The sequence below is a fragment of the Tiliqua scincoides genome, chromosome 2 (assembly GCF_035046505.1).
Source record: "Tiliqua scincoides isolate rTilSci1 chromosome 2, rTilSci1.hap2, whole genome shotgun sequence".
Classification (NCBI taxonomy): Eukaryota; Metazoa; Chordata; class Lepidosauria; order Squamata; family Scincidae; genus Tiliqua; species Tiliqua scincoides.
Genome location: NC_089822.1, coordinates 64,319,582 through 64,391,670, shown reverse-complemented (window position 1 = coordinate 64,391,670; position 72,089 = coordinate 64,319,582).

Below are 72,089 nucleotides of genomic sequence, written 5' to 3'. Positions count from 1 at the left end.
CCACCTTTATCCCCTGACATACCACTTCACAAGGTGCACATACTGGATGTACCACTGAAAGTAACTGGCAGTGACATAATATGCCCGTTACTTCCAAATTGGGAGGTACACAACAGGACACAACATGACAAACACCACTAAGAGGCTCACGGCGAATGGGAGGGCTGTTAGCACATGAGAAGTGCCTACTGGAGCTCTGACTGCTGAGGTGAGCCTCCTACTACTGCTTGTTGCATTTCATTGCTGGGATCTGGGGGTCCTGTGAGTACCACCGGGCACCACCTTGAGTACCACCAGTAGTACGAGTACCATTGGTTGAGAATGATTTGCTAACAAGATTGGCAAAGGTGGCGAGTTGGCAGGGGGTGCCTGTTGGCCGCTTTGCCACACTCACTGGGCCTCTACCCCCATGGCCCTGCCTACCATGACCATAAAGCACACACCCCTGCCAGAACACTAAAATTTAGTTCTTAGACTGTGAACCCCTTTGGGACGAGGAACCATCTTCCCATGTTTTTTGTTAGTAAATTGCCTTGTGAACTTTTTACTGAAAAGTGGTATATAAATATTCTTAATAATAGTAATATAATGGCCAGTCCCATTCCTCGCTGTGCTCACTACGAAAAGAAAACCATGGGAACAATCTCAAAGCACTGATGTTCTTCATTTTAAATTTCTCACAGCATGTTAAGACTTGGACGTGTTTTAAATCCGATCAAATCTCACCATTTATATATTACTGTTTTTACTGTTCAACTGGAAAAGGCCTTGTTTTCAGCACTGCTTCCCTGTTATGCTTGTATTTAGGCAAGGAAAACTATTTGTATAAGCCAACCAAGGCTGCCAGATGAAATTTCACACAAGAGTCTTTCATTTCCTCCTTTACCCAAGAGAAAATTAGCACACCATTTGGGTGAAGAAATGTACTTCCCAGTGGAGATGTCTGATGCCCCTGGAGCAGAGGCCCGGGATGGAAGGAGCCCCTCTGAATGAGTGAAAGAGCTGCCTTCACAGTCCATTACCTTCCTTTCTGTGGAACTGTAAAGCGATTGCTCATAAGTGAGACTTTAGAGGGCCCACAAGCCTTTTTCCTTGACATTCCATCCTCGACCTTCCCATAATTGTGTGCTGTTACAACTCTGACATTATTTGAACAGCTTTGCCAGCTTTATAATAGAAATAAATAAATCTCAGATGCGCAACAGGGCCTGAGCTTCCTTTTAAGGGATGTCCTGACTGAATTCGGTGGTGAATTTGCTCCAGTGTCATAAAAAATATTTGTACAGTAGATGACAACCAAACATTCCTTGGGCTTATTCTCTTTGTGTGTATGTGTGTTCAGGCCAAAAGAATTATTCCTTCCCAGTTATGACTGAATAATGTGACTGACACAGGAAGTCAAAGCAGCAAATATGGAGGATTTCCCCATGCACTCCCCCCCCCAATCCTCATGGTGGGATGATGTTATCATTATCATAACAGGAAGAACCTGAGTGAAAGAACACAAAGTCCTTTCTCATTTGCCTTCCTATTCCTAAGTTGATTGAACAATGGTCAGGAAACTTCACTTCTCTCTGCGGTTTTGCAAGAATGCCAAGAAAATCCCCTAAAGGGACAGAGGTTTTATGTTTACATTTTGTGCAAGACAGTATTTAAGAAAGGAAGTGTTAATAGAAAGATTTCCATTGTACTTCATCAAGGCAGGCACCACAATCCAGCAGAGACAATCCATGAGTGGGAGTCCAGAAGGAGCGAGTGCTTTCTGCAACCAGTGTTTTGCAGTACAGACACTGTACTGTGTACACTTTGGCTTTCTCTATGAGCAGAAACTGTCTGGTCATTGTTATCCATACACTCGGAACCTCCAGGTTTGATTATGGCACTGTAGTTCATATGGGTTGCTTTTGAAGACTATCTGAAAGCTTCCTTTACTCCATTTCCAGGAGCAATTCAAAGTGCTGGACCCAGGTCTTGGGAACATGAAGGACCATTTGCTCTCACCTGAGACTGCCTGATTGTTAAGATAGTCCTCTGGGGCCCTTGTCAGCATTCTTCCATTATCAGATGCCAGACAGGTAGAGACTAAGGAACAGGGCCTTTTTCGTGATGGTGCCCTATTTGTGGACTGCTGTCCTCAGGGATGCTGACCTGGCACCAGCCCTAATGCCCTTTAAGCGCTGGGAGAAGCCCTTTTCATTTGCTCAGGAATTTTAGCTTTCAGATTTTTTATTTTTGACAGCTGATTGTGAAACTTTTCTTGCCATCTATGTTGCTGTGTTATTTTACTCTAATTTGAGTTGTTGTTTCTTGTTTTGTAGCTCATTTACAATATTGTTCTAAAATGTGATGATTGTCAGACATTTTCTCTTAAGCCATTTCTGCCCAACATTGCAAAAATGTAATAGGGATCAAATGAGTACACCTGTGGACTGGACAGAAATGGGTTAACTCAAGGGTGGGGTAGTAAATTTTGTAATACTTCAATGAATGTTTCATCATCAGTGTGGGAAGCAGGTGTTTTAGCTGGGTCCAGTACTCCTTTCTTCTCACTGTTCTATGTCAGGTGGTGATTAGATAACCCAGTTATTATAGGAGAGGAACAAGCTCATCTGGTATCAAGAGAACAGCTGTTGGCGCCAATCAGGCGCTAGCAGCCGATTGCCCCCTCCCTGCCTGTGCTCCAGGGCTGAGGCTTGAGCCGCGATTGGGCGACGCGGCTGGGGAGGCGGGACTTGAGCTCCAGCAAGGAGCGCGCGCTCTGGCTGGAGCTTAGTTTGCTCCCGGCTGGCAACCCCGCCCGCCCGCCCTGTTAACCAGTCTGGGATTAGCTGGTTGCCTTCGGGGGCCGGGTAGGAATTTTTTGCAGTCATCCTGATTGGACCTTGGATGGCTATTTTTTCGCCTACCTCAGACTGGCAAAGGGTCGTGCGGTTATTAGGTTAGTCTGGGTTGGTCACTCCCAGTGTGGGCAGGGTACGTGCGGGGCTGGGTAGGCAGGTACTTGGCTCGGTGTTTATCCAAGGCAGCAGGGTGAGGGGTAAGTCTGAACCACTCCTATGATGCCTGACCGGCTCCAGGAGGCAAGCAGGCGAACCCCTTGCCTGGACTGACAGGATGGTGTGGCTCGGCCGACTAGCCTGAAGTCCAGCTGCCTTGCCCCCCTTTGGGGGGTGGCGGTGACAGACCTAAGCTGGCATCTGACGGCTGGGGCCTCGAGCCAGGTAGTACGCCCAATGAGTACGCAGGGGGAGGCAGACGGCTAGGACCGTTTCCCCCATATGGCCCCGCACGATTGATGTTCAGTGTTATTGCCCTGCTGCAGTTAAAATTCAATAAAGTGGCCCATTTTCATCCAAGCCGAAGTCTGGTGTCTTTATTTGCGGGTGAGGGGGTAATATCTTGGAAGTTTTGCCAAAGTCCTGTTCCAGAGGTAACTGTTTCATTATCAATTACCTAATAGCTTCTCTGTGTGTCTTCTGTTATGGTACCATAAGGCACACAGAGAAACAAATGGGAGGTGAGATGGCCTCCATGCGTCTGTGTGGTTCCACAGCATAAGGTGCACAGAAGTGCACAGAAGTGCACAGAAGAGGAGAGACGGTGGTGGCAGAAATAGTAAAAAGTTCATTGGCTGGCTCCCTAACATCTCAATGGCCACAATACAGTGACAGTGAGGGGGCATCAACATGTGTTTCCCACTGGAAGAAACATTTGGCAGTGGGCTAGTTGAATGCCGTTTCATAGCTTTGGAGCCAGGCCAATGCCGTCTTGAGATGCAGCATTCAGTCTCCATTTTAAAACTACTACTTTCAAGCCTGGCAACTTGGTAAGAGCCTTTCCCCCCCCCCCCCCATTGTTATAATGTCAGGACAGAATTTGGGGTTGTCATGATGCTTTGTGATGAGACATATATTTTTGTTATGCTGTAATTAACGCTTGTTGGCTTTTGGTTGTTAGAAAATAATTCCTTGTTCCTCCTTTCCCCCTTCCTAACCTCCCTCAGAATGCTGTATAAGAGGAAAGTTAGCAAAAGAGAAAGGTTAGACAAGGAGTACAGATGAGTCTAGCCAGACTCAGTGTCAATTTCTGACAAAAAGCTGATGAAGGACTGGAATGGAGTGAGCTACTGAAGAAGATCAGCTTACTTATAGAGGTTGTGAGTGTGTTTGGTGAATCTATTTGGGTACAAAGAGGCCCTCTGAAGAGATAACTGCATCTTTCCTTGAGGAAGTGCCAACTCAGAAGTGGAATTTTCCAGTCTAAGAGAGAAAAAATGAGTGACAAGTACAGTCACTTCAGGAGGAACAGCCCCCAAGGGGATAAAGAGGGGAAGCCAAGGGAGAATCACCACAATTTTCCTCCATCTGAACTGAGTGAAAACTATAAATGAGATTCTTGAGAGAGAAGAACTTTGCCACCAAGTGTTCTGTCAGCTCAGGTGTGGTCATCTCATTTTGTAACGTATAATATTCTGGTGAGGTCCAAATGAGTTGGATGCGTGTGTGTGTTACAGACCTTAGCTATTTCATAGTCTTAGCATGCCTTGTTGTAGCCAATTAAGCTTTCTTAAATTGGATTTCACTGGCAAGGCTTGACTCTTCATGAGAGAGGAAAAAAATTCCACTAGCGTTGCAAATGCGGAAGGCTGATCACTTTCCTGGTCCCTCCTCCCTGTGAAGTAGGCCAGGTATACTTTTTAGCCCTTGACAATAGGATGGTGGCAGCCATGCCTCCCATCTGCCAGAGAAGACATCTTGGAGGTGCCTGAGAGTGGGGAATGACTGGGGAGGGGGGAACTGATGAATTTATCATAGTGAGGGGTTCATTTCCTGGGTTTCAAGACCACATTCACCAAGTCTAGATTTTAACCCAGCATTTTGCCCTATACTCTGTTTAGCAGTGGTTCCCAAACTGGTGGGTTGTGACCCATCAGCCAAGGAAGCACTTGCCCCTTTAAAGGGTGGGGAGAGGGAAGGCAGCAACGCGATCCCCAGGATTGAGCTGCTGCCAGGGATGGGAGAGGATTATTTACTTACCTGCAGCCAGCACTGCAGTCCTGGAGGGTCCAGGAGGCGTGGGAAGCCGTCCACAGGACTCCCCGTGCCTGCAAAAGTCTAAAAATCCAGAAGTGCCCTTTTTATTTTCTTTTTTCTTTTTAGATTTGTGCAGGACAGGGAGCCTGCTCCCCAGACCTCCCAGAACCCCCAGGACTTCAGTGCTGGTTTCAGGTAAGTTAAAAAAACAAAACCTTCCATCCCTGGCAGCACCACGGAAATCCCCTTGGTGCCCCTGTAGGTGTGCCATGGCACCCTCGGGCACCACAATGCACAGTTTGGAAACTGCTGGCTACGGTGAAGTGGGGAAATTGATGAATTTTTGCCTTGGGAATAGGAATGAAGCAGGGGCCAGAAATTATTAAAACTTGATTGTTAAATTCGATTTGGGTTGTGTGTATTCTATTATCTGTCTTATTTTTTGTTGTTGTGGAGTGAGGTACAGGGGTGTGACAATGGAGTGTGATGTTGCTATTAAGGCATGCCTATATGGTACCATGAAAAGCTCCTGCACTTCAAAATTTACCAGTAGACCTCTGTATGTATCCATCAGAACAATATATGTTTTCAACCCACTTTTACAGCTTCTTTTACAGTACAATACAATATACAATATTGTACAAAAACGTACAATATACGTTTACAACCCACTTTTACAGAGCCCAGAATGGCTGAATAATATGCATTTAAGCAACAGTAACAGTAACGTCGACCTATTTTCTTTTGACCCACTTTACCTTTCAGTTATCTGTTAACAAGCGCACAAGACTACAAAATACTAGCCAAATCACATTGCAAATTCCTGCCACTCCCAGAAACCCATCTTCCAAAATAGGCATCAAAGAAAACAGGAAACTAATATTCAGAAAATAAAAATATAGCTCAATAGCAAATATATTTGAAAAGGGACCACAAAAGAATAACCGCCAGTAATTATTACCACAGTGCTAAGGCATCACGCCTACACCAAGTTTAGGGTGATTGTTATTCCAAAGTTGGATTAATAAGAGTCAGTGCTTTTGAAAAAGAGACATAGCCCTACAGTTCCTCCTTAAACCATGTCTACTTGCAGACAGTTTATTCAAAAGCACAAGTAATTGAAACTTGTTGCCACCATTCTGCCCTTGTAGACCTGTGACATAAGACACTTCCAGATGTCTTCCTTGTAGTACCACCCAGTTGTTGCTTTTCCACTATGAGTCACTAGTGGACTTGCATTTTGCTACTTATGCTACAGTAATCGTAGAGCGTGTTGGCAACACAGTAGACTGACCCATGAAAATTGCCCATTTATTCCTGGTTTCCGCTTCCTGTTCTTTAAGTTACCAGTCCATAAGAGGTTCTGTTCTCTTATTCCATGCTAAGTTTTGGTTAGGGGCTTTCTCAAAATCTTTGTGAAACTCTAGGTATGGAATATCAGCTGGACCACCTCTGCCTACTTGCCTGTTGATATAGAAACCTACATGCCCACATGCCTGTACTTTTGCAGAAACCATATTAATTTTCATTCAGCAAGGCTCATCTTCAATGATGCTTTACACCAGTTTATGTGAAATGAGCATTAAGCTGATTAGCCTGTAATTCCCCGGATCTCCCTGGATCCCTTTTCAAGCAACAATGTTACACTGACTACTTTCCAGCCCTGTGACACAGAGGCTGATTTAAAGTACAGGTGATGTATTTTTGTCAAAAGGTCATCAAGATCACATTTGCTTTATGGGACACCCAATCCTAATTGGCGCTTATAGCGGTGGGTCTCATGATAAGTGCTGTGGCAGCATTGCAAAACCTGTGGCGCTGTAATGAGCTTCGGGACCAGCAGTTCAAACAACTGGAAGCCTCACATGCATGCCATTGGCTCCCAGGCCCCATGCCAGTTCAGGTAAGGTGGCGACAGAGGTGGTTCTTGGTGGTAATATCTGGTTGCCCTCCACAGCTGGATGCAACAGTGCGACTGTATCGTATAGCATGATACTACACGGGGGGATAGGACTGGGCCATTAAGAACTCCTGGGTAGATGCCAACTGGACCTGGTGATCTGTTAATACACCCTAGAACAGTGATTTTCAACCTTTTTTTACTCACGGCACGCTGACATGGTGCTAAAATTTTCAAGGCACATCATCAGTCTTTTGACAAGTGGCAAGGCACACCATGCTATTGTTGGGGGGCTCACATCCCCCAATGGCCCTGCTAATGAATTACCCTTCCTCAAACTCCCGTGGCACACCTGCAGACCATTTGCAGCACACCAGTGTGCCACAGCACAGTGGTTGAAAATGGCTGTCCTAGAACCTCCTTGCTTGTCACTTCTACAGGACTTGGTTCTTCAAACCTCCTTCCTGAGAAAGGCCATTCAGGCACAGGCATCTGCCCTGCACTTTCTGCAGTGAAGGCAGGTATAGCTTCATTCAGTTTCTCTGCAATTTCCATGGTCTCTTTAAGCTTCCTTTTGATATCCTCATTATCTAACAATCCAACTGCGTCCCTGGCAGGTTTCCTGCTTTTTATGTACGGGTCATGCCTGTTTACTTGTGGATTTGGTACCTGCAGATTTTAGTATGCGAGGGTTCCACACCCATGGAGTGGGCTGACCTGGACCCTCCAAACCCAACCAAAGCTGTACTCCAATTGCATCCAAAGGGTGATATCAGGGCTGGGGAAGCAACACATGGCCTCCTAGGTCCTCAGAATGCTTCTAAAGGAGTAAAAAAAATCACTTCTGGTTTTCCAGGGAAAACCGGAAGTGATGTTTTTATGCCCTTTGAAGGCATTCTGAGGATCAGGAAATACCAGCGAGGCCTAAAAACATCACTTCTGCTTTTCTCCTGAAAACGGAAGTGAGTGGCTTTTTTGTTGTTGTTGTTTTAACTTTAGTAGGCATTCTGAGGGCCAGGGAGGCTGTGTGTGGCTTTCCTGATCCTCAGATCACCCTCTGGACGCAACCGGAGTACAGCTCTGGTCATGTTTGGAGGGTCTGGCTTGCCTGACCTGTGGATGTCATTATCTGGGGGCTATGGGAATGGAACCCCTGTGGATGCCAAGGCACAACTGTATATAAAGACATTGTCATTGTTTGCCCTGTTGTTTTTAGCCATGCAGTCCTCATAGTCTTTTTCACATTCCTTATTGTCAACTATAATTTCTGTTGCCAAGGCTTGTGTTCCTTATTTGTTCTTCATTTGGGCAAGACTTCAATTTTCCAAAGGAAGTCTTCTTGCCTTTCATAAGTTCCTTGACTCCATTCATGAGCCATGCTGGCATCCTCCTGGACATTGTGGTGTAAACCTTTCTTACTTGGTGGTATACATTCTCATTAAGCATGTGTTATTATAGTTAACAATCAAATCATCCCTAGGCACTCTGGAGAGATCTGACCCTCATAACTTTCCCTCCTGGCTTCTTTTATACTAGTCCTCTCATTTGTTTGAAGCATATTTTGAAGCCAAAGGACTCTTGCTTTCCAATATTTGGCACTCAAAATATAGGCACTGGTTTGAAGATTAATTACCAGATACTGTTTTTCCTTGGGTACGTTATCCATAATATATCCCAAGAGTAATACTAAGACCCAGTTCACTTTCCATGCAAAGCAAAAGTTGGAATTCTAAGAAAACAGACATAGCACAGTGGTGTAGAGGCAAAACCTTTCCCTTGCCTCAAGGTAAAAGAATTTTTAAATTACCTTTGCTCCGATATCTCTAGGTATGGAGCACACTCGTCAGCCAGACCAAAGCAACTGACGTTCACATGTTAAACATTTAGTGCTTGCAACGCCAGACATTTTCTTTTGATCACCGACCAGATATTGTCACTTCTAGAGTTCTTTTTTTGGGTTATTGCACATGCCACAATCTCAGAACTTTCCTGATTTACCTGCACAAGGAGTCTGTCTTTGACCCTCTTCCCAAATTTGCTCTGTTATTATTTTTTTTATAAAGGAGGGAACGTATTGTATTCCCTTTCTTTGAAAGATGAAATACATCTTCTTTGGAGTGATGAGGAAACAGACCAAGTAGAGAGACTAATGCACACCAAGTGGAACATTTGTGGAGCTCTTTGTTTCTACGTGCTGTGATTTTCATTTTAACTGGAGCTTTCTTTTCTTGCCAGCAAAAGTAGACCTTATTTGAGTCTCTTGACTAAATAGGCCCCAGAATGAGAAGCAAGTAATCCAGGGAAAACTGGTCTCAATCAACCATATGGTACAGTATGGAAAAAAAAGATCATTTTCCAAGGCTGTGGAGGGAGAGTTTGGCGAGGATTCGTCTGGGACAAAAAAATGAGGTGGAAATGTTCACAATAGGAAATCATTTCTTTGAAGAGACTATTAAAAATACTATTTTATTGCATTCTAATAAACATGACCATTTTCACAAAAGACAGAGTGGTGTGTTGCTTGCAATAAATATAGATCAAGCTTTCATTACGAGAAGATCATTTAAAACTAGAGACAGTCAAGGCTTTTCTTTGTTTCAGAATTGAAGGCCGTTCGAAAGGTAGCTGCTCATCATGTGTTCACTTCATTTATTTCATTTTTGCCTTTGGTAAACAAGTCCATGTGTTGTTTCAGAATCAATGAACACCAACAGTGGAACAAAAGAAATGTATATGTACATCCAACAACCATGTATGGTTCCGTGTATGGGAACCAACGTCTATCTCAAACCACTCTCAGCTTTCTTAAAAACTATTGTGTGTTTAACATCTAACAGCCCACTCCTAAGCCCAAGTGGTGCCCAGAGAAGGAGTCGTGCCAAAATGGCTGCTGCTGCATCCTATGGGGCTATGAAAGCTGCCAGAGACTCCTTGGGATAAGAGAATGTTTCCTGGTCCTAATTTTTCCCTCTGGTGATTCTCCCTCCTGATTCCCCCCCTCCCCGGTGTATAGGATTGGGCCCCAAGTGATATCCTTCAAGTGAAATCACATTTCAGTAGTATTGGCGGATGTGTTGTCAATTGAATCTTAATTACTGATGTCAAGATAACAGGTTTGTTAATAGGGTTAATATGTACAGCTCCCTGGCAGGGATCTAAACACATATCCAAACACAGGATTCTTCCTTGTCCAAAGGAAGACAAGGAGGGGGAAATCTGGAGGTCAGGTGGTAGTTAAAGAGACAGCACACAGTAAATTAATTTGCACAACTGAATGTTTGTGTGTGTGCGTTTGTGTGTGTGGGGGGGGGGGGTATAGTCTTATATAGCCACATCCCAGATGGCAAGATCCCAGTGTAAGGTCTGAAGGCACACTATGCAACAACCATGCTGAAGCTATGCAGGTCTAAATATGGACAGTATAATTTTTGGATAGAACGAAGTCATCTTGTGCCATCACTCCACCTGACACCCATCTCCGTAAACTGGAGTATCTCCCAGAGGCCCCAGTGTAGGGATGCACCCACTGGCTAATGGAGAGGAGTGGCTGCTGCCTTTGATAAGCTTAGAAGGGCAATGCAGATCTTCGTCTCAGGGCTTCCAGCAATGTGGCACCAGCATTGTTCATAGAATCTACAGAGAGGATCCAACTAGCCAGATTCAGGCTAGCGGGAGACCATTTTACAGGTCAGATTTGTCACCCACTGTTTCCTACTCTGTCTTTATTTTCAAGTCCACTCTCAAGTCCACTCTCATTCTGATAACTTACCTCATCCTCCAACTCCAGTTACACCATGCACACAACCTCATTTTTAAGGCACTTTCCCTATCATTCCACATTTTTTAAACACCCCATATTAGAACATTATTAATGTTAATCCAATTTTAATAACGTCTTTATTCAGGGTCACCTGTCACTTTTCAAAGGCAGCTTGAACCAAGCAAGAAATGCCTGTTACTAGGTTCAGAGGAAAACTGGAAGTGCATTTTGCAGTATGTGGATGTCCAAAAGCATTGAAATGTGACAGGATGTTCTATATCAGGGGCATATGATTTAGTTTTAAGGCTTTCCATCACCTTAAAATAAAAATAAAATGTCACTGTATGATCCTAACTAATAGTACTGTAAATATAAATACCATTATTATTATTATTATTATTATTATTATTATTATTATTATTATTATTATTATTATTATTATTAATCTTACATTAGAACAGTGGGTTCTCAAACTGGTGGGTCGTGACCCACCAGTTCGTGTAACGCTTCCCATGTCCCTTTAAGGGGCAGGGGAAGAGGAGGGAGGCAGCAATGTGATCCCCAGGATTGCGTCGCTAAGGAAGGCGAGGGGGGTGCTTTGCACTTACTTCAAAAGGCAGGGCTGCAGCAGGCTGCAGGAGGTGCAGGGAGCCCTGCGCAGCACTCCCCGAGGCTTGGAACGTTTGCTAAAAGCGGGTGCAAAGCACTTCCATTTTGCAGGAGGTGCTTTGAGCCCGCTTTTAGCAAACATTCCAAGCCTCGGAGAGCGCCACGCAGGGCTGTGCAGGGCTCCCCGCACCTCTTGCAGCCTGCTGCAACCCTGCCTACATAACAAGAGTGCAAAGCACTCCCCCCTCTCCCCCCTTAGCGATGCAATCCTGGGGATCGCGTCGCTGCCCTAGCCCCTCCCCCACAAGAACTTATTGAGCGAGTAAAGCTCCCTCAAAGTTTGAGAACCTCTGCATTAGAAGGTTGAAGACAGTTCTACTTCCACAATTACATTGCCGATGTTCCGCTTAATTACTGTGTCATAAACAGTTTCAGTGCCTAATGAAATAATCTACGATATCATAGCAATATGTCTTCGAAGCAAGTAGTCCAATGATTTCTTCTTCTGGCTCCTTACAAGAGCACGATTTCAGATATGCGGGAGAGGGCAAAGAGGTTTCATTGCAAGATTCATAGCAAGGTTCAAAGGTCTATGTTGAGGTATACGGGATATGCAGTGTTTCTCAACCAGCGGTACTTGTACCACCAGTGGAACTTGAGGTGGTGTCCGGTGGTACCCTTGAGACCCCCAGACCCCTGCCACCTGGCAGTGAGACCAGAAATGTGACAAAGAGCAGTAGGAAGTTTTGCTTGGCAGGCAGAGCTTCAGCGTGTGCTTTTCATGACCTCCAAAAAGCCCTCCTGTCTTCCCTGAGCCTCTTACCAGTGTTTGGGCACAATCCTAACCAAGTCTACTCAGAAGTAAGTTCTATTTCGTTCAATGGGGCTTACTCTCAGGAAAGTGTGGTTAGGATTGCAGCCATAGTTGCATTGTGTCTGGTCTCCCAATCTGGATGTAACTGGCAATGACATCCTTGCCAGTGACGTCCGATGGTACTTCCAATATGTAAACCATGTGAAGTGGTACAGCGGAGGACAATGTTGAGAAACACTATTAGAACATTTGCTATGGTGACTTTTTCTATCTCAAAGTAGTCATAATTTCAAACACAACAGTCATTCTCCCTTCCCTTTTTATGCAGAGGTCTTTATGGCTTTAGTATTCATAGTACATGAACAATATCTAGAACATGCTACAACTCATTAAATCAGTATTTTCACTTTCACTTCTAATGAGCTGGGGAACCCTGCAGATGCTTGGGGATCTGGGGATCGCGTCCCTGCCTTCCCCCTGCCCCCATAAGGACTTATTTGGCCTTATTGGCCAAGAGAGTTTGAAAACCGCTGCATTAAATAAGTCATCGCAATAGTCTCTTGGCATGATATAATTAATGAGCTGGCCACAGAAATTGGTGCATCTGAGAGCTAACAAAGTAAGTGTGATATAGCGGCTACAGTATTGAACGTAGATGGTGGGAGACCCAGGATCAGAGCCCCCAAACCCTAAATTACCTCACAGGTCATTTGAAAGATAAAAGGACTATGAAGGTTACCCTGAACTCCTTGAAGGAGTTTAAAAACGAAGATATGTACCTTGAGCCATAAAGATCCTTGTGGACTGTGTTGCATCAATATTTACATGGCCTATGTGGCCCTATGTTGGCTCGGTCATGTCGTGAGAATGGATGATGGCCGGATCCCAAAGGATCTCCTCTATGGAGATCTAGTGCAGGGAAAGTGCCCTACAGGTAGACCACAGCTGCGATACAAGGACATCTGCAAGAGGGATCTGAAGGCCTTAGGAGTGGACCTCAACAAGTGGGAAACCCTGGTCTCTGGGCCAGACCATAGGCACATCTAGTCCAGCTTCCTGTATCTAACAGTGTCCCACCAAATGTCTCAGGGAGCACACAAGACAACAAGAGACCTGCATCCTGGTGCCATCCCAGAGGCTTACCCCCAGGACCCAATGGGACTGTCTGCACTGCAGGATGTAGCACGAGCTTTATTTTGCTTTGGCGGGGGAGGGGGGATTAAGATGCTAGCTCACTTAGCATGTGTTAAATACTGAATGTTACAAATGAACTCCCAGGGTCAGGTCTGACCTTCAGCCCCAGACATGCAGCAAGATTTGCTTCAGAACTCCTTCCCTGTCCTTTTCACACATTACATTGTTCTCATATATACGATCTTATTCCCTGATGTTCAGTCAACTGCACAGACTGATGAAGACTGCAACTGATACGTGCAGACCGCATCCATCTGTAGGGCTTTTTCCTTGAAGTCAGGAGTCATGCTTTTCCAGGGATACCCATTGTGGAGAGAGACCTTGACAGGCAGACATGTGTGTATCTTTTATGCAGGCAGTTCAAACGTACATGCATGGCTTCCAGGGCCATTCTGAATGCTAGCATTCTGTGTTTCTATGATCTTGCTCACCTTCTTGCAGTCATAATGTATGCATGTTTGTGCTCAGTCTGTCTCAGCTCTTCCCATCCTGTTCTTTTCTACTGTATATCTCCACCTGACCACAAAGCTTCTGAAAAATGGACTGCTCACTTGTTCCTGCTGGAAAATCAACTACTATTAATGCACACGCTCACAACAGGAGAGGAAACTGAATGCTTTCCACATGCACTGCCTCCAACACATTCTCGGCATCACCTGGCAGGACAAAGTTCCAAACAACACAGTCCTGGAATGTGCTGGAATCTCTAGCGTGTATGCACTGCTGAAACAGAGACGCCTGCGTTGGCTCGGTCATGTCGTGAGAATGGATGACGGCCGGATCCCAAAGGATCTCCTCTATGGAGAACTCGTGCAAGGAAAGCGCCCTACAGGTAGGCCACAGCTGTGATACAAGGACATCTGCAAGAGGGATCTGAAGGCCTTAGGAGTGGACCTCAACAAGTGGGAAACCCTGGCTTCTGAGCAGCTTGCTTGGAGGCAGGCTTTGCAGCATGGTCTTTCCCAGTTTGAAGAGACACTTGGCCAACAGACTGAGGCAAAGAGGCAAAGAAGGAAGGCCCATAGCCAGGGAGACAGACCAGGGACAGACTGCACTTGCTCCCAGCGTGGAAGGGATTGTCACTCCCGAATTGGCCTTTTCAGCCACACTAGACGCTGTTCCAGAACCACCATTCAGAGCGCGATACCATAGTCTTTCGAGACTGAAGGTTGCCTACACTTATGTGGCCCTGGAATGAATGAAACCAAGGCAAATGTCCCTTAGTTTTATTTTATTAAATAAAAAAACAAAAGAAACATAAATGCACTATGTGAAGAATTGCTCTCAAAATGTTGATCTAACATTACAGTTAGGAAAATTAAGGCCAAATTAATATGACTGTGAAAGATTAAAACTGAGAGTACCAGAGAAATAATCACATCCATTTATTAGCTGCTTTATAAATATTTTAGAGTACCATGAAGTTCTTCACTGGTGACCTGAGTTGGAGGAGAAACATAGCTCCTTTTGCAATGCAGCATCTTTCTGTGAAAGGATGACTTAATGTGACTTGCAGAGCAGATGTTCTCTTCAGATGTAAACTCTGGAAAAAGGCATTTGCTATAATTTTATTGCATTTAATTTTGGGTGCTATATCTAGAAATAGGTAGGGTAGCATGTAAGATTTTATGGCTTTTTGGCTTCCTCCAGCTGCTTCATTAGCCAAATATATTGGTTTGGAATGGAAGCAACAAAGCTTCCTTCTGTAGAGCACCAGCATTCTGAAATACAGGTTCTGTATCTTTTATCCGGACTACTTGGAATGCAAAGGTCTGGATTTCGGATTTGTCTGGATTTTGGAATAAATTGCATAAATGTAATGAAAAATGCTTCCTCTTACTCTTTTCATTGTTACCCATAAGGGTAGCTGGCTTTTTTGACATTTTTCAACAGTATCTGCTCAGGTACACACCACAGAGCAGAGAATAGAATTTACCGTCTATACTTGCACTGTATGTGGGAATGAGCACAAGGCTTTTTAGTGTTCACACTATAGGAAGTTAAAACAAAATCTTGGACAAAAATGTCTGGATTTTGAAATAGTCCAGATTTTGGATGTTCGGATAAGGGTAATCTATCTGTATTGGACTTAATTACCTTGACCAGAAACTAAAGCACTTCTTGGGAAGTAATATAAGTTAGCAAACCTCTGTTTGCACAGGATGGGGCCTCACAGGGCGATATTCACTTGAGAGTCTATTCAAGATAGGGCTTTCCTGAACGAGAGAGAGAGAGAGAGAGATAAATTCATTTTAAAGCTGCTGATGCATCCAGCACAGTCTGGCAGGAATTAGTAAATTGTCACTGTAGTCACAACATATGATTGTACCTAAAGTACTGTTAACACTCCTGTATCAACTCTGCTCTTCAGCTACATCTCATGCACACACTGTCTTACACAATGCAACCCAGTTACTGTAGTAGCACTTTCCCAAATCATTACACTAGTAAACACACGAGCGGCCAACATGGCGGCGCCTGCAAGCGGGAAGTGGTACACGTGCCCCTAGTGGTACTTGTGATGCTGTCCGGTGGTACTAGCGGGACCCCTGGACATCCACCACCCAGCAGCGAGACCGGCAATGCAATGCGACAAACATTGCTCTTCTACTCACCCTAAGTCTCTACTGATGTGTGTTGGTCGTGTTTTGCCTCCCAACCTGAAAGTAACTGGTTGTATATGAACAAGATGGAGTTTTCATTCATTCTTCCAGTAGAAACAGTGATGATCAGGACAGTTTACTCTCAGGAATACTGCGAGTCCTAGAAAGGGATACTGAAGTTATAGTAGATTGGTGGATGATTCATTAGATTCTTCTAGTAAACTATATGCTAGAAAGAATTATGAGTCTGTGGCTGAAATTGGAGAAAAGGACTTTGTAGTGGTTGTACTCCACAGCCAGGCCCTGGATAGCCATGGGACCATGGAAGGTTAACTGGCAGTGGCAGTAACATAGAGGTGGGCAGGGAAAAATGGAGTGGGCAATAAAAGGGATGTGTATAGCAATCTGTACCGGGTAGATGGGACTCGTCAGCCTAGGAAGGCAGCTCATCTAAGAGAAGGAAACTCTGACCTCAAACCTCCACTGCCTTGTGGCTACATCCAGTTGTGGAAAAGGCTTCAGGAGTCAACCTCGAGGCAAAATCAGGAGCCGGAGTCCCTTAGGCAGTTCATGGCTGAACAGTCACGTTCTGGCAACTCCTGCGACGCCGCTGGAACCAACCGTATTGGCTTCTGCCTTTCCATTGGACCATTCCAGCGACGTGGAGAGGGGGGATTTGCTGCATGGGTAACAGCCTATCCTCCATACCTTCTTTACCCAGGCTTCGCGCACTCCAACTTCGCCATATGGCGTCGGCACAACACGGGAAGCAGCAGTTTACCGGTTATAAGTCTTTGCTCGATTGGCGTAGAGCATGACGCCAGGGGCTGCTTCCGACGGTGGGAGAGATCATTGCATCTCATTGGGCAGCTACCGCCCGCCTTAAGCTGGGCAGTCCCCAGCCAGTAAGGTGTTGCCTCGCCACAGTCCGTTAACCTCATGGGGTGCGTGGGGTTTAGGGTGAAAACCGACAAGCGGATCGACAACTCTGCACCATGCAACAGAAAACAGAAAACTACTGCCCTAAAGCTGGGCACCTGGAACGTTAGGACAATGACACCTGGCTTCTCTGATGACCTGCAAGAAATAGACGACGCATGTAAAACAGCTGTCATCGACATGGAGCTGAGCAGACTGCAGATGGACATCGTCGCCCTTCAAGAGACTAGGCTGCCAGATTCTGGATCTGTCAAGGAGAGAAATTTCTCATTTTTCTGGCAGGGAAAACCACCAAATGAAACCAGGGAACATGGCGTTGGCGTTGCGGTCAGAAATACCCTGCTGAAATCCATCATCCCACCTACTGTGGGAAGTGAAAGAATTTTGTCCCTGCAGCTCCAGTCATCAGCAGGACCTGTCACTCTCATCAGTGCTTATGCACCGACTCTGTCGTCTCCAGCAGAAGCCAAAGACAAATTCTATGATGACCTGGCCACCACTGTCAAGAAAATCCCTGTAAAAGAGCCATTGTTCATCCTCGGCGATTTCAATGCTAGAGTTGGTGCTGATAACAGTTCATGGCCCACTTGCTTAGGTCAGTTTGGCACTGGGAGGATGAACGAAAATGGCCAACGCCTGCTAGAGTTTTGCTGTCATCACGGTCTCTGTGTCAGCAACACGTTCTTCAACACAAAGCCCCAACATAGAGTCTCTTGGAGACATCCAAGATCAAAGCACTGGCACCAGCTCGACCTGATCCTCACCAGACGCTCCAGCCTTCCCAGCATCAAGATCACACGCAGTTATCATGGTGCTGCCTGCGTCACTGACCACTCCCTGGTGTGCAGCAGAGTGAAACTGCAAACAAAGCGACTGTATCACACAAAAAAGGAAGGAAGACCTCGAATTGATACCAGCAAGACCCAGGATCAGAGAAAAGTGGAGGAATTTGCACAAGCGCTTGAGGAATCTCTTCCAGGCCCGGCCGACGCAAACGCATCCAACAGATGGGAACATTTCAAGAATACCGTTTACAACACCGCCTTGTCCACATTCGGCAAGAAGACCAACAAGGCGGCAGACTGGTTTGAAGCCCACTCTGAGGAGCTGACACCAGTCATTGAGGAAAAGAGGAGAGCTCAAGCAGCGTACAAGGCCTGTCCCAGTGAGCGCAACCTGCAGGTCCTCCGAACTGCTCGCAGCAAAGTCCAACAGACTGCCAGGAGATGTGCTAACGACTACTGGCTCCAGCTCTGTTCCGAGATACAGATAGCAGCTGACACAGGCAACATCAAGGGGATGTATGATGGTATCAAGCAGGCCCTAGGTCCAACACAGAGGAAAATTGCCCTTTGAAGTCTGCCACAGGCGAGGTCATCCAGGATAGGGCGCAGCAGATGGAACGCTGGGTGCAGCACTACTCCGAGCTATATTCCAGAGAAAATGTAGTCACCGAAGAAGCACTGAACAACATTGAGTGCCTGCCTGTGCTGGAAGAGCTTGACAGTGAACCAACCCTAGAAGAACTTCACGTGGCCCTGGACTCCCTTGCCTTTGGCAAGGCACCTGGAAAAGTCAGCATCCCTGCTGAAGTCCTAAAATGCTGCAAAGAGATCATCGTCACTGAGCTGCATGAAATTCTCTGTCTCTGCTGGAGAGAAGGTGGAGTACCTCAAGACATGAGGGATGCAAACATCATCACGCTGTACAAGAACAAAGGTGACAGGGGTGACTGCAACAACTACCGCAGCATCTCTCTCCTTAGCGTTGTAGGAAAGCTGTTTGCCCGAGTTGTACTAAAGAGGCTCCAGGTACTTGCAGAGAGCGTCTATCCAGAATCGCAGTGTGGATTCCGAGCCAACAGGTCCACCACTGATATGGTATTCTCCCTTAGACAACTGCAGGAGAAATGCAGGGAACAACGACAGCCACTCTTTATAGCCTTCATAGATCTCACAAAGGCTTTCGACCTGGTCAGCAGAGACGGCCTCTTCAAGATTCTCCCCAAGATTGGATGTCCACCCAGGTTCCTCAGCATCATCAGATCTTTCCACAAGGACATGAAGGGCACTGTTGTCTTCGATGGCTCCACATCAGACCCTTTTGACATCCGAAGCGGAGTGAAGCAGGGCTGTGTTCTTGCACCAACCTTGTTTGGGATTTTCTTCGCTGTCCTGCTGAAGCAGGCCTTTGGAACTGCAACAGAAGGCATCTATCTCCGGACCAGATCAGACGGAAAGCTCTTCAACCTCTCCAGACTGAGAGCAAAATCCAAAGTCCAGCTGAAATGTCTGCGTGACTTCCTCTTTGCCGACGATGCAGCTGTCACTACCCACTCTGCCAAAGATCTCCAGCAGCTCATGGATCGTTTTAGCAAGGCCTGCCAAGATTTTGGACTGACAATCAGCCTGAAGAAAACACAGGTCATGGTTCAGGATGTGGACTCACCTCCCTGCATTACAATCTCTGAGCATGAACTGGAGGTTGTCCATGACTTTGTGTACCTTGGCTCAACGATCTCCGACACTCTTTCTCTCGATACCGAGCTAAACAAGCGCATCGGTAAAGCAGCTACCACATTTTCCAGACTCACAAAGAGAGTCTGGTCCAACAAGAAGCTGACGGAACATACCAAGATCCAGGTCTACAGAGCTTGCGTCCTGAGTACACTTCTGTACTGCAGCGAGTCATGGACTCTTCGCTCACAACAGGAGAGGAAAGTGAGCGCTTTCCACATGCACTGCCTCCGACGCATCCTCGGCATCACCTGGCAGGACAAAGTTCCAAACAACACAGTCCTGGAACGTGCTGGAATCCCTAGCATGTATTCACTGCTGAAACAGAGACGCCTGCGTTGGCTCGGTCATATCGTGAGAATGGATGATGGCCGGATCCCAAAGGATCTCCTCTATGGAGAACTCGTGCAAGGAAAGCGCCCTACAGGTAGACCATAGCTGCGATACAAGGACATCTGCAAGAGGGATCTGAAGGCCTTAGGGATGGACCTCAACAGGTGGGAAACCCTGGCCTCTGAGCGGCCCGCTTGGAGGCAGGCTGTGCAGCATGGCCTTTCCCAGTTTGAAGAGACACTTTGCCAACAGTCTGAGGCTAAGAGGCAAAGAAGGAAGGCCCATAGCCAGGGAGACAGACCAGGGACAGACTGCACTTGCTCCCGGTGTGGAAGGGATTGTCACTCCCGGATTGGCCTTTTCAGCCACACTAGACGCTGTGCCAGAACCACCTTTCAGAGCGCGATACCATAGTCTTTCGAGACTGAAGGTTGCCAATACAATACACTAGTACAAACTCCTGTTGACTCATACCATTGCATTAAGTGCCATTGCATACCTAACCCAATCTGTATGTTTTGTTTTTAATCATAACATAAACCATAGAATGTCAGCCCAATCCTAACCTGCCCTGGAGCAGGCAGGTCAGTGAGCCTGTGCTGCATACAAGGCCGGATTGGGGCCAAAAGTGGCTCAACCCTGAGCAATGGGAATCCTTTCCCCCTACCCTGCATAAAGTGCCAGTAGCCCCAGTGGGGCCACTCGGATCTACGCCATCTCAAGAAGTAGCACAAATCCGAACAGCTCAGTACTGTCCTGGGCTGCCTAGGAACAAGGTTAGGATCCGGCATAACTGTTGGATCCTGGCCCCACCTCCTGCTCCCCACCCACCTACCCCTGGGAAAACCTGCTGCCCTCTCCCCACCCCGAAACACCTTTTTAACTGACCTAGAGCTCACATCGGCGCAGGGAGGCAAGCACACATATGTGCACTGGTTTATCTTCCGCCAGGGTGGCACAAAATGGCACATTTGCAACACTCTTGGGCTAGCACAAGGGACTTGCATCAGTCCAAGGGTGCATTAGGATTGTGCCCTCAGGATGTCTTTGGAGAAAGAGGGACAGGAGGAACAATCCAGGTAAGTTATACATCAGTATACCCCACTTAAATCAAGCATGCAAGATGACAGTATCCTTAAGTCCCCTTTAAGTGGGCTGTAGATGCATTTAACTTTTCTGGATTGGCTCCAGTCCTTTTAAATGTTCCTCTAGTATTTATCATTTTTATTTGACTGGCAGTTATGTAATAAATTACAATCGTAGGCTTCAAATGTCTATTAAATCAGACATTTATTTCTTCTTTTCAAGAGGCTGCAACACTGAAGTTAACAATTCTAATTTTGATGGACAGATAGGAATCAACATGCACCGTTTGATGACCATGGAACAAAGAAGAATCCATACCAGTGACATTAGAGCAGTCATTGACCCAGTACTCGTGATGAGCAGTGGAGGTTCAATTTGCATGATTTATTCCCAATATACTCTCATGATCAGAAAGGCTAATATATGCATAATGAGAACTCTTCAAGCAAGTTAGTATTGTGATTATTAACAGGTGCACAATTAAACTTGCATAATGGCATCACTCCAGTGAGAAAGACTGGAGGCAATTCCATCACAAGTGGACTTATGTACAAACACTGAGCATAAAAACTCACCCTGTGCCAGGAATTTGTACTGGTAATGTGTGTATTCCTTTGAATAAGCTGGTTGTCCCCTTTTCCTTTTCCATTCCAGGGAGTGAGAGGCTTGTGCATCACCGGTTAAGGAAAGGGCAACATTTGGCACACTGCCCCCAGGTTGAGCCTGATTTCTGTAATGATAAGCATTTTTCAGGGCTTATGGGGTAGAGCTTTGTGGGGGGTTTTTTCCAACACATTCTTTGCATACCAGTTTAAAAACACAACTTAAGCCATTTCTGCCCAACGTTGCATATACACAACAAGAATCAAATGTGTACACCTTTGTACCCCACGGAGGGCAGGGAGAGGGTAGAGAGGAGGCATGATGGGGATGTTGGGAGAGGACGGGGAAGGCGCACCGGGGTGAGGGAGTGGGGAGGGAGGGAGTGGGACCAGTTGAGAGACACTCAGGCTCGGCACCTGACACAAAGGCTCTTACCCATTGCGGGGCTACTCCCTTCTCCTGAGGTGCCACCCATGGCTAATGTGGGCCCGCAGGATGCAGAGGCAGCCATTTTCGGTGCCTGGGAACTCAGAATTGGGCTCTCACTCTGTTAAAAACCCTCCAATTACCCACTCATGGAACTTCTCCCACAAAAAAAAAATCCATTACTATGGAAGTGTGTGTACAATGTTAAAAACCACCACCATGGTTAAAGTGTATTGGCAACAGCTCTGGCCTCTTCCCTTCATAACTCTTAGAGAGGAATGCTAATCTCCATCATTAATTGTGCTGACTTGGCAGAATGCAAGATGTCAAGGTTAGCTTTGCATACGTTGATGAATAACAGACTTTATTCAGGCCTGACAAGGAGCAGTTCTCAAGGCTCTAGCTGAAGTACAACACCATTGCAAAGACAGGCACCTGGAAGTTCTATGGTCTCTGCACCTACATCTATACACTTCAACTTCTCTTCACATGTAGGGGCAGGACTTTTGCTGTACAGTGAAATTCCCCGTTTCATGGCCTTATATTCTCCATAGAATCTGGGCAACTCAACTTTGTCCAAATCCCTGAAGTTTTTTGCAAAGCAGAACCAACCAATTGGTTTTATGCCCTGTGACTCAAACCTGTAAGAGGCTCTAAGTTCCGGTTGAGGTCTTACCTGTCTACCCACCCATCTATCTATGCTGCCTTTCCACCACTGAAGAGGTGCTTGAGATAGCTCACAGTCTAGCAAAAGAAGAAAATTCACTAATAATTCGATAAAATCAATAAAATGCATCTACCCCCCCCCCAAAAGGCCCAACTAAGATTGGACTGGGACAAGGGGTTTTTTAGAACAGTAGAAAAATGGAACAATAGAACCGCTGTCATAAAATGGCTGCTGATGTGATGTGCATGTAATGAGGTGGCAGTGCTGCTGCCTTATCACTGGAGCCCGCTGTAGTGATAAGTGTTTGGGGCAGGGGGTGGATAGAACAGGAAAGGGTATGGGAGGAATTTGGTTGAGAATGGTGTTATGGAGGGAAGTGGCTTGAGGCTGGGAAGACGGGTGGCACTGCAGCAGTGGCACCACAAATATCCTATCCCCCTTCCCAACCTTTATCTTTTTTCCTGGGTCCACTCAGACTTGTGCCAGCCATTGGTGGCACAGGTCTGAGTAGACCCATAAGGGCAGTGCAGGCTTACGCCTGGGCAAAAGAACAAATGTTTCCTTACTTGGAGAAGACACCTGAGACTCCTTCCCCACAGGATGCAGTGCACACTCCAGTTGTGTGGCTGCATCAATGCTTAGGAATTTAGTCAGGATTGGGCTGCAAATCATTCAGAGATGAACTAAAAAAAAACTGAACAGCTAATACCAGTAATCAAAGCAACTCAGGGAAGCACACTCAACTAAACAGCTATATAAGGGCCAAACTATACGTTATGAGTAATGCCAGATTTTGACCAGGTTTCTTTTCAAAAACCAACAACAAAAAATGCCAAGTCTTATAAATTCAACTAAAGTTTTAGTGGGGGTTTTTAGCGTTGTTTTTTTTAAAGTGTTTGCTCATTTTCTGCTTTTTGCTCCTGGCTTTTAATGATATTTTTTTAAACTTCATACTGTTTTTTAGGGACCGTTAATATTTCTGTTTTTATATTGTAGTTTATAATGTTTTTATTGACTTTTTGTAAGCCACTTTAAATGCCCACCAGGGAGACAAATTGGGATATAAATTTGCAAACAAACAAATGAATAAAATACAAGACATAAATAGTTTACAACCAGAACAAAATCAGACTGTCAGCCTAATCAAAGTATGAGATTTAAGTCATCTATGAGACAAAAACAAAATCTTATTAGTTCAATCGCATAATGAGAGTTAAATTATTTACAATCAAAAGCAAAGCCCAACCAAAATGTGACATTTTGGATAGGATATGGTTAGTCTATATGTTTCCCACATATGTACAAGTTAAATTCCAAGGGTCTGTATGTAAATGTATGAGTACATAAGTCAAAACATCTGGTTCTTACCGCCCATTGCTTTGCAACTGTAGAAAGGATGTACGGAGCCGGCAAACAAGTGCCAACGTAGCCATCTAGAACTCGGTTGTCCTGGATGTCTATAACTCAGAAAGCCAGTAAACTTTGATTAAAGCCATTGTAATATTATTGCTTTTCAAGGTACATAATTGCCTAACATCTTAATTGTGTTAAGGTACTTAATTGCCTCTTAAGTTCTTAATTGTGAATCTCCAGTTAAATACAGTATACGAAAACTCCGTGCACACAAGGGCATTTGCACACACATGCACCAATCAATAGCAAAGAGATAAATGTGCCATTGCTAATTAATGAAATATTGCTGGGAAGAACATCACTGTACCCAACTCCTGCATCATCCCAGAAGTACCCTTTGGATGACAAGATTAATTCCAGCAGTTACCCTGTGGTTGTAATTATTGGAAAGTGTTTGGAGTTAAAGCGTTCCTGGGATAAATGGGTATTCATCATGTGTGCTGTTTTCTCTGAAGGATTGCACGGCCTTAAAGTGTTGACACAAAGTCAGAGGTAAGGGCATACGCAATACCTGCAGTTAGGTGTTGACCAAATCAGGAAGCAAGTTAAGGCCTAGAAATGAAATGTAAACCAAGCAGGTCCACATGAAAGAAAATGCCTCTGTCAAAGCAAACGATGCAATGCCGTTGGCCATGAGGAAGAGCCGTGACTAGGAGTATGCCTCTATTGCCTGAGAGCTCTTATTTCATTTATTTTAACATGTGCAGGAAACAAGGCACTTGTGTGTGTGGTGCTTGGTGCCTACTAGGAGACCATGGCCCAGGCCAGTAATATGGTGCTAAGCTCCAGGATTGAGCTCAAGAAGCCTCAGATCCACAAGCCCAGAGGAAGACCACACTTTTAATGGTCAGAGCAAGTACACCCAACCTCACACTCTATCAGGCTGGCTCAGATGGAGTCTTCGTTTCTCCCTTGCAATATATCCCTGCTCTCTAAGAAAGCAGCTCTGGTCCCCTTGCCCAGTTTTTCTCCATTAAGCGGATCCAGGCTACTGCCTAAATTGTGAATAAAGTCTCACTTGAAAGCCTTCCTCCTGCCTTTACCTCAGGAGATTCATCCTGTCTTGCAACCCTTGCCCTGCACCTCCTGCAATGCATCACACATCACACTCGATCCAGCAGATATTGACTGGTAAACTTGGTCTTCGGCGCAACCACCCCATAGACCCACAAATTCTCTGCTCTCTTCCATTGTCTGTCTCATGTGCAGTCAAATTGACAAGCACTTAGTGCTTGTGATTTTACTCCTTCCTGTGAGTCCTTGTGTTGTGTGTCTTTCCACAAGTTTATGGACCTAAAATCAAGCTTAAAGTTTTCTTCCCAAACAAGCTCCCCTTTCATTCCAGCTACTCAAACTACCAACAGACCCAGGATGGGCCTTCTTCAAGCAGCTGCAACGCTGGTTAGGAGGGTTTATCCTTGGACTAGCTCCCTCAGCACAAGTGGATGAAGTTGCTTCATGGCCTGCCAAGGGGCTCACCCCTTGCCTGTAGAGCCACAGTCCAGCCAGAGCCTTCAGCATCTAGTCCAGCTGTTATGTATGCAAGTTATGCAGGATCAAAATCCTGCATAACTGATTGGCCCAGACGTTGGCCAATCGGATGATGGATCAAAATCCTACCATCGGATTGGCTCTCAATGTTTCAATTGCACCAATCATGGGGAGTCTGGGCGGAGCTAAAGGCTATAAAAGCCAGGGGTGTTTGCCCTGTGTCAGATTCATTGCCGGGTCCTGTTCTGAAGATGGAATAAACGTATTGAGCTGTTATCTCTATGCCTTCCTTTATTCGCATGGACCCACTATATAACACCAGCATCATATCATTTAGCCCAGCATGAAATCCAGTGCAGAAGCCCTGCATGTTCAGATTCCATTGCATAACTAATGTGAATTAAAGGCCAAAGTGATCAGTGTCACAGGTTGCCATCTTGTAAGCAAATAGGACCCGCAGTCTTGAACTGTAGATTCATCCCCACCCTCACTGGGCTGCTGTTATTCATCTTCCATTGCCTCCTGCTTCATCATTGTTCTCTTTTAAACAGGAATACAGGAATAACAAGCTTTTAGTTTTTGGCAACCTTCTTTTACTGTGCCATTGCTGCGATGAAATTCAGAAAACACTGCTGTGTACGAAATGAGGACAGGGCTCTGATTCCTGAATGTACTTTCATCAGTTATTTACCCAGCTAGCAAATGGACTTTTTTAGTTTTCCCCACCACAGATAATATTAGCTCAGTTAGGAGTATTTGTTTACCGAGTCTCTAAGTAGCAATTTTGATGCCATAAAATTGTTCTTTAGATGAGAATTGAGCACATAAACACATGCATTTCCTTGCCCTGGTACAGTGTGTAGCAGGCATGATGATAAATTAAACTTCATTATTTTGATTTCCATTGTGGCTTTGCCTTTTGCCGGAACTTCAGCAAATAAGTACAGCGCTACACACAGCTGCAAGAACAAAAAGAGAGAGGGGCTTAAACTATGGAGGCATTTCCTAATTAATTCTTCAAACACGTTGAATGCGCAAATTATGGCCTAAACCATCATCCATTGTTAAGAGAGTGAAATTAAGAGATCGGTATTGAGCATTAATTCCAGTGATGGAGCCCTTTTGCATCTGCCCAAAAATCACTTCTGTTTGTCATGAAAAACCCTGTCGAGGACATCGTGTAGCATCACTTCTGTTTTTGATTAATAAGTGTCCCGAAGAAGCAAAAATAATAATATTAATAAAAATTAAAAAAATTAGGAAAATATATTATTCCATTGGGACAGCAATTTTCAACCAGTGTGCTGTGGCACATTGGTGTGCCGCAGATGATCCACAGATATAATGCAGGTGTTTGAGGGAGGGTCATTTATTAGAAGGGCCGTTGAGGGATGTGAGCCCCCCACTGGCAGTGTGGTGTGCTTTGTCAATTGTCAAAAAGCGGATGGTGTGCCTTGACAATTTTAGTGCCTTGTCAGTGTGCTGGAAGATGAAAAAGGTTGAAAATTGCTGCATTTGAGGGTACAGTTAAAGGGCTCTCGCTCTGTGTGGAGCACAAAGAAATTGGTTCAGTGAAAATAGCCGACACTTTCTACCAGACATTCTTCACATTTTGGGTTTCTTAGCTTTTGTGTAGTGCTTTCAGTACTTAGCTTTTGTATAGTGAGAGGTGGGTGAAAACATTTTATTTTTTCACAGATTTGCTGTTTTCCAAAGTTAAAAGTACAGAAAGTGGTGTTATGTGTTTTTATTCCAAGGGCTCATTTTTATAAATTATAATTATAACTTATATTCACTTTAAAAGTGTACTCGGTAGGTGATATAGATGGTATAGTGTCAGCAGATGCAGTCAGAAGCATGAGAGGTGTTTGAGGATATGTAGAGGTAGAGAATGGTTTTATTTTTTCACAGATGTTGAGGTTTTTTTGTGTATATGTTTTTACAAAAGTGAGCAGTGCAAAGAGCAGTGTTATGTATTTTTATTTCATTATCACTGAAAAAACCCACATCTAATAATAGCTTAGACTGAGAGTGACTAGCCCCATGTGACTCTCTTCGGTCCTTCCAGTTCACTGTGCTGGCTTTTGTTGGATTGGATGATAGCCCATTATTCTAAGGAAGAGAATTTTTTTCTTACATTCAGTCCATTATTGTTCCTTGGTTTGCCTTGCCCTATGTTCCTCTTGTCCTGAATTCTGATCGAACAAGAAAAATTTCTAAAATCAATTTTGAAATTAGAGCCTGGAGAGCTTTTCTCAGCTTTTAGTTCCTTCAGTTCCTTTACATCTTTTCTACCTCTTTACATTTCCGATGTGCACATGTGCATTTATATTGCACTGGGGAAATAAAGCACAATTGTGATGTAAATGTACATATGATGACATCAAGTTTTTTTTGATACAGTGTTTTACCAATGTGCACCTGCACTCTTGAACATTGGTAAAACAGCACAAAATGAGTTGATGCAACTGAATCAACAATTCACAACTTTGCTCATCTGCAGTGTTTAGCCAATGTACATCAGTGTCCATGCACATCTTAACAATCCACACAAAATGATTCTTGCTGCTTTCCTACAAATGACCACATCAAATCTCTTTTTTGCAGCATTATTGCAACATGCACATGTGCCTTGGTAATGTAGAGGTGGGGCAAAGATGTGAATGAACTGACAGAACTGAAAGCTATGGAAAATTGTACATCCATAGTGCTCTAGAAAGCCCACAGGAAGCAGCAGAGGCTGCATCAGCAGCACCTCACCCCACAGGCCACCTGAGGATAGGATTGGGCTGAAAGAAGAACACCTAATAAATCAGTATATCTTCAGAATCAATATCAGGTTGATCAGAGTGGAAAAGAAATCCAGGGAGAAGTTCAGATGAAGAGCGTTGTTTTCTTCTTCCAGATCCCTCCTCAAGACACAGTTTCTGTGAAGTCTTTGGCTTACCTCCTCATTACTACTTATTTCCAATGAAGTAAGGGCAGATGTAACTGCATTTGCTCATGGTAATCCCCTGGCACTCTTGCCTCCCGAGCTGGCTAAGGCGGTAACCTCAGGCAGCAGATTGGCAGATGGTGTCCGCCTCCATCCATCCACTTGCCACCATTACTCCTCCTCTTGCCTGATTTCAAAAGAAAAAGTGAAGAAGCATGGAGAAGAGCAGAGTGGTTTACTTGAGTGTCTCTAACCCTCTAGTCCATCACCCTCTTCTCCCCCACACTTCCATTTCTTTTCATTCATTTTGGAATACAGGGGGTAGGAGGAGCAGCAACAGCAGCTGTCATGCTGCATTTGGTATTTTGCCTTAGATGTTGAGGATGTCTTAAGCCAGTGCTGCTTTCCTCTTATCATCTCTTTCCCTGTATTCTGTCTCACAATCTAAATGAGATTGTAAGCTTCTCAGGGCAGCTCCTTATGCTGCGGTGTACCCCGATAGTCCAGTATAAATCACAGCATTTATAGCAATGGCACCAACAGCATTCAAAATTTCACAGGCATGTTCTCTCCTTCTACCACATCCTTTGAATTTCCCAAGGGGCTGTTCTGTTAAGAAAAAGATCCGTATCCTTTCAAAATGGAAGACAGAAACATTACTCATTCTTCAAAGCCTCGAGGGATAGCTGCCTGGGCAAACAGCTATATTAAAAGAAGCCTAGCCGCATCATGGGGGTCAGGCCTCCAGGCAGAGAGAGTGACCTAGAGCTGCAAAAGGAAATTATTCAAGTCCAGAATGACAGGATTTGTGTTTAGAGACTCCTGTTGCTGTAACAACTTTCTTCGGTCAAATGGTGTGAAGTGATTGTTTTTAATTGCCGGGTGAATGTGAGACTGGAGACAAACATTTAGAGGACTGATGTGATTCATATGTCCAGGGAAGACTTCCACAGGTTCATCCAGGAGAACATTTTGAAAGTCATAGGATTCTTTGTGGAAATGACATATTTATTAAATAAAATCAGCCATGGCATTATTTAAGCTGATAACAATAAACCTAAAGACCAGTCTGGAAAGTGGAGCCATTGCTTTGGGCCTAAACCACTGGTCTCATGGAGGGTCTAGCATGGATGTCCCAGTCACAAATATGTCTCCCTCCCCTTTAAAAACCTCACTCAAGTCAAGCAACATTCCTAACTGGACACCATGAAGGTAAGCATGCTGATTCATCAGCTGCACAGGTCCAAAAGGAGCCCATTCCTGTCTGCTATGACGTCCCCAAATTGTTGAGGAATCATGCCCACTTTTAAAGAACCAGCCCCAAAGTGTAATGCCCATTATTTGTTCCTCCAGAATTAACCCCCTATATATCAATAACTCACCTCTTCTTCCACCACTCGGAATGAGGGAGAGCTCAGCAACACACCCTCTGAGGCAACTGAAAAATTGTCTCCTCTGGTGCTTTAGAGAAAGCAAGTGCGCAGGCTTCCTGCTTCTTTCATAGCTTTTGTTGAACAGTACAGAGACAACTCTTTCTGCTGCCTCCCCAGAGCTTGCTGATGCACGTGTCCTGTTTTGTTATTTTATTTTATATTTACTGGAAGCCAGTCACCCTCTTTTGTTGTTTTTTTAAATTGGAGCCAACCATGTTTACAGCCTAACCTGCTGAGGCAAATCTTCCTGCTGCCTCCCCAGAGATTGCAGGCTCAGGCACCCTGCAGGTTTTTTGTTTTGTTTTTTTCTTTTGGAAGCCTGCCATGATTGTAGCAAATCGGCTGCTCCCTGTGTATTGTAATGTGGGTGTGCAGCTTAACTCACTGACTCAGCTTGAGAAGAAAGGAGTATAGCGGAAAGGCAAGGAACTTTTTCTTTTTATGTGTTGGGTCTTTGGGCTTATTTTTTTACTTGTTGGATCTGCCTCCCCTGCCTGCACAGCACTGTGACTTATATACAATAATATCTGATGTTTGAATTTCTAACAACCCAATCTTAACCTCCTCCCCCCCCCCCACCATCGGAACTACTGTTCTGATAGTAGGGAGTGTTTTACAGCCATCACAAATGACTTGCCAGCAGAGTATGCATAGTCACTATCTGTGAGCCTGTCGGTAGCGAGACCAGAATAGACCCATGCACAGCAATGAACCACCAAAGGACCACAGACAATGGTAAGGCAGTAGGGGAGTGAGGAATGGGGTCGCGACAGGGGCAGGGAAGAGGGTGGATCAGGTCCAGGAAGGGAGTAGGTTCAGTAACAGAAGAATTCTAAGCCCCTTTCTGGATCTGTTCCCCCAACCTGGGTCCATGTGGGGTTCAAGTAGGCCCCTCTGCCATAGAGACTCATCCCAAATTTTCATTTACCCAGAGAACTCTGGGACTGCCTCACTCCCCCTGCAAAATACAGCCATTTTACATGGCTGCTTTGGTGGTGGTGGTGGTGGGGGGGGTGAACTGGGCATTAAGTAACTAATTAGTAGTAATTAATGATGGTAATATTCTAGTGTGGTTGCATATAAAAATGAAGTGATTAATGATTCACTGAAGTCTGGTTTTAATCTGTTGCCATGTCAATTACATTTTTGAATCTGCAGTCCTATACATGCTTACATGAACATAGTGGGGCTTGCCTCTGAGTAGACATGCAGAGGGTTGCCCTCTGAGTGCATCACAATGTATGTATAGTAAGACTCTCCAACATTCTATGTTGTCAGAGGTCCAACAATGCCATTTATTTTGCTCTCCTATAGAACCCATTTCTACACATGGATAACTGGGGATTTGGCCTAGACAATTCAGGTCTCAAGGCCACCTTAGATGTAAATACATAATGTGGCCCAGTGGAAGAGCTGGCCAGGGGGAAACAGAGCAGAATAATGGCAGGGAGGTTGGGAAATATTGAAAGCCAGTTTAAAACAGTACATAGAAGAGAAACCACACCAGGACACTGTTCTAATGCCCCCCCGCCACTATTTAAATAAAGAAACCACAGGCTCACACTATGCCTTTAGTGCAATGTGTAATTTGACCCTCTGTTTCAAGAACCAGATGCACACAGGTTTGTTTTCACATTGGATCAAAAAGGAAGGCACGCTTTTGACTTGACATATGCTGGACATGATCAAGAAGAAGTACAACACATGAAAAAGTTTTGTTAAAAATCATACAGAACGTACCGCCCAAAAATAATTCCCCATTGGGCATGTTTGTTCAAGTATGTGCCTTGCCTTTTGTTATTCAAATAGTGTTCTTTTTGCAAAGCACTTGTACAAAACAGATTGCACACCAGTTTGGAAATGTCTTTGCAAGTTTAAGATCAACAATCCTATGAAACCAAGACAACATTTGGAAGACAAAAATAGACAAAAATTAGGGAACTGGAGGCAGAGATGAATGCTAGTTGCATCAGAACAAGTGGATTTAAGTCTAATAACTTTAAAAAAAAATGTGTGACCAGTTTCTTGCACACCTGTATCAGTATCATTAATATATGTTTTTACAGCATTCAGTTGGAGCAGTGTCAGGACTCAACCAGATAGGGCATCAGTGGGGAGACATGTCTATTGGAGGACCCACTGGGCCTGAACCTGTAGTACTGGTGACAGTGGTAGTGCCCTGTGCTGGAGGCTCCTTGAGGGTTTCCCCAAGGCACCTAGCAACCTGGCAATGCATTCTGCAGTTGGTTTACAGTTCTTCCTCTTATTCTATATTGTTGGTGCTGAATGCTGACTTCGGAAAGGTGCTGGGCAATGGGGAGATTCATTCATTGTCTTGATATCTCAACTTGATGAATACCATCTCTCTGCTGCGCAAGGTCCCATCAATGCAAAGGTTTAAATTCTCATAAGATTAATACAGTGCCATTAGAAAATGTCTGTTGTGCAAATCCCTCTGTATGTCTCTACATTGGAGCTTGGGCCAGCACGGTGGCAGAGCAGGTGTGAAAAGTTTCAGAGGAAGTCTGTGACATCTTCTGCTAATAGGAGGGCTGGGAAGGTCTTGGACAGCTGCCATCAAGCAGAGTGGACAGAAATGCAGGCAGCCTGACAAAAGGAAACTGAAAGACCATTGCAAAGGAAAGGTCACCAGGTGAAGCTTTTGGTCACTGAAGTCATTGTGACAGTGTTTCCTCTTGAAGCTTAATTAACCTTAAATTACAGGTTTTATTGGTGCTTTTCAATGTTATCAGTTATATTTTATGTGCTCTGTCTTCCACTGGGCTAAAAAAAATGTTTTATATTTGTAGCTAAGAAGCCCAATCCTATCTAACCCCCATCCCCACCCCAGTGATGCAGCCGTGACACTGGAGTGCATTCCACATCCTCTCTCTCTCTCTCTCTCTCTCTCTCTCTCTCTCTCTCTCTCTCTCTCTCTCTCTCTGTGTGTGTGTGTGTGTGTGTGTGTGAGAGAGAGAGAGAGAGAGAGAGAGAGAGGGGTCCCAGACCTCTGGGTAAATGAACATTTAGGTAAACCTCCACTGTCCAAATGGGTCTGCTTAGACCTGAACCAGCCATTTTGTTGGTGTGAGTCTAAGCAGACCTGGGAAGCCAGATTGAGGCTGGGAAGGGAGACAGGATAATGGGGGCACCGTTACTGCCAATACTGTCTCCTTCCCAGCCTCGACATACACCCCTCCCTGCCCCAGTCTCCGCCCCATTTCTTCCCTCCCACCCTGTTCCATCAACTCCTTGTACTGACTTACTAGCACCTGGCCTTTTCCTGGGACCTCTGATGTGTGGCCACTCCCTGCTTGTGGTGGCAGCCCAACTGTGCTGAATGGCACATTGCCTTTTGCGTCCCCCGTAAAGCATGTGGCACCACTGGAACATGAGTTCCTGAGGTGCAGCTTACCCACATGATTGGGCCCTTTAAAGTTTATTTTGCATTTTCTAATTTGATTTTAATTGTGTTCTTAATATTGTGGTGAACCCATTTGGGTACCTTTGGGAAAAAAGCGGGATAAAAATCGAAGAAATAAATAAGTGGCAGTTGTGTTGCAGTACAATTGTTGACCTTTCCGAGTGTATGGTGGGATGCATCCAGAAATTGTATCACGTTGCATTGCTTGCTTTAGTGCTCTCAAGGGGATAATCTGATCTCTCTGGAAATATTGTATACTGTAGAAAGAGCAGCTGAGACCCCTATTCAAAAGACATATCTAGTTGTTGTCTCTGTTTAAACAAACAAACAAAAATCCTAAACAGGATACAGCATGCTGAGAAGTTGCTTTCAGAAAACCAAATCCTACTACAAATGGCATCAGATTAATTTTACATCAACATCAGTTTTGGCACTGCATATTTACAACAGCATTGTAAGAGTGGCTGAATGTAATGACTGAAAAATCAGCAGCAGCATAAAATTTAAGATGTTGAAGACTGGAAAGATAACCATACATTAGCTTGAAAAAAGTCTGTTATCAATATGATTTCTCCTGCAGGGCAAATAGCAGCTCTAGGCAGGGTATGCATGATTCAGATCAGGAAAATGGTGAAGGGAAAAGGATTTTCCATTTCTGGGCAAGGTCACTGAGCAGGCAGGGGGATCCCAACTCCAGATAGGCCTAGATGAAACAGTTTATCTGTATCCCTTTCATTCAGGTTTCAGGCTAGGCTAGGTCATCATGGTGTATGACCTATATGACCTACATTGAGGGTTGAACGGGGGGGGGGGGTTGCATCGCTGTTAGTCCTGCTGCATCACTCAGTGACTTTCAACACCACAACCATGGTAGACTTTGGGGCAGTTGGCCAAGTTCAAGTTTGGAGGGCACACTGTTGTGGTAGTTCCTCTCCTTCTTGGTTGACAGATCCCAGAATGTGGTATAGGGAGATGCCTGTTCAGCACAATGGTCTTTGATGTGGGCGGCACCACAGGGTTCCATTCTGACTCACATACCATTTAACATCTTCATGAAACCGCTGGGAGAAGAGATCATCCTGGGATTTGGAGTTGGGTGTCATGGGATGGTGCAGATCTTACTAAGCTCTAAGCTCTATCTCTGCTGCTGAGGTCCTGGAGTGTTGCTTGGAGGCAGTTGGGAATTGGATATGGGCTAACAAGGTTGAATTACATCCAGACAAGACAGAGGTCCTCTTGGTCCAGAAATGTGGTGGCCTGGGTGGTCATGGACACACAGTGGTTCAACTCTGTCAGATTGCTACACCAGTGGCACCACTGGGTGCCAGCTTGTTTCCAGTTTAAATCCTTTTATGGCTTCTGACCAGGGTATCTCAAGGACTGCTTTCTTCCATATATATTGGCTCATCCCCTGAGATCATCTGAGGGGGCCCTCCTACTTGGCCACCCTTGAGGCCAGGTGGGTGCCTTCTCTGTGGTGTCACTGAGGTCATGGAACTCCCCTCCCTTTCTGAGAGGGAAATTTGTGTCTTCCCGGGTATTTTAATTTAACTTAATTTATGTGATTATGATCGTCTTTTTACTGCTTTTACCTGCAGTGTGTTTATTTTTTAAGCTGCTTTTATCCTTGCTTTATTTGTATTTTATGCTGCTGCTTTGATTATTTGTACAGTTATTAATTTATGCTGTTATCTCTTGTTTTTATTGTGCTGTTATGTATTATATTTTTGTTGTACTTTTATCATGATTTTATTATGTACTGCAAGCCACATTGGGCATCCTGATGTGCTCAGGATGCTGCTGTCCTTTCCCTTACCAGGAATAAGTACCATCACTGAACAGAGTGGAAATAATACTATCATGTTATATATCATTCACTGTGTAATTTCATGCAGAATGCAATGAAACAAACCACATCAAAATATGTCTATTCTATCAAAACTTACAGCCAAAAAAACAAGCAGGGGCAGGGCGATGATGCATTACCTCACCCGCTGCCCAAGTTATTGCCCCACCCACTGCCTGGGAAGAGGTCCATCATGGGGGTGATGGGGGTGTTGGAAGAAGTCCATCACGGAGGTGGCTTCCCGTACTGGGTGACACAAACCCTAGTGACGCCACTGCCTGAGACACAGTGACAGGATATTTTTTTTATAGATTCAGGATCTCATACAGCATATGTGGACAAATCAATGAATTAAAGCACAATATATACAGAGGGAGCCATATCCGTGGATCCTGTATCTGCAGTTTTTGTTAACTGTGAATATGGGATGGCTTCTGCGCCCATCCACACCCACTGGAGGTGAGGGAGCTGTGTTTCCCTCACCTCTGGAAGGTGTTCTGAGCCCCGGAGAGGCTGCATGTGTCCGTCCATGGCCTCTGCGGGCCTCAGAATGGCTGTTTAGGCCATAAAGTCACTTCAGGTTTTTTCGTAAAACCATAAGTGAACTTTTTATGCCTTTAAAAGTCATGAGACCTCTGCGGGGCTCCGAAGTCTCTTTGGAGGGTGGGGTGGACATCCCCAATATTCGTGGATTCAGCTATCTGCGGGGAATTCTGGAAAGGAACCCCATGGATACCGGAGCATGCCTGTAATCTTAAAAGGTGAAGAAAAAGAGGGATAATAGAAGCTAAGCATCTTACTGTGCAAGCCTATCTTGTCCTGGAACAGGCAAACCAGAAGACTTGCGCTGTATCCAGCGCGAGATAGGGCACCAAAGTGGCTCAGCCGAAGGTAAAGGGAAACTATTCCCCTTACCCCCGGGTAAGCCACTGCAGCCCCTATGGGTCTCCTCAGACTTGCACCACCTCCTGAGGTGGCACAAGTTTGAGGAGAGGAGAGCAGCTTGAAGCCAGCTGTGCTCCCTCCCAGGCACAAGCGCACAGCAGGCGGGCGGCACATCACCCCCTCCCAGTGTATCACCTGGTGCAGGTCATACCACTCACACCGCCTTAGCAATGCCACTGGTCTCAGGAAGCTCTCCACCTCAACTTTGTGTGGGCTCCTGAGTTCCACTTGTAACTGTTACTTGAAAGAAAGTCTGTCTGTCTTTCACACTTCTTTAGTCATGAACAATTCATGTCTCAAGGCCATGTCACAAAGCACTCCGTTGCTTCCATTTGACTGATGTCCGTGATAGAAATCCTTCCTAGCTCAAACAGATGCTCACATCTGGGAAATGTTTCATATGTTCCATGCACCCTTCCTGTAACCATGAAACAATAACACAGCATCCCATCTGGTGCAAGCACAATAAAATGTAAGCATCTCTGAATTCTCAGCTCTGAGAACATATACCCACACGTGTACAAGTGAAGAACTATGCTCCCTGGGGCATTTGGTGGGCCGCTGTGAGATACAGGAAGCTGGACTAGATGGGCCTATGGCCTGATCCAGTGGGCTGTTCTTATGTAACAGATCATCCGTCCTCATTGCCATCATAACCCATGAAGTCTGAAGCTCAGCGTGCTGCAGGGAACAAAACATTTTTGCTATAACTGAAGCGTCGGTATATCATGTCACTCATATGGAATGACTTGGTCTTTGATGAGTTGCACCAAGAGCATGCAGAAGCAGTTCTGTATCAGACTGACTCCTGGTGAGTGCAAGGTTCAAGCAATGATGCATTAACAGTTCACCTGGCTGTCAGCACAATGGTGCCATTGCTGGTAACAACCTCCTTTGTTTGCTACATGTGCAGCCACATATTTTACCAATGCCCTTGACAGATAAAGATGAAACTTCTCCTTGTTATCCATTCCTGGATGAAGCTCTGACTGTTGCATGGAATAGCAGTGGATGGGAGAACATACTGTCTGACACCTGCCCCTCCTATCTCTCTTGCTACTGTTTTTAGGCCATTTTCTAACTAAGGATCCCACACCATGTTTGTCTAACTGCCTCAAGCCATCGGACTATGTATGGTGCAAAGGTATTTTTAGCATGCTGCTGGAATTCCGGGTTTCAACCTCTGTACCACCACTGATCCACCATACAGTGAATCCTCTACAACAGACACAATAACTACAACTTGGCACATGTATTAAAGCAGCCACAAAGACCAAAACATTTTGAATTGTTGGCAGAAGATGGCAGGCATAGCTGATTTTGGGTGCAATCCTCACCTCATGTCAGCACTGACATAAGGATAAAGCAGCTCTGAGGTAAGGGAACAAACATTCCCTTACTTTGAGGAGGCCTCCGTGAGTGACACCTGTGACAGAAAAGTGAATATTGATGACCAGGTACATCTGGACAAGGAAAGTTTCTGCTTGTAGCCCGAGTACAAGGCCCCAGCTGTAACCAACTTCTAATTAGTGCATACCAGGTCTGGGAGAACTGTGGAGGAGGCCCTCAGATACCGTACCAAACTACCAAGTGGGTTCCAAGGCCAACTTGATTAACAACAAGGTACAGCTGTGAACTTCTCGGGTTGGGAGGGAGGATTCCACCATGAATAAGAAGGCTTGTGGCACGTTCACCCCTAGAATGTTCGGCTGGAACCGAATTCTGATTGGTGGGTGGATCAGGAGACCTATAAAGGGTGAGTCAGGAGACCTAGCTTTGCCTCTGGCTAAGGGGGCCTGAGTTTTGACCATTCTGACAAGAGGAACCTGCCTTGACTGCAGCAAGGATGGGTTAGACTGGATTTTGGAAATCTAAGACTTTGGTGAGTGATAGTTACAGTTAGGAGTTATCTCTTTATTGTTTTATTATTGCTGAGTATTGTATTGTACTGATATGCTCCATCATAAATTCTGAAACTTTTGACTGATGCAGTGCTGTCTGTATAACTATTCTTTAAATCTATATTCAATAAATCCTATCTATTACAACTGACTGGGTTATTGGGACTGTGAAGCAAAGGGGACTGGTTGTGGGAGTTAATCCAGTGTGACTGGGTGGAACCTGGAGACCCAGTACTAGGAGACTGCGCCAAGGTTCAAGCCGAGTCCAAAGGGGGCTCAGGGCTGGAGCACGGTTCAGGGGAGGGTTCCCCAAAATTGACCTGGCTACCAGGATTGGAAGCTCTTACGGTTAAAGAGCAATTGGTAACTGAAACCGGAAAAGATCTGAGGGTTGTTAGATGGTTATATGGGTTTATAGCAACTTGATTACCCTAAAGGCAACAAACGGATTGCACGGCCCTTAAGGGAGGGTAGTCTTGGACGTCACAACACTCAACTGCAGGATGCAGCACATGCCCCATTGGCACCGCTGTGCCAGTGCTGGAAAGCACTGACATAAGGGGTTAGGATTGCACCCATAGATGCATAAAAAATGTATCCAGGTTTCCTTGACATAAGAAGAAGGTGAGCCAATCAGTGGTGCAAATGCAAGCATTTGGTAGCATCTTAGCCTATAGCAGCATTGTCAACATTGTGGCTCTGTGTACGGAGTCTGACAGTGGAGGGAGGAGAGGGATGGGAGAAGCTAAGGCAACAAGTCATGAATGTGCGGGTTGACATTTTGATGACACATCTCCAAGTACAATACCAATTTCTCAAAAAACCAAAGAAACAAACAAAAACCCTTCAAAAGGTTGAAGGTAATACTGTAAGAGTTGTGAATATAAAATTCACGTTCTCCTTTCTGTGAGAATACCATTGTCTCAACAACCAAGAGGTTATTTTCCATTCCTTTTTAATATCCCAGAAAATATTAATAAAATGAGATCAAAGATAGTCAGAAAGGCAAGTTATAGCAGTACAGCCCACCCAGCATATAGGTATAAGGCCCAGCACAATCTGGCAGGTTTATGGTCATTCCTTCTATGCATTACCAAAGATCAATTTTGATCATGTTCATATGTGATGATGCACAGTGTGAGCAAAATGTGACAGACATTAGATGGGCTTGAAGGGTCCATTAGATGGGCACTCACAGCCCAATCCCATTTAAATTCAGTGCAGTGATGCAGCAGTGCCAGCACAGACTATGCTTTGTCCTGTGGGGGAATTGTGGCCATTGGAGGTCATCTTGGGCTGACATTTGTCCCAGCAGTTTGGCGATTAACCCTTCACTCCTAGAACCTCTACAAGAGATGCATTCGGCCCCTAGCTATTGGAGAGGAAAATTCAGTAGCAACTGTAGCCCCAAGCCTTTTCACTGCAAGGAGTACAGTCTTTACCAGTCCTGAGCTCCCAACAGGATACCAAGTGCTGATGAAAGTGACATAGCACCATTCATCTAACATCCCATTAAATCAGGAAGATCTGAAAGGCCTATTCTTCTCAAGTTCTTCCAGAAAAGTCATTGTGCTTTCCCAAGAATACTCTGTTATGTTGGCATCCTTCAGTCTCCGAAGACTATGGTATCGCGCTCTGAATGGTGGTTCTGGAACAGCGTCTAGTGTGGCTGAAAAGGCCAATTCGGGAGTGACAACCCCTTCCACGCTGGGAGCAAATGCAGTCTGTCCCTGGTCTGTCTCCCTGGCTATGGGCCTTCCTTCTTTGCCTCTTTGCCTCAGTCTGTTGGCCAAGTGTCTCTTCAAACTGGGAAAGACCATGCTGCACAGCCTGCCTCCAAGCAAGCTGCTCAGAGGCCAGGGTTTCCCACTTGTTGAGGTCCACTCCTAAGGCCTTCAGATCCCTCTTGCAGATGTCCTTGTATCACAGCTGTGGCCTACCTGTAGGGCGCTTTCCTTGCACGAGTTCTCCATAGAGGAGATCCTTTGGGATCCGGCCGTCATCCATTCTCACGACATGACCGAGCCAACGCAGGCGTCTCTGTTTCAGCAGTGCATACACGCTAGAGATTCCAGCACATTCCAGGACTGTGTTGTTTGGAACTTTGTCCTGCCAGGTGATGCCGAGAATGCTTTGGAGGCAGTGCATGTGGAAAGCGTTCAGTTTCCTCTCCTGTTGTGAGCGTGTGCATTAATAGTAGTTGATTTTCCAGTAGGAACAAGTGAGCAGTCCATTTTTCAGAAGCTTTGTGGTCAGGTGGAGATATGCAGTAGAAAAGAACAGGATGGGAAGAGCTGAGACAGACTGAGCACAAACATGCATACATTATGACTGCAAGAAGGTGAGCGAGATCATAGAAACACAGAATGCTAGCATTCAGAATGGCCCTGGAAGCCATGCATGTACGTTTGAACTGCCTGCATAAAAGATACGCACATGTCTGCTTGTCAAGGTCTCTCTCCACAATGGGTATCCCTGGAAAAGCATGACTCCTGACTTCAAGGAAAAAGCCCTACAGATGGATGCGGTCTGCACGTATCAGCTGCAGTCTTCATCAGTCTATGCAGTTGACTGAACATCAGGGAATAAGATCGTATATATGAGAACAATGTAATGTGTGAAAAGGACAGGGAAGGAGTTCTGAAGCAAATCTTGCTGCATGTCTGGGGCTGAAGGTCAGACCTGACCCTGGGAGTTCATTTGTAACATTCAGTATTTAACTCATGCTAAGTGAGCTAGCATCTTAATCCCCCCTCCCCCGCCAAAGCAAAAAAAAGCTTGTGCTACATCCTGCAGTGCAGACAGTCCCATTGGGTCCTGGGGGTAAGCCTCTGGGATGGCACCAGGATGCAGGTCTCTTGTTGTCTTGTGTGCTCCCTGAGACATTTGGTGGGACACTGTTAGATACAGGAAGCTGGACTAGATGTGCCTATGGCCTTGTCCAGTTGGGCTGTTCTTATGTCCTAGACAGATCTACTTGAACCTGTACCAGGAAACTCACTGGTGCAAGACCATGTGGACCCAAGCCAAGGAACTGGATCCAGGAAGCAGCATTTCAGTATCTATAACAGACAAGTGTCTCTCATGGCGATCTGAAAGCTCTTGTAAGTAACACAGAAGCAAAACATCCTGCCTTCCCTCCCTCCCTCCCTCCCTCCATTCAATTTGTAAATTGCTTTTCAGTGTCTTTATGGTCTTTCTCTCCTCAGTGGAATAAGCAGGTGGGTAGTTGACTTTTTCATTTATGATCATTACGTAATGAACAAATGCATGGAGATCCGTATGCACCAAGCAGCATGGGCAACTTCCTGAGCAATCACCTTGTATTGAAACGCCACTATCCTTGAATATTCAGGCTCCATCCATCTGCGAGAGCAATTCAACTAGAAGATCTGCAGCTGTATCTAAATTGCTCAGGAAGATGCAAGTTTTCAGCACCGAAAATTGCCACTTTCTGTTATGGCATTCAAATGAAGATTGTTGCTTCTGATTTATCATTCAGTCGAAGTGATCAGCCAGGTGACAAAATACATACACAGCCTGAAATACTAAAATGATCGTCAGTATATTTGTCCTTAACTTCAGAGGCCAACAATGACATCAGTCAACCGCAGTGAATAAAGACTCACTACTAAATGTCAGAGTACAACTCTGGAATGAATGGATCACAGAGCGTAGCCAGTTTTTAGCTCAAAGAAGTCAGACACCAGAAGAGTTACCTAAAGTGCTGCGCTGCAGAACCTAACTGCCCAAACTTAACTGGCCCAGCAATGGTGTAACAAGCATGTGCACTGTTGCAAACATGCTGTAAGGCATGTTGTGGCAGAACGGAAGCTCATGGTGCTGGTGGAAAGGCTTGTGCCAGCCTACCAGCAACAGTCACAGGCCAATGCCTGCTGGAGCAGGTAGACACTCTGAGGGCCAGTAAAGGGGTGGGGGAGGGCAGAACAGAGGTGAAGAGGAGATGTAATGGAACAGAGGAGGGTGGGAAGATCAGGCCTGGGAGGGGGCAAAAACAGCGGCAATGGCTACCGCCGTATCCTTTCCCCCTACCCAGGCCTGATTTTCTGACATGAGGCTGCTGGGACTTATGCCAGCAATTTTGCTGGTGCAGGTCCAAGTAGCCCTATAGCAGCTGCTGGGACTTTCTTGGGGGAAAGGGACATTCATCACCTTCCTTCAGGGAGACCTCCATTTCTACACTGGAACATAAGAACATGAGAACAGCCCCACTGGATCAGGCCATAGGCCCATCTAGTCCAGCTTCCTGTATCTCACAGCGGCCCACCAAATGCCCCAGGGAGCACACCAGATAACAAGAGACCTCATCCTGGTGCTCTCCCCTACATCTGGCATTCTGACTTAACCCATTCCTAAAATCAGGAGGTTGCGCATACACATCATGGCTTGTACCCCATAATGGATTTTTCCTCCAGAAACTCGTCCAATCCCCTTTTAAAGGCGTCTAGGCTAGACGCCAGCACCACATCCTGTGGCAAGGAGTTCCACAGACCGACCACGCGCTGAGTAAAGAAATATTTTCTTTTGTCTGTCCTAACCCACCCAACACTCAATTTTAGTGGAAACAGCGAGGGCTCTTTTGGCACTGCTGCATTACATCGCAGGAATAGTGAATAGAGCCATAGGATAGTGCCATATATCACTAACAATCTCGGCATGTGGTCACCATCTACCTACCTTTTGAAGATGGTGATTCTAAGATTATACCTTTAGACAGGGCTTTTTTTCTAACGGAACACAAGGGCACGGCATTCCGGCACCTTTTTGCAGGGGCCCCTCCCCTTCGGAGGCATTCCGGGGGGGAGCAAAACAGAGGCATTCGCTGGGTGGGTGCTAGGGGGTGCAGGGTGGCCTGGCCCCTGCCTGACCGCACAACGACCCTCTCCTGCCCCCATCTCCAAGCTCACGCCTGAACCCAGCCCGCCTCCCCTCCCCCTGCGTTCTGCTTCCCTGCGCAGCTTCCAAGCCGGTGGAGGGTGCAGGGGACACGCACCGACGCTAAGGAGGAGGACGGACAGCCGGCCAGCCAGGGAGACGGGCTGCGGCACCCACGGAACGCCCAGGTACTGGCTTGGCAGAGGAGGAGGGGAAGGAAGCTGGCTGGTGCAGCCCCCGTGCCAATCTGCAGCATGAGCCTAGGCGTGTCTACTCAGAAGTAAGTCTCATTGTGCTCAATGGAACTTGCTCCTGGGAAAGGGTGCATAGCCTTGCAGCCTGAGAGCCCAAACCTATGCATGTCTACTCAGAAGTAAGTTCCATTGTGTTCAATGGGGCTTACTCCTGGGAAAGTGTCATAGCCTTGCAGCCTGAGTAGACAGGCAGAAGAAGGGCTCTGAGGCTGCAGTCCTCTCCACACTTTCCTGGGAGGAAGCCCCATTGACTCTAATGGGACTGACTTCTGAGGAGACAGGCACAGGATTGGGCCCTGAGGCTGCCATCCTATCCACAGTAAGCCCCATTCAGTAAAGTGGACTTCTGAGTAGACATGCATAGGATTGGGCTTTTAGGCTGCAATCCTAGGCACTTTCCTGGGAGTAAGCTCCATTGACTAGAACGAGACTTACTTCAGAGTAGACAAACCTAGGATTGGGCTCTTAATCCTGGCAGAGATATATATCTGCACCCGTTTTCACATGCAAAGGGCATGTAAAAAGGGATTCTACGTGGTACGTGCTGTCCAGCCTTGCCAGAGATCCTCCTCATCCTTCCCCCACAAGCATGCCCTCCACCAGCCAGCATTTGCAGCTGCTCTCCAGCAATGCACAGCAGCTGCTCAGGGCAGCAGAGAACATACAAATGCATGCCAAGCGCCTTCCCAAAGACACAGAGTATTCTGATACCTGAATTAAACCATATTTAATCACTTGTTTGCAAATGTAGCTGTTTCTATGTGCACCTAAGATCCCTCTCGTGTAAGAATTCCTTTTTTGTTCTTACTCCCACAGTTGCTTAGAGTAATTTTACTACATGGAACTCATGTAAGCCATTTTCCGGAATCCATTCACTGTTTCCTCTCCTCGAAGTAGTGCCACGCTACATACTACACGCTACAAGTGCACCTGTACAGTATTTTTCCCCATGTGTAGAAAAAGTAGCTGGGGGAAGGGGATTTGGAGATTGACAGCCCAATCCTATGCATGTCTACTCAGAAGTAAGTTCATCTTTAGGGGGAAGCACATAACAAATATTTTATTTCTCCAACAAAAAATGGTTTAAAAATAAACAGATAAAGATTAACAAGTTGTGAGTTCCTGCACCTCTTTTTTCTTCTTCAAAAAAAGCACTGCCTTTAGATGATTTGGTGATACTTTTAAAAGGTGGATAGGTTCATAGGGGAGCAAGTGGCCCCTGTAGTGCCCTGGTTGTAGCTATACAGGATGTTACATGGGTCAAAACTAACTTTTTGAATTGTACCTGCAATCTGTATTGCAAGACACGTTGGCAGCTCTAGTGTGCCTCCTCCCATGAGGCTTCTCACTGCCATCAAGCCAGCTGTGCCTAGGAAGATTTGGGGGGGGGGGTGTGGCCAGAACCACCATTGAAGATGGTAAGGGAGAAAGGCTGATCTATCAAGGCTCCTCCTGTGAGGAGTGAATATCCAGGCAGTACTACTCACATCAGACTATAACCATGCATAGAATGGGGCACTTTCCTCCTCTATGTGGTGTTTAGTCCAGCTTTGTCACACTTGGTTCATGCACTCTATAGGTGGTTCCCACAAATTCATCAGTCATTTTTTGCCCTCCTATATTAATAAGGATGGTGGTGCATCTGTGCAAAGATTGCAGCATGGACTGTTGCTAGTGCTATTTTTTGAGAGGTTCCCATCCAGATACAGTAGACCAGTGTTTCTCAAACTGTGGGTCGGGACCCACTAGGTGGGTTGCGAACCAATTTCAGGTGGGTCCCCCTTCATTTCAATATTTTATTTTTAATATATTAGACTTGATGCTACTATGGTATGTGACTGCATTTGGGGAAATGTGACAGACCTGTACTTTTAACAAGCTACTATGTACAGGTCCAACCTTGTTATATATGGATTTTTTATACACGGATTTGACTCAACACGAATGGCCACTGCAAATGAGAAGGAATGTGCTGATCCCTGGAGAAGGGGAAAAATGCATCCCTTTAAAATCACAGTTTAAAAAACTGCTTTTTCCTGTTGTAAGGAGACAGTCATGCAAGGAATTACAGGTGTAACCTAATTATGGGGGGGGGGGGAATCCACAGATTTTTCTATCTCAGTGCTGATGAGAAGTACCCTTTAAATTAAAGGAAAACAGTTGTTTAATAATGTGAGAGAGGCAGCTGGCTGACAATCCATCAATCATTCTCCAGGCTTCACTCCTCCCTTCCCCCTGAGCACGGGGAAAGAAGGCTAAATGGCAGTAATTATCACCCATTCTTTCCCCCTTGCTGGAGCTCCTGGTGAAGGGAGGGATTGTTGTCTCCTAGTGAAGTCTAAGTTCATGGAGAGAGACTGATTGCCTCTGTGTGCATTACAGAAGGTTAGCAAGGCTGTTTTTAAATCACTGGAGCAAAGAGACATTGTTTTTTAAATTGTGTTGCTTTAGTGCGTTTTTTGCGATCAACTGAGTTCTGGGAACAGAACCCTCACGAATAATGAGACACAACCTGTATATTCTTTTAACAATGATAGTCAATGGGACTGACTCCTCGGTAAAGGTGGGTAGGATTGCAGTCTAGGATTGTTAAAAATTTTTCCTGCTTGATGCTGTCACTTCAGGTCATGACATCACTTCTGGTGGGTCCTGACAGATTCTTGTTTTAAAATGTGGGTCCCAGTGCTAAATGTGTGAGAACCACTGCAGTAGACAACAGCGGAAACAGGAAGAAGATTAGTCTATTGTGTCTGGTGTGCAGAAGGTACACTGTAATTCTGCAGGTGTCTGCAGTGGAAAAGCAACACTTGACTGTTACTGCAAAGTTCCCACCTGGAAGCGCCCTTCATCACATGTTCTTTCCCTTGCTTCCAATTCTCATAAGAACATAAGAAACACCCTGTTGGATCAGGTCAAGGGCAAACTAATCCACCAAATGCCTCTAGGAGCACTTAAGACAAGATGATACCTATATCTTGCTGCCCACTCCCTTGCATTTGACATTTGGAGATAGGCTACCTCTATAACCCTGAGATTGCATATCCTCTCCCTTTCTATAGCCTAGAGGTCTCCAAAGCCCAGACTGGGGGCCAGGTACGGCTGCGACAAGCCTCTGGTCGCTTGTAAGCCTCTGGCCTGCTCAACTGAATGTGACCAGAGCTGTGCTCCAGTTGCATCTGGAGGGTGTTCTGAGGGCCAGGGAGGCCATGCGCCTCCCCTCAGAATGCCTTCTAAAGGCCTAAAAACATCACTTCCTGGTTTTTCTGAAAAACCAGAAGTGACTTTTTGGGCTGGAGGCCTTAGGTTTTCTGAGGCTTTCTAATGTATTGATTTAAATTTTATATTTAAAATGTATTTATTTTTCCAACCCTCAGCACCATGCCAGATATTTGATGTGGCCCTCTAGCCTAAAAGTTTAGAGACCTTTGCTCTAGCCCACGGGGACAGAACTTCTGTTTGTCATTACTTGACAAGTGCCCCATGTATGCGAATGGCACTACAAAAATAGTAATAATACTTGGAAAAATTATAGACATCAGCCAAGATGTTTTAACATTAGTGAGATGTGTTCCAAATAGCTAGTCCCCCTTACTGATCTGGCTCTGAACCAGCTGACGTTTCTGAGTAGTCTTCAATGGAAATTTATATCACATTGCAGTAATCCAATTTTGATGCTGCCAGATCATGAGTAACTAGACTATGTTACCATGGTTAACTAGATAAGCAACAGTAAGACTAGCATTGTTTGGCACCAAGCACATGTTAAGTGTGCAGCTAAAAGCAATATGCCCTTGAAGGCAAGAATGTACTGGCACCTAGGAATGGAGGGTCAACTATTTGGGGGCACATCCAATATTGGATGCTAAGGATGCCACCTCATAAACTCTCTTTACTTATTACAAAAGAGCGCCACGGAACACACATCAGCTGTACCACATTTGTGCAGAGAACTATACAATATGGTCTAAATTTTATCTAGAAATAAAGTTTTGGCTTCCAGTAGCGATATCTGCTGATTTCTGGAATTGTCACTGGGAAACTGCAGTTATATTCCTGTAAGACTCAGTTCACATTCCATTGTATGTGTCCCAGGAAGATCATTAATGCATTCCAAGAGGCCCTTTTGTAATGTTTGAACTGGCTTGAGTTAATATCCATCCACACAATCCATTGTATGAAGTCCATTCCAGAAATTTCTTAAGGTTACCCCGTTAATAATTGCAGCTGTCCCTGCTGTGTATGGAAATTATAGCTCTAAGGGTCAGCAGGAGACTCCCAAAGAATACAAGACAAGAGGGTAGGGTAAATCAGTTGGGAGGTGTGGGAAGAATTTTTGATAGCCCAGCCACTCATTTTGTGAACAGAGAAAATCATAAAGCTACTTCAAGTTTCTGCCAGCCATAAATAAAAAATTTGGTTCCTTTGATTTATCCATATGTGAGTGCTTAAGTGGCCTGATGATTAACATCTTTAGTTTCAGAACACTTTAAATTGAGGTGTGTGTGCATTTATTTGTGTATGCCCAACTATATTCCCTCCCACATGAAGTCTATACTTTCTCCAAATGCACACAACCAGAATAGAAGCAGTCACCCAACCTTATTTCCATATACAAAAAAAGTCACAAAACCCTAGGCTAAACACCCTGCAGCAAACTCCCAATCAATCATCATCATTGTTATTGTTGTTATTAGTAGACATAGTAGAAGTAAGAATACTTGCATATGCTGCTACTAATGCCAGATGGCCTGTCTAAGATGGGATATAAAAGTAATGGCAAAGTCCTCTAAAGCCCCTAACTCTTATTTGACGCAACTGGTATATGACAAATCAATAATGAAATGTCATACCACTGAATTCTTGGTAATGTGGAATCAGCCACCTTAGAGTTTTGCTAAAATTCCATTAAAATGGGAAGTTTACCTTTTTTAGCACCTTCTGTGTTTTATCAGCTGTTGAACTCCCACCAAACATTTAACCTTCTTTGAACTCCCTCCTGCAGTGCTGACATCCTGGTTTGCTTTTCTTTCTTGTGAAATGGTTTGAGAACAAATACACGGTACCACTTATTCAGAACAATAGGTTATTGCTCTAACCTTTTTCTCCTGGTACTGAAGCTGAGCATGTTTACAATTTTGGGATAATCATGAAGGTACACACAGACGTGGACCATAAAATAAGAGTCCTAATTCTTATTTTTGCATATGACTGGATTGTGGTTTGGTCAAATCATAGGATACATTCAGAAGGGGGGGAATTCCTGATAAGAGGCTGTTTTCTGATCTTGTTCCTCTAAACAGCCTCCCTTCTTCTCTCTGCCAAGCTACTGCCACTTCCTTCTTTAAATCCATCTTGCAAACCCACTTAACCAAAAAGGCTTTCCTGGGCCAAAAGAGTGCCACCTTCTCTGTGCTTTCTGCTTCTGGCTTGCTCTCACTACTCCATTCTTGAATGTTCATGTTTGTGTGACATCTCCTTTACCGTTGTACAATTTCAGCTAGATCCTTTAGTTTTGCTTGAGCTTTAATTTGCTTTAATTACCAATATGGTAATTTGGTCCCCCTACAGTGGTCTGCAACTGAGGCAGAATGAGACCATAATGAGGTGGCAGAATGTTGAGGTGGTGACATTCATGAACTTGACTGCTTCGGAGTGCAAGTGCAGAGTACCATTTCTGAAGACTTCACATCTGTTCTAAAAGTCCCTGTAAGTTTAAAAAAAAACCTAGCACATCAAGAACGTTTCTAGGGTTGCCCTAGTTTTCTACTTGCAAGGAGTGTGTGCGTGTGTGTATGTGCGTGTGTGGGGAGTGTCATTCAGTAGTATGATACACTATCTGCACTCTGAAGTGGTACAAGCCCATTCTATCACTGCAGAACTCTACCATCTCATTCCTGCCTCAGTCTGCTGCACAAGTAGATAAGACCTGACATTTGATTCTGTGGCTGTCCATGAGAGCATAATTGGTTGGTTTTGCTTTACTCCAAAGGGCAGTTCCCTCCTCCTCCATGCCCACTAGATACTATCAGCACACAATTGTACCAGGTACTATGGTGGAAAAAATTGCCCTTTTCTGACCTGACTGTGTCACTGCTTCTGTCTGAACAGCTGTGCTTTTCCCCAATTGTCTAGAAACATGCAAGGGAACACATTGTCTCCTCTGCTAGGAAGCTTACAGATCAGAGTGTAAGATGGCAAAGCAGCACCTTTTAAAGTGGTGGCTTTCTCAAATTTTGCAGGGGACAGTAACTATCGCAGCACAAAATTCATCCCAGCACAAAATCTTTTCCAGTGGCTCTCTACTCCTTGTGCCTTTTGATTTTAGACTGTGAATTTTTTTCATGGATCCGGGATGCAAACTGCTTTGTGATTTTTCTCTCTCTCTTTTTTGGTTGAAAAGCAATATATAAATTCCCCAAATAAAGCCTTTTGGCAAGGATTTGAACATTTGCAGTAAGCTTACCCAAACGGGCACCTAAAGAATCATGGTGTAGATGATGAAGCCTTCAGAATCATGGTGTAGATGATGAAGCAGGCTATGCAAATGGAGCAGACAGGGTCTCCCAAAAGTCATGTTGTCCTTTCTGCTCCCAAATCTATGTGTGTTAATTTTGGGATATCAAAAATATCAATAGATTTTTGCTGGTGATGACATATCACAGGGCAGGAAGTCTGGCTCAGTTGATAGAGCTGCCACCTTGTATGCCTGAAGATCTGAGGCTGCCAGTTCGAAACGACCGGAAGTACCCGAGAACTGATGACACGCTGATATGCTGATGAGCTGACCCTCAGTGGCAGAGAGGAGTTGCCATGGAGTGGAGCGTGGGAGGCGAAGGGCCAGAGAGAGGCCAGACTAGGAAGGAATCCGGCTGGAAGGAGGAGTTCTATGAAAGACTAGAACTATTCAATTGTAAAAATCCCTATGGGGTTTAGAACAGCCTGCCTATGTAAACCGCCTTGGATTAAAGTCTGAGGAGAAATCTGATGACCAAAGAAAGGCAGTATATAAATACCTGTATAAATAAATAAAATAAATATTGCATCACCAATATACCAGGAGTTGCCTTTAAATGCATCTCCATTAACTGGATATCAGCCAGGCTTTACGTTTCACTGAGCATACATTACACTTCTGGTGTTATGAGGCTGCTCATTCTTTCAGATGCTTTGTATATACAGTACATTGTTTTCTGTTAAACAGAATGGTCACAATTCAGCATTCTGCATAGCTTATAGGGCTAGGCTTTTCAACCTTATCCCCCCCCCTTTTTTTTTGCAAGTATCACTTTTCCAAGTACCACAACTGCCACCAGAGATGACTATGCACAAGGGTTGGTGATATCTCTCACAGTTGGGGATTTGCTCTGCAACTGTCTTCTCCAAATTATGCCTTTTCTGAGGAACCAGACTGCTCCACAGCTGCATCTTGCCCATTGATGAACCATTGCCTGGGCCATCTCCACTGCTAGTGGAGTTGGGCCATGTGAGACAGTGCCACCTGGTCACCAGGGCTATGGAACCAAGTATCACCAGCCATACTGTGAAGTACTGCTGGTTGAAAAGCATTGCTCTAGGGCAGTGGTTCTCAAATTGACTGGACACATGGCCCACCTGAGCCTTGGTGTTGCCCTTGCAAACTGAAAAAGGCCCCAGAAACTCCTCGGATGCAACAGGAAGCTGTATTTGTGAAATTGGAAATCACTTCCACAAGTCACTTCCAGAAGCCTCTGGAGGTCATCCTGAGCCCAGCACAATGCAGGAGAGGCTTCTGGAGGTGCGTTGTAAGCTGGAAGTGGCCTCTAGTTGCATCTGTTTGGCTCCAATTTGGAGTCAGACAGAGGCAAAGGCAGGCAGGTGGATCCAACTCACAACCCATCTGGCTGTGACCCACCAAGTGGGTCGTTACCCACAGTTTAAGAAATGCTGTTCTAGGGGTAGAGAAATGAAAAGGGATGTACAGTACAAAATTCCATAACATTGTAGAACAGTTTAGAGACCAGAACTGCTTATGTCTGTTTTGCATGTGTGAGTATGCTTCTGAGGAAAGTTGAGCATGGCCCTTCCTGAGTGCAAAGACCTCGTTCTGTTTTGCAGTCAATATGGATCGATCAATAACAACCAGCACCTCTTATTGACTGCCATTTTTATGGGGCCTGGGGCTGCCTCCTTGGGCAGAACAGCATTTATCTTGTAAAAGGGAGGCTAACCTTTGACCTCTTTTAACATGTCCAGTCCGCACTGCAAGTGACTCCATCACATCTAGCTCAGCCACCAGAATTAACAGCTGTTCAAAACAGAACTCCTTTTCCGCTACAAAGTCCCCTGACAATCCTTTTACTCTCAACTCCTCTAAATTATTTTACTTTTTCACTTTCCTGTTTTCATTTCAGTCGTTTCTGTGGCTCTTTTATTAACCTTGCTAAATAGCAAAACCACTCGATCTCAAGCTTGGTCTCCTTTCCATTTATTCCTTATTGCCATTTCCCCTATGACAAGCTTTTTCTTAGAGTGGTTACTTTTAATAAACAAGCAATTACTGGAAAATGGCTTGGATACCCAACATAATCCTTTGAGATGCATTAATCTTTCTCTGTAGTCTTCTCCCGCCCTTCTCTTCCTTCCCTAGGTGGGGACGAGGGTAATGGCAAATAACATCAAGTGTTATCAAGGAAATTATGAATCAGTTGATCAATTGACTGAATCAATTGCTCTGTTTTGACATTCTGCATTAATCAGTAACTAATTGCCCAATTTTAAATGCTTTTAAAAACATATCGAGCAAATCAATACGGCAGTGACTGCTTTTTAAAAACAGAAGAATGAACACGACTCCGTCAGAAGAAAAGGACTGCAAAACTTGGGTGGGTTCTGCAAGGTTGCTGTATGCCTTGGCAGTCCACTCTTTGGTGCGGCATTCATATTGGCTTCCTCACAAACACCTCCATTTGCAAAGAATCAATAACTTGACTAGAATTTCAGGAACTGAATTTCAGGCAGAGGAATCTGACACCTCTGATAGTTTCTTTCTTGTGGTACATACATCATCCACATGGTACATACAGTACTGAGATATCAGGAAAATGAGACATGCCTTCAGTGACCATCCACAGCAATCTATAACAGTTTCTCAATGTTTCTCCTCTGTCATACCATTTCACATGGTCCACCTATGATCCACCTTCACATGGTACCATCAGAAATAATAATAATAATAATAATAATAATAATAATAATAATAATAATAATAATAATAACTTTATTTTTATCCCGCCCTTCTCCCCAAAGGGACCCAGGGCGGCTTACAACATATTAAAAAAAAAAACAAATTAAAACATAATTTAACAGATAAAAACATTAAAAACACATTAAGAGAAACCATAAAAACAGTAATCAGATAAAAGTCAGAATAAAAAGAGCATAAAACAGCAGTTCAAGGAGGAATCACGCCTGTAAGAAACTAAAAGATGTATAAAAGATGTTAAAAAGGCCATAGAGTCAGAAGGCTTGTGTAAACAACAAGGTCTTCAGGCCTCGCCGAAAGGTCTCGAGGGAGGGAGCCATTCTCAAGTCAAGGGGAAGGGAGTTCCATAACGTTGGTGCCACTACTGAGAAGGCCCTATTTCTTGCCGCCATTAACTGGCAATGACATAATTCCCTGTTACTTCTGGGTTAGGAGGCCAGATGAGACACGACAAACACCAGTAGGGACAGGAGGGCTTTTTTGAGCCCAGAAAAGCATGCTTTGGAGCTCTTCTCGCTGAGCCGAGCCTCTTACCACTGTTTGTTGTGTCATGTTCCTGGTCTTGCTGCTGGGTGAGAGAGGTCAAGGGGTCCTGCGAGTACCACCAGACACCACCTCAAGTACCACTGGTGATACTCATACCACTGGTTGAGAAACACTGATCTATAACAACTCAGTTTTGAAATAAAGTTCAAGCTTGATCTGCTTCTTAATCTAGTGTTTTTGTTCAGGCTCAGCTGTTGTTAACTGCTATAGAACTTCACCAACGGATAAGTTCCTCCAACTCTGCAGGCTCAAGGGTTCACCATCACATTTTTTTCCCCATTTCCCACATGTGAAGGATATTTAAAGAAAAATAATCCTTCATGTTGATGATCAAGGACTTCCCTTTTCCAGAGCAATCTAGATGTTTTTACTTCTAAAGAGGCAATTTTGTTTTTCTAAAAATTCACAGACTAACCAGTAAACACATGCTCTTTTTCATGTGTGCAACCTCCTATTTAGAACTTAACCATTTGTTTCATGGGAATAACTCAAGAATCCCTTTTCGGGTATCTCTACAGGACACAATAAGTGTCCCTGAAAAAGCCTGAATGAAATGATGAAGAAATGTGCTCTAGAACAATTTCCATCCAGAAACTACCAGTGGATTATTTGCTAATGCTCATTTCTTATAACTTTAGCTACCTAACTCAGATATTCCAAATGGTTTTACAGATGGACAGTTTCTCCATGGTCAAGCCATATGATTTTCCAGAAACATCTGGTTTGCTTTTCTGGATACAGGTTACTGGAAAAATCTTGAAGAGGTTACTTCTCAGATTTTGGTTTACATTCAAGTGGTTTACACCCACTCCTTGGGTGGCCTTGGTAAACCATTTTCTCATCTTCTCCCTTTACTTAAAATGGAAGAAGAATAGTATACTGGCCTCCCTTCCTTCTCAAGATGCTGTGAAAGTTAATGGGAAAATGATGAAAGTCACTTAATTATGTAAAGAGCTGTGTAAAACTACAATGTTCTCCCAGAACTTCACTACGTGAAGATGAGCTCCAGAGCGGAAAAAATGTTGCTCAGAGCACGTTGATGTGCACTTTAGGACCCTTATTCATTTTTCACATTTTTATATCGCCCTTCCTCCAAGGAGCTCAGGGTGGTGTACACAGTCCCACTTCTCCTTTTGTCTTCAAAAAAAACCCTGTGAGGTATATGAAGATAAGAGTGACTGGCCCCAGGTCACCCAGGAAGCTTCACAGCTGAGAAGGAACTTGAACTTGGATCTTTCAGGGCTAACAGCCCAATCCTGAGCTGCCTGGAGCGCAAGGCTGCCACGGCACCAAAAATGGCTGCCGCAGGATCCTGCGCACCCCACGCAACCACCTCTGCCTCCTTGGGAAATTGGGACATTCCCTCGAGTAAGGGAATTCTGCAGTGGCTCCAGAGCTGCTGTAGAATCAATGAGTCCTGTGTCAGGCCGTGCAGCCCCACATGGGGCTCAGGATCCAGTGGAGTTGAGTTCCACTGGTTGTGCCCTCCTGCCACCCCACTTCCTCCCCTACCATGCCTTTTACCCACCCTCTCCCTACCTCCCCCACCCTGGAACACCTCCCCCCCCACCTCCTCTCACACCCCACTTACCTCGCTGCCACCTGGCGGTTCAGGCAATCACTGGGTGGTGGAACACAGGCCCAGCATTGGAGCTGGCCCAGCATAGGCTCACGCTGGGCTAGCTCCGATGCTGGACCTGTAGTAAGGGCTTGCAAACATTCCTTATGGCACATTTGCAACAGTGCACACTGGTGGTAAGCTGGCATGCAGGGCTCTGGATTGGGCCCTTAGTCTGACTCCCAAACCACTGCACCATCATGGCTCTGTTCTTCAGTTCATATTGCTATTTTCCTCCCATGGCTATGTGTTACTACATTCTTGCATCTATTCATTTGAATATCTTGTTATTTTTGTTAAATGATTGTTTGCAAAAGATAAACCAGACTCCATAATTCCAGAGGCCAGCTATTTCATGATCCCAGCCCAAGGACCTTCAACTCTCTTTTAAATTAAAGTGGATCAAAGCTAGACACCAACAAGGACATTTGGCAAGCATACACAGGCAAGTTATCTGCTAGGGCTGGATCCACACTACTCAGCTGTAAAAGAACATTGGACTCTTCTGCGTGTGATTTAGAAACGAGCAAATGCTCTTGCTCCCTTCCCTTCCTTCCTCCCTTTTTTTTTAGTAATATGAATTATTTGTGTTCTATTAAAAATACAATAATTATAAATAAAAGTAAAACCAGAACAAAGTTACAAAACAATGACATAGGAAGCTGCCTTATGCTGATTGAGACCATTGGTCTACCTAGCTCAGTATTGTCTACACCAACCGTGCATGTCTATATGCACTATGGGTGTAATTATGCATTTATGAAGAAAAGTATTATAAGCCCAAGCTCCAGAAGACATTTCTGGGGCATGCATAAATATTTGTTCAGCGAGCATGTCAGGCAAAACCAAAACAAATGGAACAAGTTCGCTAGTCTATGTCCTTGAGGCTCAATGGTAGAGCACAAGCCTTGAAGTGATCAGGTTCAGGCAGGGTTGCCCCAAGACCTCCCTTCACTGATGCTGAATGCCAAATGCTGCCCCACCTTACCTGATGATGCACCAGCCTCTGCTCTCCCCGCTGTCTGGATTGGAAAAGAAGAGTGGGCTGGAGTGGAAGAGGTATGTGACAGAGGGGGGGGGCGTAAAAGTTGGAGACTCTCTTTTCTATTCTGGCCCCTTGTCCTTTTCCGATTCAGGGACTGGGAGGAGTAGAGGTGTGGAGGTTCCTGTCATTTATGGGCCAGCCGTAACAGGGTATCATAAACAGAGCTGGTGAATAAGGTGGTGGCCCCCTCACAAACACATAGCCCTAACACCTGCCTTCCCTTTCAATATGGCTAGTTTGTAATTATGTCAGCAAGGGCAGCTGAAGACCTCCTGACACTCAAGGTGGCATGCCTAATGCCAGCCCCTTATCTGGTGATGTTCTAGCCCCCCACTCCCTAAAACAGTGGGCACCAAACCCTGGCCCACAGGCTGGATCCAGTGCCCATGAAAATCTCTCACCTTTGTGAATGGAATGTGCTGTTCTATGGAGACTGCTATCTTTGTTGCCCATCTCCCCTAAAGTTCACGCTGGCCAGCCGCTTCCACATTCCATTGCCCCAGCATGCTCTACACACAGATTTCCAGCAGATGTGGCTGGCCAACACAAAATTTAGTGGAGATGGGCAACAAAGTCTCCAGTTTGGAGTCTGCTGCCCTTGACTGAAAAAGAAGAGGGGCTGGAGTAAAAGAGGAAGTGCAGAGGAGAGTGGTGGGCTACAGCACCTCTGGTGCTCATTCACATTTCCTTAACTGCTCCTTTCTCTTCTTCCTTTTCCAGCCCAGGGAGGGGGAGGAGAAGGAGCAATGGAGGTGGCTGCAGGTGGAGGTACCACCAACACCACTCTGCTAAGGTGATTGCCTCAGTTGGCTGCATGGCTGGATCAGCACTGAACCTGGGTTCAATTGCTCGTGCGCCAGTTATCTCAGTTATTTCAGTCCGAAGATTTGAAAAATAATTCTACGTTTAAGTTAATATTACAGTGCTTTTAAATGACAAGAATGCCAACACATTTCTTGTGTCTGAAACAGAAACGTTCAGCAAACCAGAAAATTGTATCCTTCCACCATTCTGGGGAAAAACCAATCAAGAGAAGGCGCGGAGCTGCTGCTTACTCTGCTTGGTTGCTCAGGTTTGGCAGGGGAGAGATGATAGGAGTTCTGAACTCTCCCAGAGTTTCAGGAGGCAGCCATGGGAACCAAACTAGCTGACAAACCTCTTTTTGTTGTTAGTTTATATATGCCCTCAAGCTTCACTTTTGATTTGTGCTGGCTTCCTGGTGTACGTATTTCTGTCTCGAAGGAAAAAAGATCACCCATTTAGGTCATAGCTACTCCATCAACTTGAACTCATAGCTTCATGGATGCCTCTAGAGAACGCTGGGAAAGCATTCCCTAGTAGTTCTGAAAAGTCAGAAGCTAGAGACTTCTACAAGAAAATTATCCAAACTCTCATAAAACCTTAGCTGCTAGAATTCCTTGGGGTATGTTACGAGTTTGGCATCATTTAAAATAGGGGTAGGGCTAAGGTTAAAATAGGAATACATTTGCAGTACACATATGTTCTCATGTTCTGCGAAAACCAGAGGATTCTTCTCAAATTTTCAATAAGTACTGAAATCTTGACAGTGTTTGTGAGTGCCAGAAGACTTGGGCAATAACACACTCTGGCATCTTAATACATTGGTGGCCCACAGATTTGCAAAAATGGTGTTTAAGCAAGGTAATGTTTTGGGGTTTGTTTGCCTGTTTGTTTTGTTTTTTTATCTGGTTGCCAAGTGTCAGTTATATTCTGGATTTTACAGCTGCTAATGTGTTGAACCTGTTTCTGGTTTTTACTTAATCTTATTAACACTATTAAAAGTGTTAATATTTTCTTAAATTTGTATTTTAAATTTTTCTTAAATTTTCCTTATTCATGTCAAATATATCATAATATACAAATCCATGTGTCAATGGGCAATTTTCACGTGTCAATCCATGTGTCAATGGGCAATGTGTCAATGGGTGTCAATGGGCAATTTTCACAATGGAGAGAGGTGAAAAGCGGTGTGCCCCAAGGATCTGTCCTGGGACCGGTGCTTTTCAACATCTTCATAAATGACCTGGAGACAGGGTTGAGCAGTGAAGTGGCTAAGTTTGCAGACGACACCAAACTTTTCCGTGTGGTAAAGACCAGAAGTGATTGTGAGGAGCTCCAGAAGGATCTCTCCAGACTGGCAGAATGGGCAGCAAAATGGCAGATGCGCTTCAATGTCAGTAAGTGTAAAGTCATGCACATTGGGGCAAAAAATCAAAACTTTAGATATAGGCTGATGGGTTCTGAGCTGTCTGTGACAGATCAGGAGAGAGATCTTGGGGTGGTGGTGGACAGGTCGATGAAAGTGTCGACCCAATGTGCGGCGGCAGTGAAGAAGGCCAATTCTATGCTTGGGATCATTAGGAAGGGTATTGAGAACAAAACGGCTAGTATTATAATGCCATTGTACAAATCGATGGTAAGGCCACACCTGGAGTATTGTGTCCAGTTCTGGTCGCCGCATCTCAAAAAAGACATAGTGGAAATGGAAAAGGTGCAAAAGAGAGCGACTAAGATGATTACGGGGCTGGGGCACCTTCCTTATGAGGAAAGGCTACGGCGTTTGGGCCTCTTCAGCCTAGAAAAGAGACGCTTGAGGGGGGACATGATTGAGACATACAAAATTATGCAGGGGATGGACAGAGTGGATAGGGAGATGCTCTTTACACTCTCACATAATACCAGAACCAGGGGACATCCATTAAAATTGAGTGTTGGGCGGGTTAGGACAGACAAAAGAAAATATTTCTTTACTCAGCGTGTGGTCGGTCTGTGGAACTCCTTGCCACAGGATGTGGTGCTGGCGTCTAACCTAGACGCCTTTAAAAGGGGATTGGACGAATTTCTGGAGGAAAAATCCATTATGGGGTACAAGCCATGATGTGTATGCGCAACCTCCTGATTTTAGGAATGGGTTAAGTCAGAATGCCAGATGTAGGGGAAGGCACCAGGATGAGGTCTCTTGTTATCTGGTGTGCTCCCTGGGGCATTTGGTGGGCCACTGTGAGATACAGGAAGCTGGACTAGATGGGCCTATGGCCTGATCCAGTGGGGCTGTTCTTATGTTCTTATGTTCTTATGTTAATCCATAAAACAATAATGAAAGTAACAAAATAGCTTATGTAGCAATAATTTAAAGTAACAAAAGGGCCCAATCCTATCCAAATTTCCAGCACTGATACAGTTGTGCCAACAGGGCATACACTAAATCCTGCAATGGGTGGGACTCATTTGTTCACATTTGAACAAATGTTGAACATTTGTTCCTTTACCTCATGTCTGCATTGATGCTGCAACAGCCCTGGAAGTTGCCTAGGACTGAGCCCAAAAAGAGCAGATACATGTCAATTTAGCAGATAAGTCACACCTTTAAAAGGCCAGGTGGAATAAAAGTTTTTGGCCTCAGTTTAAAAATGTGAGAAGACATAGAGCAAGGAAAAGTCATGGAACCATCACCAAAAAGGCTATATTCCTAGTACCGGCCAGCTAGCTCTCTCTCAGATGTGGGCTCATGAGCAAAGATTCCAAGACTGATCTCAAGCCCCTGGCAGATTCATATGGAACTGATAGTCCCTGCCTTAAGCATTTTGTTGAAGCAAAAAGGTAGGGGAAGCATTTTAAAGCAATAAATGAATAAATGCAGGCCTGGCTTTGTGCTATATATAAGCCCTCCTGCCCTTGATCAACTAGATTCAAACTCCTTCTAAAAGCGATAATTGTGTCATGGCATGAAAGTCACATGTTTTCGGTCAAAATGGCCAGTATGAGTCGATTATATATGTCTTAAGAAGAGGGTTGTTAGAAGCAAGGCTCATTTTCTGAACAGAAAGGGTTGGCAGCTCGTCTATAGTCACCCACAACTGTCCTGCAGAAACAATCAAAAGAGATTGTGACATAAAAGAATCAAACATATTTATAATAGAAAAATGCATGTGTCAGTGGGTCTTCCCTGGAATACTCAGTTCTGTTTTCATATGCAGTGGTCAACCAGAGAACAACTAATAAGAGAGCATTGTAATGAAAAGGGGACCCTTTTTAGCTGGGCCTAGGCTTACTTAGGAGAATGATTAATCCAGCCCTGATAGATCACCTGGGCAACCTCCATCTGAATGTCAAAACATGAGGAAAATCTTGGCCTCTTGTTTCTTGGCCTTACTTTGTCTTGTTGGTAAAAGAGAAAATTTTTAAAAAATTTAAAAGACAATATAAGACAAAATGAGAGTGCCACATAATCCACATTTTCAGTTTGTATGCCCGTCAACTCTCTTGTATGCTCTGTGTGATGCCTACAGATAAGAACCACTGGCTGGCAAATGGGTTTTCTAATTTTTTTTTCCCAAGGCAGAGAGTGCTGTCACTGGAAGATGCCATGTCTTGCTACAGATGTTTGCGCCTGATTCCCTACCCCTTTAGCCTTTCTGGGTCCCCAGCAAAAAGGGGGAACATATCGTGAAAATTCTGCAGATGTCTTTTATACCCATTTTGGCACAAGCCATGTGGAATCAGCCCCGCGACCTGAAGCTTCAGACAAGAGAGGTGTCAGGTTGTGAATCGCTGCCTGAACAACCCAGTCTTATTAGAGGATCCCCACCCCACATACACATTGCAGTTAGAGCTTTGAATAGATTCTCTTTTGTTATTGGTGCTCATACATTAATTGGGCAAGTGCCTTTTACAGGCACTAGACAGATGTACATTTCCTAGAGGCTGTAAAAGGCTCCCCAAACCAGGGTAATCCCTGGTGAGCCTCATCAATATTTAACTTCTCACCTAAAAAGAGATGTTTGCACAGAAAGGAAGGTGAACAAATTACTCTCACACTCTCGAGGAAAACAGCAATAGAGAACAGCACTCTGCAAAGAATGTGTGAGATTCTCCAACTCCTGTGTTAATTGAGAGCATTTGCTTTTGGAAGGTCTCTGTTTAAGCTCCTGCCACAGTAGGCTGTCTAAAAGGCGCTTTATAGAATGGGAAAGACTTAAAGCAGCTCATCACTGTCAACCACCTTTTCCCTATACTTGGATGTGACTTGGTCATTTCTCAGGGGCTATAAGCAGTGACAGTGCTAGGGTCTCTGGGGTATGGGTCTCCATTGGGCATCCCATAGCATGCTTCATACAGCTCCTGATGGCATACTGGGTGCTACCATTATCACCAAAGGTTCAGGGTGACAAGGCCCAGGGGGAGCTCTGATGGGCATGTCCAGGGTTTCAGACAGGGGAGCACCAGGGATTGAATTTGGGATTGTCTGCCTTCAATGCAGGTATCCTACCCCTGAGTCACAGGCCCTCCCTGAAATGATTCCAGTAAACCCCTTCAGTCTCCAGGAGGCCACTTTCCAAAGAAAACAGAAAATGGCTCTCCTGATTTTTTTTTTTTTAATCTTCTCTGTACCTGATATCTGAATTTCATGGTGGACTAATAGCAACAGCAATGAGTTTATCTGCCACTGCCAGTAGTCCATTACAATGAAAGGCAAGAAAACTCACTATATGATCCTAATTCACACAGTAAGTCTTATCTGAATGACAATGATCTATTGACTCTCTGCCTAATGCAACACCTACATTAATCTCCAACTTTGCTAAATTGAAAAAGACTGCTATGTTATCTCTTTTACTTCTGCGCTCTGCCTTGAAAGGGGGGCTGTGTGCTGAGATTAGCACTGGAGATGGATCAGGGCAAACCACTCACTTTTCTATGTTTGAAAAATGGGGGTAGAGCCCAGGGTTGCTTTGTTTGGGTGTTCACTTTGTGCATGGCGCAAATACACCACATAAAAGAGGGCACCGTTCCAAGCTGGCTGGCTGAATGAATGCGCCTGGCCATCCTCTACTGTTGCACTGCCCAACCGCTCCTTCACGATGAGTAGAGGCACAAAAATTCAGGCACACCATTGGTGCCCAGAGCAGGGAGAGGAGCACTTGTACATTGTTTGCAGTAGGCTGAGACTGTAGTTCTTTTTGGCAATGGCTTCTTGCCTTGCTACCTTCCTTCATTGCTCTGTTTTCCAGCTTCCTAACTGCTTGCTAGTTCATTTCTCTTCCTTTGACATGGGAGAATTATCGCTATGGTAATTGTGCCTCTGGACACCGATCCTTCAGTGACTGGCCGGGGCTGGAGGGGTGATGGGACTGGCAAAGACCTGTTCTGCCAGATCCAATGCTCCTTCCATGCTGGGCTGAAAAGCCTGACACAGAGCTCATCCAGTCTGCACCAGCAAAATAGCAGCACAGACTGGAGGAGACCCACTGTGGGGCCTGAGTCCTTACCTGGGGGATGAATGTCCCCTTCCCTTGAGGAGACTCCAGCAACTGCCATGGTGCCCACAGGATGCAGCAGCAGCCATTTTGGTGCTGCTGTTCCTTTGGTGCCAGGCAGCTTAGGATTGGGCTATCTTACGTATCTCTTAGCCATACTACACTACATCAGGCCTCATTCTTGCACTTCAGTGGACTGAGGTCTCAGCCCAGTTCTAGATTTTAAAGCAACTAGCCTCATATTTTTCATCTTTGTATTTACCCCATAACAAACCACTGTGGAATAAATCCGGTATGACCACCAGCAAATATCTGGGACCTACATATTCGTGAAATATAATGGTAATTATCAATGACACGGATTTAAAATACGAAAATTGTCTGTGGTCAATTGTAATGTTTTCCTCCCATTTTGCTCAGCAATGAACAAATTGCTCACCCATTTTTTTAAACTGTTACATATGTCAGAGAGTCTGGCTCAGGTTCCCGGTCATTTCACATTTAACCAAACAAAATTACCATTTGCTTCACAAAATTTTCTCACCATAAATGAAGAAATAAGCACATAACAGTCTTCCTTCCTGATCTTTGAATACTTTAGCATGAGATGAAACCACAAGCTGAAGTCTCAGTGACTTACTGCCGCCTGAGGAGCCTTTTCATGAGGAGGGCTGGAAATTATAGGAATCTCTCTTAGGTATTTCTGTGGTTTAAAGCTGACTGAGCTGCCTATTTCCATTTAGTAAGTCTGTGGTCAGCTTGATGCCTTTAATATGGCAGCGGAGGTGGCAGGAGGCACAAGTAATAAGATTTATTGGAAAACATTGGCTTAAATATGGTTGTGGTCACAGAAAGTTTTCTAAGTTCTCGAAGATCAGTTCTGGTTCCGTGTTCTCCCCTTAAGTATCAAACTTTGTGTCTTTTTTTTTCTTTGGGTTGTTGTTAAAGTGATGGAATTAAATGGGTAAATAATAAGTGATAATGATAGCCAGCTGTCTTGCGCAGAATGGAAAGTGATGGACAGACCAGCTGTCATTCTGTTTTTTCTCACTTGAGTTGTCTCAGATGCAAAATGCCTGTTTCACATGGATACACTAACAGCCTTATAATGGTTGTAAAAATTAAACCCAGAACCTCTTTAGCAGCTCTTAAAATCTGTGGACATGAACTACTGAAGGAGCTACCATTTGAGCAGTTATACAATATTTCCTTTCCAGGGGCTGAGGGGTTGGTGGTCCACCCTTTGACATGAATTATGCTAACCTTCAGCTGCATAGCCGTCCGTGCTATGACAGGCTTTGATGCTTCCCTTATAGAAACACATCCCCAGCAACTCCACCTGAGTTGACAAATTACTCTTGATGGTAACCTTTGTACACAGTTCTCTGGAGATATGATAATTTTTTTGGCATGACCCTCTCAATGGCCTGCCATTGCATTATGGGATTTTTCTCCCGTCTATTCCAATTATTCTATAATAAAACACTACCTGTATTTTCAGAGCCATTGTTCTGAATTAGATACATATATCATTTCCATTTAACATCCTTTGGGGAAAATGCTAAAGCTGAGTTCCGATCTTTGTGTGATGGGAACTAACCAATGAAATTTGAATGTGTTTTGACCCATCTGACAGAAAGGTTCTCCCTTTTAACCCCAAACCCAGTTTTAGACCCTTTTGCCCCTTTATCTTCATGATCAGTCATTATCGGATAAATGGAACAAGATACCACCCTTGCAAGAAACAAGCAATCTAGCTGCTTTTTGTTAATCTATCAGGTGGGGGTGGTGACTGGGATTATAGCTCAGTTTTAAAGCACATGCCTTGTATGGAGAACACCCTGGGAGTAGAGCAGACTTGTTAGCATTTCTGAGCAGCAACTGTTACCCTGCACATGCCTGATTTCGTCTGATCTTGGAAGCTAAGCAGGGTCAGGCCTGGTTAGTACTTGGATGGGAGACCGCCAGGGAATACCAGGTGCTGTAGGCTTATACCATAGTCTTTCGAGACAAGGTTGCCAACCATTTGAACATCATCTTAGGTTACAGGACTGGAACATGTTATATTTGCCAAAAGAATATTCCTAAAACTGCGTTCACGTGACCCTGCTATTTTTAGCAGAGCTGAGGAATTACAGCAGTCTCCCACAAAACAAAACTGACCCTAGTTAAGAGCTGTGCAACACAAGCCTAACTTGCGCTGGAACAGGCAGGCCAATTGGCCTGCGCTGTATCCAGCACAAGGTTTGAGTGCTGAGTGGCTCAGCCCAGGGCAAGAGGAATCGCTTCCCATTACCGCAGGGAGAGCCACTGCAGCCCCAGTGGGACTACTCGGATCTGCGCCACCTCCGGAGGTAACACAAATCTGAGCAGCTTGGGGCTGACCCAGGCTGCCTGGGAAGAGGGTTAGGATCCGGCATAAATGCTGGATCCTAGCCCCGTCCCTCACTCCCCGTCCGCCCACCCACAGTCCCACCCACTGCCTACCCTGCTCCCCACCCCAGAACGCCTCTCTCCTGCCTCCTACCTGCCCTCCCCAAACCTCTGCATCAGCCAAGCTCAGCCAACGCAACTCACCCCATCCCTGGTGCTCGCATTGGTTTGGGGAGGCTGGCAGAAGTCTGTGTGCCTGCCTAACCACACTTATGCTGGCGTGAAAGTGCTTTATGGCACTTCGCGATGATGATGGGTGGCGTAAGCCAGCCTATCTACCCCTTAGGATTGTGCCCTTACTTGAACAAAGGAAGAGAATGGCAGCCTTTTGTACCCACGGGCGGAAACAGCAAGACAGGAAAGAACACAAAGAAGTCTAAACAAACCAGGGAGAGCATCCCACAAACCCTTACACCCGAAACCAACTTCCTCTACTGGTGGTGGCCAACATGTGCACAGTGCCACTGGGTGGTGCTGCTCACGTGCTATCGTCTCTTCAACAAGTCCTGTGTTCATTTTAATTGTACTGTACCAACTGTGACCCAGAGCCCCTGACTGCAATAACTTCAACTGCCATCCCCCCCACCAAATTCTATCAGTCTGGAGGCCAGCAGCCCCTCCTGCAAATATCAATTCCTCAATTTGCACTGCTGCATGTTTTCTACCACAAAGAGATGGCTATAGCTCAGGGACAGGGCACATGTTTGCAGTCAATTGCCACCATCACCTGTTAAAGGGCCACAGGAAGTAAATGGCACTTTCAGAGTTAAACAGCCGCCTTGGTGGTGGGCTTTCTGTGGGAATCCTGATCCAAATCATGGCCCCCCACACAGCTGCAATCTGTGAGTAAAGGCAAGTATCTACGATGACATATATACTGTCATGTGTAGTTTGGCCCTTTCTCCATCTGTTCTTAAACACTTCCATGTGCCTCTGGATGTCTCTGAGGTCATTAAAAACACTGTTGTCACTCAGCACATCACTAAAAGGCCTACAAGGAGATGAATTGACAATGGAAGGAGGGAATAGGAAAAGGAACGACTAAAGAGTTATCTATGGACCAAACTGGATGTTACCCAGAATGCTTAATGTGCCCCTTTGTTTTGCTTTTCTTAAATAGCATGCTAGGGAGGGCAATGGAATGAAACCTCAAGGAGAGGGCTTTTGGACATTGCACATGCACACACATCCCATTATTTTAATTGGGGGGAAAATTCAATTGAAAGTCAAAGAACGTTTCTTTTTTCCCCAATTAAAATAGCATGAGGAGCATGATTGGAATTGGAACCACAAAGGGTTCCAAAGCCCTAAAGCACCCTTCTATCTTGCTGCAGTTTTGTCCCATTTTGGCACCCTGCTCACTATTTAACAAAAAAAATAAAATGTAATGTTTCAGGACACGTCCAGTTTGACCCTAACATACTCTGGAGACAGAAGGCTGCAACTTCTTTTTAAACAAATGCTTATTGTGTTCACTATATTCTAAGACAACATTGAAACTTCTATCCTTACTAGTTTACAAATCCTAATGCACTTGAAATACAGAGGGACAAAAGCTTTGGGTGTGCGTTAAGAAAGTACTGCTGGATGGATCAGAGGTAAGAAGCTAGTCTCCTCAGAGAGTTATTCTGCCAGAAAACCAAGAGTCTGCTTAATAACAGCATACTTAGGTTTGCTTCCCATGGGTGCTCCAAAACATAATTAGTTAATGCTTGTAAAGTGCTTTGAAGATGCAAAGTGCAATCTAAGTACTAAGAATTATTAACCCTCAGAGAAGCCCTGATGACCGGGTGAAAGTGCCTGGAGCTACCGCCTTCCCTGAAGCCTCATCTGTTCTGATTGTGATGGTATGGGAGGTTTTGCAGCCATTTAACCTGTTTCTACAGCACAATTCCTTGTGCTTTATAGCTTACTTAGGCCAACAGTGAAAGAGCCCAATTGCAAGACTTGCTATGCCAGGGTGTACACGCCTGAAATAAGGCACGTTTCATGCTACACCTGTGCAACTCCTCCAAATGTGACATTATGTAGATGTTGAAGTAGGTGACCCAGCCTAGGATTGACATGTCAATATTTGCTCCTCTCAAAGCCTATCATGCTGGGAGTCTCGTTAGTTCCATTCAGATATTTCTTGGAGTAACCAAGAATTTGGAAGTGTTAAGACATGAGCAGAGGGCAGGTCTGAAAGATGAGAAACTTTAAAATGCCAAAAGAGTAGCTTCATAAGTACATACAGCTGACCAATGGTTAGTTGTCTTTTCATCAGCTGTGTCAAGACCATGGCTTGACTGCATACCATAATCTCAAGAATGCACCAGCATGTATTCTCTGGTAATATCTGCCAGCAGTGTCCTTCAGCAGCTGACAAACATCGAACAGAAAAATTGCTGCATGAGAGTATTGACAAGTCAGACAGTAAACATGGAAACATACAGAAGGCAGGGTGCAGGCTTCCAGCTTCCCGTGGCACTTGATTTCCAGTTGTAGCTACTCTTGTCTTCCTCCAGGGACTTTAAAAAAAGAAGCAGAAGAAGATAACGTATGTCTGTCATGTCCTACATTTCACTGGTTTATTTTCAATGCTTATGAAATCTTCAGAGTGTGAGGTCACCTTCTGTTGGGAGATGGAGCTTTTGCTCTTGTCTCTTGTTTTTCTGCATCAGAGAATTGGGCTCCTGTGGACCAGAAGTAGCATTACTTATACCATGTAGCCTTGCAACATGATTGGGAGGGAAGAACTCACAAGAGGAATTAATTGGACTGATTTGGAGGATGAGAATAAATGACTGCTTCAGCTAAAAGAGCCAGGATGGCGTAGTGGTTTGGGAGGTGGACTTAGACCTGGATGATCCAGGTTCAAATCCCCCCTCAGCCCCGAAGCTTCCTGGGTGACCTTGAGCTAGTCACTTTCTCTCAGCCTCACCTACCTCACAAGGTTGTTGTGAGGACAAGAAAGAGGGGAGCAGCTGTGCACACCGCCCTGAGCTCTCTGGAGGAAGGGCGGTATAAAAATATGAAAAATAAATAAAAGATGGTGTAGTGTCATAATCCTAAGCACTCGTCCTTGGAAGTAAGCGCCAAAATGGGACTTGCTTCTGAGTGAACATGTATAGAATTGTGCTGGTATTCAAGAGGTCCCTCCTTCAAACCTGCCATGAACTAATTAGGTGGCCTTAGGCAAGTCACTCCCTCTCATTCTTAGCTTCCCATTTGTAATACAGAGATAATGATACTTACCTACGTTTTAGAATTTTTGTAAGCATTACATCAAGATAATACCTAGGAAATGCTTTGCACTCTGAATAAAACACAATACGAATGCGAAGTATTATTCCAGAGTCATATGTGCACTCTGATGTTGTACATTGGGATCATGTGCAAGGAAGCTTCCTGAGCAAAGGAGAGGGCAGTTATATGCATTCACTGCTTTGCATGAGCGAAGCTGGCTTCGTTTTTGAAATGATCTCATTTTTTTTCTGGAATTTATCCAAGGACATCTGAAGACTTTTTAGAACATAATCATTTGTCTCAGAAGTACCTTGCTTGAGAGAAATATGGCTGAGTACAAATTACCAAGTAGTCACTGACTGTGGTACACATCAGAGACAATGAAGAGGCTTTTTGCATCTTAAAGACTAGCACATCTATTGTGGCATAAGCTTTTGTGGACAAGAGTTCACTTCGTCAGCAGCATGAAGTGTTATATTCATTTGGCAAACGTATGTTTACATAGGTGTGGAAGAAGAAAAATTAAACAGGCCAAATGGCCATGAAATGCCACAGGTATAAGGCTATTCACATGTCACATTGCACACATGCACAGGTGTCCATACATACATCCACTTTTTGATATGAATGACTGTACATGTATTCATTTGTCAACGTCAACATGGAGTCTGGACCCTGCAAAAACCGGAAGTTCAGATAGACCATATTGTATGACGCACTTACTGCTGCATGCACATGAATATATAACGTGAATAGTTTATGCCTAATAAAGGTTTTGTTGTGGTGGTGATAATGTGAATAACTGTACATGCAAACAGATCCCCAAATAAGGTATACAGACTACAGATGATATGCACATTGAATGTAATGTATGAACAGGGCCCTAGCCTGTGACAGTTCTATGTATAGTTTAGTTTGGTAACCTGGTCTGCCAAGTAGTGAAGAAGACCTCACAAAGCAGTTGTATTTCAGAGAATGGCCAATTCACAACGGATTGTATCCTTACTGTGTGAACAGAAGGAAGTTCATCTAGAAGAACTTCCCTCCCCCCAAAGCATCTCTTTGGACCCCCCCTGACCTCCAGGTCTCCGGGGGATCAGGGAGTCCAAGGGATGGAATGGGATGCAGAGAAGTTGCAGAGAGGAGGAGGAAATCAGTGAAAATTGGACAAAGGCATCTTCCAGGAGTGGACCTCTGTTCACAGACAATGTCTCTGCCCAATTTTCAGCAGATTCCCCTCATTCTGCAGCCCTCTGACCCCCCCCCCTTCGTACCGTTTGACAAGGGGTGCAGGGAGTGGCTGTGGGATTGAGGAGTTTTCCATGTATGCACTTTCTTCTGCTCTTCCAATTCAGAATGCACCCCTTTTTGTGAATATCTTTGTCACTTTTTATGTTTCCTTGATTAGGACCATAATTTGGCCATATCCCCTTTCTGCCCCATAAAGGAGGTTATGTGTAATTCCAAGTCCTTTGTGATTTCTCCACCGAAAACTATGAATCCCAAACAAGATGTTGCCTTTTTTTGAGTGCCTCCACTTTCATACTGCTTTAAGGTCATCCGCTCTGGAAGCTATTAACAAGCTTATTGGTACTAACAAATCCTTTTATGAGGCATTTCTTGCAGGCCTTCCCTTACCAAGAGCAATGAACAGTTAATTTCCCTTCCATGCTTTACTTTCTGTAGGTAAATAATTAATCATATTGATATTCTATCAATACATCTTTCTTTAATGTTTAAACATGTGTTAATAATTCAAATATCTATGGGTGACCTCTCTGCACTCCTGCGATCCTTGAAAGCCCCACTGCTCTTTGAAGGAAGTCTATCATTATCATATACAGCACAAGTTAAAAGCCTTTTGTTTCTTGATCTTTCTTTCCTTCCCACCCCCAACATATTTCTTCTCAGAAGGTGTCCTCCCCAATGCAGTTTTTAATGGAATACAAAGTTCAAGAAGTTCGAACCACCAATTCAATTATAATAAATAGACATGGAGGAGACCGCCATGGGCTGACTGACAAAGGCGGTGCCATGCTAAAGCTTCTTGCAAGCAATCTCAAGGACTGGGTGGTGATCAACAACAAAATCTGGTAACTTCAAAAAAAAAAAAAAAGAACCGAACATTTAACATTTTGGCTCAGTTTACATCTTACATAAAGAAGAGCCAGCAGAATCCAGAAGAATTTTAAGGCATAATTAGTTAATGTGCATTTTTTTGAATATTCCCATCCACACAAGATGAACATTTAGTACAGTTGCCTCCAGCACTAGGTATGTTCCATCATTCCTGTGATGGATCCATATTAGCCAATCAACTAATCACACTGAGACCCAACTCTGTGACTTTTAATATCCAAGAACAGAAGTAGACTGGCATTCATGCAGCTACCTTAATTCTAGGAAGATGCACTCTTTTACTGCTTTGTAGGGAGGTGAAGGGGCCTTATTAACTCAAATACAGGAGACTTGTAGGAACTAATGTGAAGCTTCTGCACCCTTTTCCAGTTTGAGCTAGGCACTTTCAAACAATATCATGCACCCGCTAAATGAATATTAGTAAACTGCTTAGTGGGCTGCCACTTATGCGGGTTTACACCAGACCTTCTGAATAAAACCCAGGAGTACTATTAACTAGGACAGCCATTTTCAACCACTGTGCCGTGGCACACTGGTGTGCCGCAAATGGTCTGCAGGTGTGCTGCGAGAGTTTGAGGGATGGTCATTTTTTAATAGGGCCATTGGGGGAAGTGAGTCCCCCATCAACAGCATGGTGTGCCTTGTCAATTGTCAAAAGACTGATGGTGTGCCTTGACAATTTTATTACCTTGTCAGTGTGCCATGAGATGAAAAAGATTGAAAATCACTGAACTAGGACAAGATTTAGGAAAAACAGGAAAATGTTTTTGGAAACAAAAGCATTTCAGTAATATTTACTCTGGGCAAAAGAATAAAGGCGCTCTCTCTCTCTCTCTCTCTCTCTCTCTCTCTCTCTCTCTCTCACACACACACACACACACACACACACACACAGTGAGAGAATTGGCATGTGCATGTATTTCCTGCATGGTGTAGAAGGCAGTAGGCACACCTACATTAGTCTGTGGAGAGATGGTCATACAACCACATCACACATTTCCTTGCATGGGGAAACAGACATCTGCAAGAATGTGAATCAGCCATCAGAAAAGAGCCATTGTGCAGAAGAAACCAGTTCACTTGCACTTCTCTTTCCCCACTCACTCAAGCAGGTAGCAACATGAAACTCCGGATTACCACAGTAGAATAGGGAACATTTGGTAACAGCCAAGCCTTCTTTCTTAACAACAACAGATGAGACAAAGGAATGCATTTATTTCCTTGTTATATTAAAAAAGCACAATAGAAACACATTCCTTAAGAACCCACAAGCCCCCCAAAATTAATTCAATTGATTACAGCATGATGGCCAACTCAAAGTACACACAGTACATTAATTCTAACCAACCACTACAGTACTTTGGCACCATTTTTATTTCTCAAGCTTTAGTACATGCTTTGCTAATGTATCTCTCAGCATTATATATTTACGAGTATTTAGAAAATGTATGATCCAGCCTTCCACATAAGCTCCCTAGTCAGTGTACAGTTAAAAGAAAAAAGCAATACAGTAAAGCTCAGTCAAACAAAACAATAAAACCACAGAAGCAGCCCTGTTACCATCACACTACTGGAACAAAAAAAAATAGCAATTAAATCCAGTAATTCATCATGTTGGCATCTCTGGGCAAATAGGAATGGTATTCCCCTGGTACAGAAAGGACATCAGAGTATACACCAGGCAAGGTGCTCTGGGGAGGACACCTGTAATGCACACTGCAACCAAGCAAGCCCTGTCTAATCTGCAGGAGCAGGTTATACTTGCAAATGAAGACCATAGCAAAGCCTTTTTTGTAAATAGCTTGCTGGTAAATAACCAGGGTTTGCCGGCAAATAAGCAGGGTGCTCCCTTGCCTTCCAATCCCTTCCCTCTCTTCCTTGTCACTTGTGACAAAATCTAGATTAAAATCCGCTTGAGGCAGAGACCTCTCATTTCACTCTGTGTAAAGTGCCATTCGTTTTGATGGTGCTTAGTAGTAGTAGTAGTAGTAGTAGTAGTAGTAAAAATAACCATAATCATAATAATCCCAGTGGTGGGAGTAATCCAATGGTGAATTGTGCTTTCAGTGCAATTCTGAAACATCTTGAAGAGCACCTTAATAGCATAGGGGCCACAGAAATTACCATCCACCAGCTATTAAAAAAACCATTTTACTGGGAACAGCTTATATCTTGCAAGACTATTTATAACAGCAAAAAAGTCAGGCATCTCAGGACCTTGGGAAGGACTCAATGTCTGGATAAAACAAACCAGTCAACAATACCTGTGTAATGGAAATGCACAACATTCCATGAGAAGATAAGGTGTGGTGTCAACAGTGGCCCCTTGCTCTGGCAGGCAAGCATGGGGTTAACACCAGGGCCTCAGATTGCAGTGAGTGTGCTGCACAGCTGCAGCCTCTTGAAGGCAATAGGGCCCTCAGGGATGAAAGCAACACCTGATAAAGGGAGAGTTTAGTGGGTAGTAGAAGGAGGTAGAAGGGTAGCTTGAGGGAGGAACTGACTGGATTAATGGACTAAGGAACTAATGACTGATGGAC